Below are 63272 nucleotides of genomic sequence, written 5' to 3'. Positions count from 1 at the left end.
CATGTCAAGTAAGAAGTTGCTGCAGCCAAGGTCAAAGAGGTTCCTCCCTATTTTCTCCTGTAGGATTTTTATGGTTTCCTGTTTCACATTTAGATGTTTCATCCATTTTGAATTTACTTTTGTGTATGGTGTAAGAAAGTTGTCTAGTTTCATTCTTGGGCCTGTTGCTGTCCACTTTTCCAAACTCCATTTGCTGAAGAGATTCTTTCATCCATTGGATACTCTTTTCTGCTTTATCAAATATTAGTTGGCTATACATTTGTGGGTCCATTTCTGAGTTCTCGCTCTTATTCCATTGATCTATGTTTCTGTTTTTGTGTCAGTACCACACAGTCTTGATTACAGCTTTGTGATACAGCTTAAAGTCAGGAATTGTGATGCATCCAGCTTTGGTTTTCTTTTTTAATATTCCTTTGGCTGTTCAGGACTTTTCTGATTCCATACAAATTTTAGAATTGCTCGTTCCATATGATATTTGTCCTTCTCTGCACGTATAGGAGGATTAGGAGGAACTTGACAGAGGAACAAGGGGGAGAAGAAGGGCGGAAATGGTGGGGGAAAGGGAGAGAAGCAAACCATGAGAGACTCTTGAATGCTGACAAAAACTGAGGACTGATGGATGTGGGGGGAGGAGGGATGGGCATGGAGGAGGACACTTGTGGGGATGAGCACTGAGTGTTATGTGGAAACTAATTTGACAATAAACTATTAAAAAAAAAAATTGCTCGTTCCAGCTCTGTGAAGAACGCTGGTGTTATTTTGATAAGGATTGCACTCAATGTGTAGATTGCTTTGGGTAGTATCGACATTTTAACAATATTTGTTCCTCCAATCCATGAGCATGGAATGTTTTTCCATTTCTTTGTGTCTTCTTCAATTTTCTCCATAAGATTTCTATAGTTTTCAGCATACAGATCTTTTACCTCTTTGGTTAGGTTTATTCCTAGGTATTTTATGGGTTTTGATGCAATTGTAAATGGGATTGATTCTTTGATTTCTCTTTCAGCTGCTTCATTACTGGTGTATAGAAATGCAACAGATTTCTGTGCATTGATTTTATATCGTGTGACTTTGTTGAATTCATGGATCAGTTCTAGCAGATTTTTTGGTAGAGTCTTTCAGGTTTTCTATGTAGAATATCATGTCATCTGTGAAGAGTAAAAGTCTGACTTCTTCCTTGCTAATTTGAATTCCTTTTATTTCTTTTTGTTGTCTAATTGCTGAGGCTAGGACTTCTGGTACTATGTTGAACACCTGGTGAGTGTGGACATCCCTGTTGTTTTCCTGATCTTAGGGGAAATCTCTCAGTTTTTCCCCATTGAGGATGATATTAGTTAAAATATAAATTAAAACCACAGTAAGTTACCACCTCACACCTGTCATAATGGCTAAAATGAACAACTCAGGAAACAACAGATATTCGTGAAGATATGGAGAAAGTGGAACTCTTTTCACTGCTGGTGGGAACACAAACTGGTGCAGCGACTCTGAAAAACAGTATGGAGGTTCTTCAAAAAATTGAAAATAGAATTACCCTACAACCCAGAAATTACACTACTAGGAATTTATACAAAGGATACAGGGGTGCTGATTTAAAGGGGCACATGTACCCCAATGTTTATGGTTACCCCACCAACAATTGCCAAATAATGGAAAGAGCCCAAATGAAATCTTGCCTTTTGCAACAACATGGATGGGACAAGGGGGTATTATGTTAAGGGAAATAAGTCAGAGAAAGAAAGATATTATATGAGTTCACTCATATGTGGAATTTGAGAAACACAACAGATGAACATAAGAGAAAGGAGAATAAGATAATAATAAGAGTGGGAAGCAAACCATATGAGACTCTTAACAATAGATAAAAAACTGAGAGTTGCTGGACTGGAGATGAGTGGGGGAGATGGGCTAGATGGTTGATGTAGATTAAGAGGGAACTTGTGTTGAGCACTGGGTGTTGTGTGTAAGTGATGAATCACCGGGTTTCAGTCCTGAAACCAATATTGCACTGTATGCTATCTAAGTGGAATTTAAATAAAAACTTGAAGACAAATAAAATAAAAGTATCCTAGAAAATATAATAATTGTCACTTGATTCATAAAACTGAGGATTTTTCTAGTAGCATTGTTTTTGCTTTCCTAATAATAATTATAATAATAATAACCAAATATCCTTTCCAGAAAAAATAACATTGTCACAGTTTGGTTTATTCACCTAATCTTTCTTTTAGTTGTCATTGCTCTGCCAGAAGCAACTCAAGGTTTTTGTATGTAAAGATCCATATGAAAGTATACAGAACCCAATAAAAACAGGAGTGATTTAGTTGCCCCCAAGTCCTCTAACCCTGTGGATTTAACTTTAAAAAAATATATCAAATAACTTATATTTTCACTACCTTCTGATCACCATATTTTTAGGGCCATCAGGAAAAGAGAGAGTAATGGTTAGGGGTTTTCAGTATTCATCATTTTTCTTTCTAAATTCCTTCTTCCTAATTTCAAATTACCCCTCACTATTTTATCTCCTGAAACTGCTGCCCTCATTCTGCTTGGTTCCCCAAATGTGCCTACAGCTTTTTATTCTTCACTCCTAAAACACTACTAATATATGGATATTATGCATTATAATTCTATCAAAGGTATATGAAACTGAAATATGTTACAGTTCTCTATAGAAGAGGATACAAAATCAAATTGAAACATAGATTCTAATTTTCATAACCACTCCCCACAATGAAAAACTGACATAATTCTGTGTTCCTTTCTCTCCTGTGCCCTATTCTCTGAATTACAAAAGCTTACAAACATTGCAAATTCAGGCTTTTATTCTGAGTTTGCAGAAAAATAACCTCCCTATTTGAGCCAAACGTCTCCCTAATATACCAGCCCCCAAGGCATCCTCTTTCCCAAAAGAAGAACCATCAAGGTGTTTTCTTGAACAGAATATGAAAAAAGTAATACCCACACTGAGAGAAATTCATGAATCATCTTGGAATAAAGTACAGTTAACTTTCAAATTTGCAATGTTTTATCATAGTACATGCTTACTGCAACAAAAATAGAATAAAGTAGACCAAACAGACTACAAAGAGTAGTAGACTTGAAATCAGAAGGCTAAGAACTTAGTGCAGACTTTTACTTAACGAAGGTGTGTGACTTCAGGGAAATCTACTCTGAACTTCACTTTTCCATCTGTACAAATCATCGATGTGTTCACTTGTCTCTTCAAAGGTAAAAAAGAAAAGCTTGCCAAAAGACACTTTAAACATAATGTTTACACATGTAAAATGGATTAACTTTGATTGCTTTTATGGAATCTTCAACCCCAGGATTTAAAGGAGACATACTGTTGACAGTTGGAGGATGGAACATGGGGAGTACAAACAATATCTGATATATGTTTCTAATACCAAGTAGCAGGTAAAAACACTCCCAATTATACAATGTCACTCCAGTGTTAACTAAATCAATACTTCAATATAATCAGTCCACCATGTTCCAGAGGAAAAAACAAGTTCAATATGACTACGGGGGGGAAAAAAAAGACATGTTTCTTACTTAATGCTATTACTAAACAGAACAAGAAGGTGAAGAAGATATTGTGGTAATGCTGAGGAAAAAAAATCTCCACTTTATTATATTTTAAAGAACACCTACTTTATACAACTAAAAATAACTTATGAGACTCAAACTTCCTTTACCATGCTAAGGAAAAAAGAGGCTAAGAATATTTCCACTAAACATACTTTATTTAAACACACAGTATCTCCTTGCATGCAACTAACTGCACAGACACAGTTTTTAATCAGAATGTTCTATTACTCAGAGTTTTCATTAGAGCAAGTTTAATGTCTTTGTTTCTCAAGCTGTAAATGAAAGGGTTCATCAAGGGAACTATATTGGTATAAAAAACAGAGGAGATTTTCCTCTCATTCATAGATCCAGCAGAAGATGGTTTAAGATACATAAATGCACCAGATCCAAAGAACAAAGAAACAGCAATTATGTGGGAACTGCAGGTGCTGAAGGCTTTGGACCTGCCCTTGGTGGAGCTGATGAGGAGGATGCTGGAGAGGATAAAACCATAAGAGACAAAGATGATGACACTGGGCACAATCACATTGATGCCCACCACGATGAAAACCACCAGCTCATTCACGTAGGTGCTTGTGCAGGAGAGCTGGAGCAGGGGGAGGATGTCACACAAATAATGGTTGATGGTGTTGGCATCACAGAAGGTCAGTCTCAGCATGCATCCCGTGTGGGCCATGGCATCAAAAAATGCCACCGAGTATGAAACAAGTATAAGGCTGGAACACACTTTAGGGGACATGATGACATTATACAAAAGTGGGTTACAGATGGCCACATAGCGATCATAAGCCATTGATGTCAGCACATAACCTTCAGAAATACCAAAAAAACTGAAAAGACAAAGCTGGATCATGCACCCCTTGTAGGAGATGATATTCTTCTTTGATGTGAAATTAAAGAGCATTTTGGGTGTAAACACAGAAGAATAACAGAAGTCTATGAAGGACAAATTGAATAGGAAAAAGTACATGGGGATATGTAGATGTGAATTCAACCCAATTAGAGTTATCAAGCCTAAATTTCCCAATGCAGTGACCACATACGTAACTAGAAACAGGTAGAAAAGGGGGAGCTGGAGATCTGGTAGGTCTGTTAGCCCCAGCAGAATGAATTCAGTCACAGAAGAAGCATTCTCAGGCACCATTCTACTCTAAGCGAATCTCTGGACACAGGAGGAAAATGTTACACACAAAAATTCAATTTTTCCCACCAAATGTTCTCTCATGAGAATTGGGTATGCACAAAGAATATCAGACTAGCCCAACCCTGACCCACAGATCTGCTTTACTATTATCATGAATCAAGTGACATGGGCATTCTCTCTTTAGAGTCTTTATAAGCTGTATATGCAAAGAGCATCAAAACTGAGCCTACAGTGTGAAGGCCAGTGTTTCCATATGCCAACATTACTTCTATGAAAAGTAAAGGTTAAGGGAGAAGATTGGACTAAGACAGAATCGCCTCCTCTCATTTCATTTCTTTGAGCATATGATCCCTCCCCTAATCAGTAAAATTGGAGGCAGCAACCCCACCAACCTAGTGCTGGCCTGTAATGGGGGTTAGACTTGGTGTGGTGGGAATGAAGAACATTGTTTCTAATCCAAATAAAAGACCAGGCTCTAGGAGAGTTTAAGTTCCTGTTCCATGCTACAGAATAAAAACGATAAATTTGGAAGAGTGAGAGTTCCATCCATGGAACTGACCAATAAATTTCATCCTTTGAACCCAATAATATCTCTGAACCTTCCCTGCACCACCACCCTCCCCTCCAACAGATTCTTCTGTCAATTTCACTTGAGTTAGAGGACTGCAAAATCTGCAAACTAAGTGGCATGTCTTAGATCCCTGGCCTTCCATCACAAAAGGAGGACGTTGATATAAATGGAATTCAGAAACTTACCCTCCTTAGGCAAGAAACCCTTGGTGCTTTCTTAACAACATTACCTCTGTGGTCCTGAGAGGGCAGCTTTAGAATCTGTGGCTTTGCTCCCTTTGGTTCTATGAAGACAGAGCCCACTCTTAATTTCTGGTGTGCCCTGGAAATCCTTCTGAACTATAGATAAGAATTACTGATTTTGAGTCCTCTCAAGCAGCAGACAAAAATAAACAGCCTTTATTATTATCGCTTTTGCCACTTAAAATTCACAGGAGACTTATGGTGAGTGTAAGGATATAATGTGCTCAGTTACAAACAGGGCAGCACTGAGTCTCTTCCGCTGGGAATAATTTCTGCGGTGTAATAGGTATTGAGGGGATTGTATTTTCACAAAGGACCATAACGTGTCTTCAAAGCTGTAGGGACTCAAAATTGTATCCAAGTTTTCCCTCCAGTGTACGGAAGGGACATCCCCCAAAGAGAGGTCAAAAATAAATTCCCATTTCCCATTAAACAAGATGGCAGAAGAGGAGGCCCTAGACCTCGTACCCTGAATGAATACACTGATTAAAAAATATGTCGTGTACAGATTGCTTTTGCAAACAATCCAGACTAGTTAAGGCAGTCCTGCTCCCAGTTAAAGCATGAAACTAGTCACACTGAAACTGGTAGGGAAAGTCAAGATGTCCTCTTGTTCTAATAATTATCCTTGCACAGCACTGATGAAATCATACACTACCATTTGTTCTCAGCTTCACCGCTTAGGTGGGGCCTCAGGGCACTCCACATCCAGCCAACAGAAGGAAAAGAAAATGTGGAAATGATTTTTATAGTCTACCCTTAGGTGTTTCCATTTATTGTGTAGGTCAGTATAAAATAAGAATATATTCACACATTCTAATTTAGGCCTTAGAGCTAAGGCTCAATTTCAATGAGCTTAGAGCTAGGCTCATTTCAAATATGAAATGTCAAAGATATTGTTTGACATTTTTCTTAGTTTAGCGTATTGCTTTTGTGTTCAGAGCCTTTTTATTCACTAAAACTATTCTCATGTTTCACTGATATCTAAAAGTACAGTGTATTAATAATAATAATAATGATACCCTGATATATTTAGAATCAAAACACCATTCTTAGTCACAGCTCTACCACTTGAAAGTTGTAATTTGAGGGTGTCCGGGTGGCTTAGTCATTAAGCACCAGACTTTGTCTTTGGTCTTAAGTCATGATCTCATGGTTTGTGAGTTCAAGTTCCACATCAGGTGAGCTCAAGCCCCACTATGTGTGAACATGAGCCTCACTTTGGGTAAAAACATTAGCCCTGCTTTGGATGAGCCTCTCTCTCTCTCTATCTCTCTGTCTCTCTCTGTCTCTCATGGGATTCTCTCTCCCTGCCTCTTGTTCACTTGTGCCCTCTCTCTCAAAAAAAAAAAAAACAAAAAAAAACAAAAAGGAAGGAAAGAAAGTTGTAATTTAAGACAAACCATGAACATGTCTGAGCATTAGTTTCTTAATCTGTGAAAGGAAAACTAAGACTCCCTCTCTTCTTTATCTCACATTACTTCCCTTTGGAATACTTAAACTGACAGTTCTGACAGTGCAGAAAAAAAACTAAAACACATTGAGAGCAATTATAATATCCTACACATGTCTATGAATATTTGAAGTGGGTTAATTTATCTTTACAGCAGAGAGAGGATTTCAAAGCCCCTGTGATTCCACCAACCATCCTATTCACTGAGGAAGATGAATGTCTCTGCCTCAGAATGTAAAATTTCTCACTGAGACTGAGCTTAATGCTTAAAGGTACAGGTTTGCATAGCAAAGCCCCACATATCAACCAACTACTTCACCTGGTGTTCAGTTGATAATAAACTGAAATGCCTCAATTCAGGAGAGCAAAGCCAACTATGCCAGACTCACAGGAAAATACCAGGTCTGTCCCCCAACATGGACATCGATTTAACAAAATCAACTTTATTTATTTATTTTTTAATGTCCACTTATTTTTCAGAGAGAGAGAGAGAGAGACATAGTGCAAGAAAAGGGAGGACAGAGAGAGAAAGGCACAGAATCTGAAGCAGGCTCCAGGCTCTGAGCTGTCAGCACAGAGCCCGATGTGGGGCTCGAACTTACGAACTGCCAGATCATGACCTGAGCTGAAGTCGGACGCTTAACCGACTGACCCACCCGGGCGCCCCAGTGACCAGCTTTAACACATACTTTTAGCTACTTCAAATGGTGATAAGATATATAATAATATGAACACATCTTTGCAATGTCTATAGGGATTCCTGAGTTTTACAGACATTACATACTGACATTACTTTTTTCAATAAAAAATACAATTTTATCAAAATAGACAATAAGTAAAAGAAAAGCAAAAATTTTAAAAACAGTGAAAATCAACTATTTTATATAAGTACTACTTAGTAAATAAAAATCAAACATGTTGATATGGAGGTTGGGGGATGTGGTGTGAGAGGTCATTTAAAACTATAAGTCAGGGACTATCTGGTGATAGATGATAACTACACTTATCATGGTGAACATTTTGTAAGTGTATACAAATGTCAGGTAGCTATGTTGTATGTGTGAAACTAATGTAATATTCATGTTACCTATACTTCAGTTAGAAATAAATGAAATTTTTTTGTAAATAAATTGGCTTCCAGAAAAAAATTAATTAATTTTTAAAATAAATAAATGAACCTTAGCCAAGGATTTTGTGATGTCAAAGTCTAAAAAAAGACAAGCTAACAAACCAGTTATGCAAAATTTCTTAATATTTAAATCTTTATTTTTTTAATATAAGTTCAAGTTAATGAACATACAGTGTAGTCTTGGCTTTAGGAGTAGAACCCAGTGATTCATCTCTTACACATGACACCCAGTGCTCATCCTGAAAGGTGCCTTCCTTAATGCCCATCATCCATTTTCTTCTCCCCCCAACAACTCCCCTCCAGCAAACCTCAGTTTGTTCTGTGTATTTGTCTTCTTATGGTTTGCCTCCCTCTCTGTTATCTTATTTTTCCTTCCCTTACCCTATGTTCATCTGTTTTGTTTCTCAAATTCCACAAATGAGTGAATACATATGATATCTGTCCTTCTCTGACTGACTTATTTCCCTTAGCCTAGTACCCTCCAGTTCCATCCACCTTGTTGCAAATGGTAAGATTCATTATTTTTCATTGCCAAGTAGTATTCCAATATATATACCACATCTTCTTTATCCATTCATCCGTCAATGGACATCACAATATCTAAATCTTGAGTGAATTACAAAATGGTATAAAAGCAATATTATCAAAGTAATCTTACAAATATCTAAATTATCAATTGATTTAGAGGTTTTTGTTTCAAGATTTTATTCAAATTCTTTTTAGTAAACATATAGTGTAATATTGGGTTCAGAAGTAGAATTTAGGATTAAAAGTTTTTAAAGTAGTCATCTTTTTGAATTTTCTCAAGAAAAATAAGCCAGCATCCTATTCCAGAAAAGAAATCATCACAATTTGTTTTGTTCATCACATGTTTCTTTCAAGTTGTCATTGCTTTTCCAGCTGTAATTTCTGGGTTTTATATCTTAAACTCCATGTGGGAGTAGCATATGGAAGCCAACAAAAACAGGAGTTATTTAGCTATTCCCAGGTCCCATAACTCTGCGAGTTTTCCTGTTTAAATATCAAATGACTTGCACTTTTAGCCTGTCCAGCGAAATTCTGAGATCTCCATAATATTTCTAGAGCTTCCAGAAAGGAAATCATAAAAAGAGCTGTCTTTTCCCCATCATTTGCTTTCTAAATTCCTTCAACCTCACTTGAGTTTTGAATACCACACACTACTTAATCTCCTAAAATGTCTGACCTCTCTGTTCCTGGGTTCCCCATTAATGTGGCCACCAATTTTGGCCTACCCTCCCCCAAACACTATTAATGTATGATCATCATGCATTATAAGTTTTATCAAAGCTGTACGGACAGTGGAGAATAATTACAGTACTCTAAAGAGCAGGATACAAATTCAAATTGCAATGTGGTTTTAAACCTCATTGTTCTTTCCCTACAGAGAGATTTCTTGTTTATTGTCCATGCGTTTGTTATGTCTCCATCTAATGGTTTGTTGCTGAGTTCCTTTCTCTTCTGTGCCCTATCCTGGAGTTACTAGTACTTGCAAACATTCTAAAATCTTTTTTAAACTTAATTTACAGAAAAAAGCTCCCTGTTTGATCCAATCATCTCTCAACTATCCTAGTCTAATAGGACTTCTGTTTTACAAGAAAAAGAACCGTTAAACTATTTTCCTAAAGCAACCACTACTCTGAGAGATATTCATGTATAAGCCATCAAAGTACTATCAACTTCAAAAATAAAAAAAGTTTTCTCATATTCCATGATTACTGAAATAAAAATCATGAAAAGAATAGACAAGTGTATTTGAAAAAGCAGTAGACTGAAATCAGGAGGTTACAGTTTATCTAGGTGTTTTCTTTAACAAACTGTGTGACCTAACTCATTAAATTTTCTCAACTTCAGTAGCATGTCTACGCAATAAATATATATTCATGATATAAACATGTGTCAGTTTCATATTTACCACAATAAATATGAAATCTCTGCCAAAAGGAGCTTATGCATAATGTTTACAGCAGACAAGTGGATTATATTTTATGGACTTCATGGAACCTACTATATCTGTGAAACACTGGCATTTCAAGGAGGCACATTACAGGTCAATGGAGAATGTAACCAGTAAAGTATGGATTATCTGATTCCTGATTCCACCATTACATTATAAGTAGCAATAAGAAACCAAGATTACCCTAGTGTTACTTTACCTGATCTTTTGCAGAACCTTTTATCTTTTTCCAGGAGAAAAAAAGCAAACTCCATACTGACAATGAAAAAACACAGATAAACTTATTCATTAATGTTAAACAGTTAAAATGGTGGGAAAGAGAAGAAATTGGAAAAATGGAGATGAAGGAAATTATACTATTTAAAAATTGGAAACAAATTGAGCGAAGACTCCAATTTCCTTCATCACAGTAGCAAAGACATAGGATACGAAGGCTCTGCCTAAACTACTGTGATAAAAGGAACAGAATGTACAAGCCCTATTACTGATAGGGGACACTGATTCTGATCAAAACCTTCTCCTACTGAGGGTTTTTCTCAGAGCAATTTTAACATCTTTGTTTCTCAAGCTGTAAATGAAAGGGTTCATCAAGGGACCCACACTGGTATAAAAGACAGAAGAGATTTTCCCCTGATGCATAGACATAGCAGATGATGGTTTGAGATACGTAAATGCACATGATCCAAAAAACAAGGAAACAGCAATCATGTGGGAACTGCAGGTGCTGAAGGCTTTGGACCTGCCCTCGGTCGAGCTGATGCAGAAGATGCTGGAGAGGATGGAACCATAAGACACAAAGATGATGACACTGGGCACAATCACATTGATGCCCACCACGATGNTCAGGAGGTTACAGTTTATCTAGGTGTTTTCTTTAACAAACTGTGTGACCTAACTCATTAAATTTTCTCAACTTCAGTAGCATGTCTACGCAATAAATATATATTCATGATATAAACATGTGTCAGTTTCATATTTACCACAATAAATATGAAATCTCTGCCAAAAGGAGCTTATGCATAATGTTTACAGCAGACAAGTGGATTATATTTTATGGACTTCATGGAACCTACTATATCTGTGAAACACTGGCATTTCAAGGAGGCACATTACAGGTCAATGGAGAATGTAACCAGTAAAGTATGGATTATCTGATTCCTGATTCCACCATTACATTATAAGTAGCAATAAGAAACCAAGATTACCCTAGTGTTACTTTACCTGATCTTTTGCAGAACCTTTTATCTTTTTCCAGGAGAAAAAAAACAAACTCCATACTGACAATGAAAAAACACAGATAAACTTATTCATTAATGTTAAACAGTTAAAATGGTGGGAAAGAGAAGAAATTGGAAAAATGGAGATGAAGGAAATTATACTATTTAAAAATTGGAAACAAATTGAGCGAAGACTCCAATTTCCTTCATCACAGTAGCAAAGACACAGGATACGAAGGCTCTGCCTAAACTACTGTGATAAAAGGAACAGAATGTACAAGCCCTATTACTGATAGGGGACACTGATTCTGATCAAAACCTTCTCCTACTGAGGGTTTTTCTCAGAGCAATTTTAACATCTTTGTTTCTCAAGCTGTAAATGAAAGGGTTCATCAAGGGACCCACACTGGTATAAAAGACAGAAGAGATTTTCCCCTGATGCATAGACATAGCAGATGATGGTTTGAGATACGTAAATGCACATGATCCAAAAAACAAGGAAACAGCAATCATGTGGGAACTGCAGGTGCTGAAGGCTTTGGACCTGCCCTCGGTCGAGCTGATGCAGAAGATGCTGGAGAGGATGGAACCATAAGACACAAAGATGATGACACTGGGCACAATCACATTGATGCCCACCACGATGAAAACCACCAGCTCATTCACGTAGGTGCTTGTGCAGGAGAGCTGGAGCAGGGGGAGGATGTCACACAAATAATGGTTGATGGTGTTGGCATCACAGAAGGTCAGTCTCAGCATGCATCCCGTGTGGGCCATGGCATCAAAAAATGCCACCGAGTATGAAACAAGTATAAGGCTGGAACACACTTTAGGGGACATGATGACATTATACAAAAGTGGGTTACAGATGGCCACATAGCGATCATAAGCCATTGATGTCAGCACATAGCATTCAGAAATGATAGAAAAACAAAAAAAGTAGAGCTGGGTCATGCACCCCCTGTAGGAGATGATATTCTTCTTTGATGTGAAATTAATCAGCATTTTGGGAGTAAACACAGAAGAATAACAGAAATCTATGAAGGACAAATTGAAGAGAAAAAAGTACATGGGGGTGTGTAGGTGTGAATTCAGCCCAATTAGAGTTATCAAGCCTAAATTTCCCAATGCAGTGACCACATACACGACTAGAAACAGGCAGAACAGAGGGAGCTGGAGATGTGGTAGGTCTGTTAGCCCCAGCAGAATGAATTCAGTCACAAAAGAACCATTTCCAGGAGTCATTCTTCTCCACGGGGATCTGTGGAGGATCCCCGAGGAGGGGATCTGTGAGCACAGAAAAACAGGGTTACATTAGATGAAAAACCAGCACTTCCCACAATATTGCCTCCTAAAAGAGGGAATTTAGGCTGGGTATATCTGAGACTAACCAAATCTAGATCAGTAAAATCTGCCGTTACCTCTACCGTGACAACACTGAGAAACACTAACTCCTCCTTTATTGGAGGTTTATAAACTAAATATAGCAAAGAGCATCACAACTTAGCCTTAAGGGGGAAGTCCAGGATTACCATATGCAAACACAACTGCTGAAAAAACCAAGGGAGAAGAAGGATGGACCAAGACAGAATTGTCCTTCTCTGATCCCTCCATTTCTTCATTCACTTAAGACTCCCAGTAAGTAAGTTTGGAGGCAGAGATCCCAAAACATTTGCTTGTCTCTAATGCATATTAGAACTGATTGGTGGGATCCAAAAACATTGTTTCTTTCTTTTAAAAAAAATTTTTTTTAATGTTTATTTATTTTTTGAGAGTGAGAGAGAGAAACAAAGCATGATCAGGGAAAGAGCAGAGATAGAGGGAGACACAGAATTTGAAGCAGAATCCAGGCTCTGAACTAGCTGTCAAGACAGAGCCCAACGTGCGGCTCGAACTCACAAACTGTGAGATCATGACCTGAGCCGAATTCAGACGCTTAACCGACTAAGCCACCAAGGTGACCAAGAACATTGTTTCTAATCCAAAACTAAGGGACCAGAGCCTAGGGCAGGTTAAGTTATGCCTCATGTCACAGAATAAAATCCACAAATCCAGAAAAGTGAGAGTTCCATCCATGGAGAAGGAACTTACTGATGGAGATACTGTATCCCTGCACTCCTTAAGTCTCTAAACATTCCTGATCTCCCTTTGAACAGATTCTTCTTCACTTGAATCTCAGAACTGCACAAAGTAAAAATGAAAGTGGCATCTCTTAGATCTTTCAATTTCCATCTCACAACAAAAGGGACATTCATATAAATGGAATTCAAACACTCACCCTTCTTAGGCAAGAATATCTCAGTGCTTCCTTATTGTTTTTTCACCCCAGAAGTCCAGNATGAAAGTGGCATCTCTTAGATCTTTCAATTTCCATCTCACAACAAAAGGGACATTCATATAAATGGAATTCAAACACTCACCCTTCTAGGCAAGAATATCCCAGTGCTTCCTTATTGTTTTTTCACCCCAGAAGTCCCAGAACGGTAATTTCAGGTTCTGAGGCTTTGATCCATTTGATTCTAACAGGATACTGCATAGATGTAATTTCAGATAAGTCCTAGAAACCTTTCCAAACTACAGATCATAATTTGTAATGATGACTTTGAGTTCTCTCATACAACAGAGAAAAGTAAAATCTTCATTATTGGCTCATTTGCCATTTGATAAAGTACACATGGTTGAATGTGAGTTAAATGATACAACACATCTGGTTATAAACAGAATAGAAGCTTATGCAGTCATTTCCCCTTGGGAATAGATTCTATGCAATAAGGGAAATAAGAGGATTGTATTTACACCCTCGACCATGCAACTGTCATTAGCTCTTTAGGAGCACTCAAAATTTACTCAAGGTTTCCCATCACTCGTAGGATTGTGTATCTCCCAAGACAGAGCCAAAAATGAACTCCCATCTCCCTTGTCATCTTCACCTCTGAAGGGAAATCTATTCTACATTTCTCTCTTTCTTCCCATATCCTAAATGGGAATTTTTCTGCAAGCAACCTGCCTCTAAGATTCTTTACTTCTTTATGTAAAAATTGTCAAAATGGAGTATCTCAGGTCAATTGTCTCTTCCTGGGATATCTCTAAAATAATTTTAATGCCATATATCCCTTCCTAAGTTTTTTTTTTAATACCTACTGTAAATTTGACCATTCTCCTGGGACTTTTGTAACATTTCAATAACTGAGGTCATCTGTTTCTCCTCATCACACACACACCAACAGGGGCTACAGAGTTAGAGTGTGTATATATATCCTACCTCCACTCTTACTAATAATACCCCAGGCAAATTACGTAATCTCTTTCTTCCTCTGGTTTATCTTTGTAAAATAGAAATGGTAAAAAAAAAAAAAGGCATCAATTTTATTAAATTGTCATAATGATTAGATGAAAAAATGTAAGTAAAATGGCTAGAAAATGCCTGTCCCATGGCATAGTCAATTAATGTCAGCCATCATTATAAAGGCTCTCATAAATTTTAAAACAACCTCCATCATAACACTCATCATTTTTCCCTTTAATTCCTCTGTTCTTCAATGATTGTAACTTCTATAAGAAAAAACATAATTGTTGTTTTGTCAAGTGCAGTACAGTGTACAGAGTAAGAGCTCAAATATTTCTGAAAGTGATGTTGTTCTCTGGTTTCAGACCTTCAGAATATTTTCCACAAAACCTGCATACTAAGCCATAGAGTCTACAACCATAATGACATCTATCCCTTTCCTTCAGCCACCACAATAATTGAGGCAGTGGTTAGGTTTTAACTTAACTCTCCTATTGAACTGTAGTGGCTGCTATTTTATAGCATTTCCCCATACATCCTCTTATGTAACCATCCACATTTCTGCTAGAATGGGTTCTGAAAGCACAGATCTGTCATTCCCTAGTTCAAGAACTTTCAAATGTTCTCCATTATCTTGGGCAACTGAAGTTTTGTCATAAAATGATGTCTTAAAACTGTAATTCAAGGGCACCTAGGTGGTTCAGGTGGTTGAGCATCCGACACTTGATCTCAGCTTGATCTCAGGGGTGTGGGTTCAAGCCCCCCATTGGGCTCCATTCAGGGCATGGAGCCTACTTAAAAATAATAAATAAATAAATAATAAACAAAAAACCCAGTGATTCAGACTCAGTAAAATTAAAGAGGAAATTGAGCCAAAGCTATTTTTTTCTTTCTTCCCCATCTTCAGAGGGTATAATTGAAAATTAATAAGTTTATGTATTTAAGATATATGACTTGAGTTTATAAGTGTAAACATTGTCAAATAATTGCCCCAAATTAATTAAAATATCTATCACTTTACATAGTCACTTTCTTTTTTTGTAGCGAGAACATTTAAAATCTACCCTCTTAGCAAATTTAAAAGTAGGCAATAAATCATTAACTGTAGTGACACTGGTGCATATTAGATCTCCAGAACTTACTCATCTTGCATAAAGGAAACTTTGTACATGTTAACTAACACTGTACAAGGATTCTCGTTTTCCACAAACTCAACAATGCTTATCTATTGTCTTTTTGATAATAGCCATTTAAGTAGATGTGAGGTGGTATCTCACTGCCGTTTTCATTTGCATTTCCCTGGCAGATCAGTGATGTTGACCATCTTTTAATGTACTTTATGGCTACTTTTATGTTTTATTTTGAGAAAGTGTATTTGGGCCCTTTGCCCATTTTTTAAAACAGAATTGCTTTGTATGGTTGCTGTTACTTTTGAGTTTTAGGTGTTCCTTACCAATTTTGTATATAACTTTTTATCAGATATATGGTATACAAATATTTCCTCCCATTCCATAGGCTGTGTTTTCATTTTGCTGATTGTTCTGCAGAAGCTTTTTATTTGATGTAATCCCACTTATCTATACGTGCTTCTGTTGCCTTTGCTTTTGGTGCCATATCCAAGAAAATCTTCCATTTTATGCAAAAATTTATATCTGAGTTTTCTCATTTATTCCATTGGTCTTTCTGTTTACCTTTATGCCAATACCCCACTCTCTTGGTTACTGTAGCTCTGTAGTAAGTTTTGTAACAGGAAGTGTGAGTCTTGCTGCTTTACTCTTTTTCAGGATGGTTTTGGATATTAGGGTCCCTTGTGTTTCCATATGACTTTTGGATGAGGCCTTCTATTTCTGCAAAAAAAAAAAAAGACATTGGAATTTTTATTTGGATTGTGTTGAATCCATAAATCACTCTGGGCAGTATTAATATCTGTTTTTTAATTTTTTTCTTTTTTAGAGAGAAAGTGAGTGAGTGAAAGTGAAAAGAAAGGGAGAGAGAGCAAAAATTTTAGGCAGGCTCCAGCATGGAGCCTCACTTGGGGCTCAATCCCAAGATCCTGGGATCATGACCTGCGCTGAAATCAAGTTTGGATGCTCAAACAACTGAGCCACTCAGCACCCCTGGTAGTATTTTTGTTAACAATATTAAGTTTTCCAATCCATTTATTTATGTCTTCTCTATTTTCTTTTAGCAATGTTTTTTAGTTTCATTTTACAAGCCTTTTTCTCCTTGGTTAAGTATTTGATTCTATTTGATGCTGCTTTAAATGGAACTGTTCTCTTAATTGCACTTAAGGATTTTTCATTGTTATTGTATATAAAGCCAACTTTATGATTTTTGTCTGTTAACTTTGCATCCTGCTCCTTCCTAAGTTCACTTGTGGTTTTAAGTGTGTGTGTGTGTGTGTGTGTGTGTACTCTTTAGAATGCTGTACAATATAAGATCCTAACATTTGTGAAGAGAGATAATTTTCCTTCTTTTCAACTTGAATACTTTTCATTTCTATTTCTTGCCTAATATCCTGCCTAGAAATTCCAGTGCTGTGTTGAATAGAATCTGTGAGAGTACGTGTTCTTCCCTTGACCCTGAACTTTAAGAAAAAGCTCCCAGATTTCACCATTGAGTATAATGTTCCCTGGGGTTTTTTTTAAATACAGCTTTTGTTCTGTTGAGATAGTTTCCTTCTAGTCTTAATTTGTTGAAAAATTTTATCATGAAAGAATTTTGAATTTGCTCCAGTTTTTTCTGAATCAATTGTCATGACTGTGTGCGTACGCGTGTGTGTATGTGCAAGCGCACACGCGTGTGTATTTCCTTCATTTTATTAATCTGATATGTCACTTTGATTTGCTTTCATCTGATGAACCACCTTTGCATCTCAGGAATAATCCTACTTTGTCATGGTGTATAATCCTTTAAACATGATGCTGAATTTGATTCGTTAGGATTTTGTTGATGTTTGCATTAATGTTCTTTAAGGATATTGGTCTGTAGATTTCATTTCTTGTAATGTGTCTATTTGCCTTTGGTATTGGGGTAATGGTGGTCATAAAGACTGAGTTGAGAAATGTGCCATACTCTTCAGTTTTTGAAAAAGCTTGAGAAGGACTCGTGTTAGTTCTTCCTTACATGTTTGGTAGAATCGGCCAGTGAAGCTATGAGGTCTAGGACTTTTCTTTAGTGGGATATTTTTAACTACTGATTCAATATCCTTATCAGTTATGTCTCCTCAGATTTTCTAGTTCTTCATCATTTAGTCGTGGCCGGTTTTCAATTTTCAGGAATTTTTCCATTTCATTTTTGTTATCCAATTAGTTGGCATATAATTGTTCACAGTTTTCTGTTATAATGCTTTTTATTTCAATAGAAGTAGTAGTAATATCCATGTCATCATTTCTGATTTTTTCTTTGACACTTTAAAAGATTTTAAATTTTTTATGAAAAATGTCATACGTATACAAGAGTTGAGAGTATATTACAGTTTACTATCCTGAACTCATTAACAAGTTAAAAAATATTAAATCATAGTCAGTCCTGTTTATTTCTACCACCATTATTAAACACCCCTACCCTCACACACAACTGTGCTATTTTGGAGAAAATCCCAGATATCATATTTTAGTACTCATTTCCAAAAGATAAATATTTATTAGAGTCATAATAATACTATTTTACACTTTAATAAAAATATTAATGCCTTATAGTATTAAATGTCCAATCAGTATCTGAATTTCTCTCATTGTGAGTGAAGATTTTAACACAGATCCACATTAAAAGTGTAAGGTAAAACTGGGTGATAAAGTTAGTGGATATAGTTGGTCAACTCTGAAAAACTTGCCCTGTAACATCTTTTCATCATAAATTATTTAAATTGAAATCTGCTCAACTATAAACCTTAGCTCCCTTGGATATTCTATAAGCAAGCAACTGTGGTAGTTCCATTCTGCATTTAATGTGATTTATAGATATAAAATGTAAAGGAAATGAGGAAAAAGTACAGTCCAACTCCTTACTTCAGTCCCTCCAACAAATTATAGGTATCTATTATGGGGCAATGAGGAAAGTGATATGGAGAAGAAAGCTGAGAAGTAGTGGAAAATCTCTTCCCAGCAGAAATAAGGTAGACATTTTATTATTTTATTTTATTTTATTTTATTCATCTTATTTATTGAGTCAGAAAATCTTATTCATGATCACTTTGTTCTTATCCACAGTATCTTGTTCTGATAGATTTATTTGAGTCTACTATCTTTTTTCTTAGTCGAACTAACTACAGTTTTGTCAGTTTTGTTGATGTTTCCAGAGAAACAACTTTTGGCCTTAATGACTTTCTCTCTTGTTTTTCTATTCTGTTTTATTTATCTCTGCTCTAATCTTTATTTCATTTCTCCTGCTAGATTTGTGTTTAGTTTGCTCTTGTTTTCCTACTTCCTTAAGTTGTAAAGTAAGGTCATTGATTTGAGATCTTTCTTGTCTTTTTAACATAAGCTTACTACAAATGTCCCCCTTACCACTGCTTTTGCTGCATGCCATAAGTTTTGGTATGTTGTGGCTTTGTTTTCACTCATATTTAAAGAGAATAGAAGGTAAGAAATCACAAGAGACTCTTAACGATAGAAAACAAACTGAAGGTTGATGGAGGGAGCTGGGTAGGGGGATGCAGTAGATGCGTGATGGGTATTAAGGAAGGCACTTGATGTGATGAACACTGGGTGTTGTATGTAAGTGATGAATCACTGAAGTCTACTCTTTAAACTAATATTGTACAGTATGTTAACTAACTTAAATTAAATTAAAAAAACAAACATTTTTCAAATTCCATGTGATTTGTTCTTTGATCTATTGGTTTCTTTAAGAGAGTATTGTTTGATTTCAACAAATTTGTGTATTTTCCTATTTTCCTTCTGTTACTGATTTCTAACTTTATTCCATGTAGTCAGAGGAGATACCTTCTATGATATTTATCTTTTCTACTGAGATTCAATTTGTAGCCTAACATATGGTCTATTCTGGAAAATATCTCATGTGCACTTGAGGAAGTGTGTATTCTGCTGTTGTTGGGTCTATGTTTTATATATGTCTGATAAGTCTACTTGGTTTATTATGTTATCCAAGTTCTCCATTTCCTTCTTTATCTTATGTCTCGTTGTTCTATTATTAAGAATTCAACTATTATTAAATTTGTCTATTTTAGTGGCCAGTTCTACCAGTTTGTATTGCATATATTTTCATGGTCCATTACTAGGCTTGTAACTGTTTATAACTGTTACATCTTCTTGCTCTACTGAATCTTCCATTAAGTATGGTTTCTTTGTTTCTGTAAACTTTTTAAAATTAAGTTTAAAAATTTAATTCCAGCATAGTTAACATACAATGTTATACTAGTTTCAGGTGTACAATACAGTGATTCAACACCTCTGTACATTACTCAGTGCTCATCATGATAAGTGTACTCTTTAATCTCCTTCACCTATTTCACCCATCCTCTGCCCCATCTCCCTCCATTCTCTATAGTTAAGAGTCTGTTTCTTGGTTTGTCTCACTCTCGCTCTTTCTTTCTTTGTTTTGTTTCTTAAATTCTACATGTGAATGAAACCATATGGCATTTGTCGTTCTCTGACTGACTTATTTCCCTTAACATCATAATCGCTCCTTTCATCCATGTTGGTGCAAATGGCAAGATTTCATTTTTTGGGGGGGGCTGAATAACATTCTATTGTATATACACACAACATCTTCTTTAACCATTATCTGCTGAAGGACACTTGGGCTGCTTCCATAATTTGGCTATTTTAGATGATACTACAATAAACATGGGGGTGTATATATCTTTCAAATTAGTATTTTTGTATTCTTTGAGTAAATACCCAGTAGTAGAATTACTGGATCATGTGATAGTTCTATTTTTAACTTTTTGGGGGAACTTCCACACTGTTTTCCACAGTGGCTGCACCAGTTTGCATTTCCACTAACAGTGCAAGAGGATTCCTTTTGATCTACATCTTTGCCAACACTTGCTCTCTCATGTTTTTTTTTTTTTAATTTTAGCTATTCTGACAGATGTGAGGTGATATCTCATTGTGATTTTGATTTGCATTTCCCTGATGATGAGTGATGGTGAGCATCTTTTCTTGTGTCTGTTGGCCATCTGTATTTCTTCTTTGGAGAAATGTCTGTTCATGTCTTCTTCTGACCATTTTTTAACTGGGTTATTTGGTTTTTGAGTGTTGAATTTGAAAAGTTCTTAATCTATCTTGGATACTAACCCTTTATCAAATATGTCACTTGCAAATACCTTCTCCCATTCAGTAAATTGTCTTTTTGTTTTGTTGATTGTTTCCTTCACTGTGCAGAAGCTTTTTATTTTGACGAAGTCCTAATAGTTTATTTCTGTTTTTGTTTCCTTGCCTCATGAGACATCTAGAATGATGTTGTTATGGCCAATGTCAGAGAAATTATTGCCTGTGCTCTCTTCTAGCATTTTTTATGGTTTCAGGTCTCAGATTTAGGTCTCTAATGCATTTTGAGTTTATTTTTGTGTATGAGATAAGAAAGTAGTCCAGTTTCATTCATTTGCATGTAGCTGTCCAGTTTTCCCAACACCATTTGTTGAAGACTATCTATTTCCCATTGCGTACTCTTGCCTCTTTTGTCAAAGGGTAACTGACCATACAAACAAACCAATCATTGGTTTTCTATCCTCTTCCATTGATCTACATGTCTATTTTTTTACTAGTACCATACTGTTTTAATTACTATAGCTTTGTAGTATAATTCGAAATCTGGAATTGTGATACCTCCAGATTTGTTTTTCTTTTTCAAGACTGTTTTTGGCTTTTTGGGGTCTTTTATGGTTCCCTGCCAACTTTAGGATTATTTGCCCTAGTGCTGTGATAAGTGCTATTGGTATTTTGATAGGATTGCATTAAATGTGTAGATTTTTTCAGCAGAATGGACATTTTAAGAATATTTTTCTTCTGGGGCACCTGGATGGCTCAGTTGGCTAAGCGTCTGACTTCAGCTCAGGTCATGATCTCACTGTCTGTGAGTTCGAACCCCACATCGGGCTCTGTGCTGACAGCTCAGAGCCTGGAGACTGCTTCCAAATCTGTGTCTCCCTCTCTCTCTCTGCCCTTTCCCCGCTCATGCTCAGTCTCTCTCTGTTTCAAAACTAAATAAAAACACTAATTTAAAAAATATTTTTCTTCCAATCCATGAGTATGGAATATCTTTCTATTTATTTGTGTCATCTTCAATTTCTTTCATTAACTTTCTAAAGTCCTCAGAGTATAGGCCTTTCACCTCCTTTGTTAACTTTATTCCTAGATACTTTATTATTTTTGGTCATTGTAAATGGCATTGCTTTCTTAGTTTCTCTTTCTGTTGCTTCATTAGTAGTGTATAGATATGCAACAGGTTTCTGTACATTGATTTTGTATCCTGCAACCTTACTGAATTCATTTATTAGTTCCAGTAGTTATTTGGTGGAGTGTTTTGGGTTTTCTACAGAGTATCATGTTATCTGCAAATAGTGAAAGTTTTGCTTCTTCCATACCAATTTGGATGCCTTTTATTCCTTTTTCTTGTCTGATTGCTAATGCTAGGACTTTCAGTAGATATTGAATAAAAGTGGTGTGAATGAGCATCCTTATCTTGTTCACAAACTTATTCTGTTCCTCATCTTTGGGTGAAAGCTTTCAGTTTTTCACCGGTGAATATGATATTAGCTGTATCTAGGTGTGTGTCCAACGTGTGGCTCGATCCCTTTGAACCATGAGATCATGATCTGAGCCAAAATCAAAAGTCAGACACTCAACTGACTGAGCCACCCAGGCACCTTTCTACCGAATTTTCCATTGCAGTATTGAGATTTTCGCTTCAAAATTTCTTTTTTGGCTCCCTTTTAGATTTTCTATTTCTTTATTGATATTTTCATTATGGTTATAAATTGTTAAATTGACTCTCTACACATCTTCCTTTAGATATTTCAGCCTCTTTAAACAATTATTTTAAAGTCTTTGTCTAGGAGATATGCCATGACATCTTTTTCAGAGGCAGTTTCTATTGATTTCTTTTTTCCTTTGAAGAACCCATACTTTCTGTTTCATTGTATGTCTTGTGATTTCCTGTTGAAATCTAAATATATGAATCTAATACTATGGTGACTCTAGAAATCAAATCTTCTCCCCTCACCAGGGTTTAATGTTTTTATTTATTTATTTATTTATTTATTTATTTATTTATTTATATTGTGGTAGAGTGTATCTGTTCCAAGGATCAGTCTGAGGTGTTAATGGCTTTTTAGGTTTTTCAGACCTTGCACTTCTCCCTGTACACATGCAGTGACTTTCTAATTTCTCTTGTGCATACAATTGCTTTTGAAAGTCCTGGGTTTTATGGGAATCTACCCCCAAAACCAAGAGCACACTTTACACACTGGATGTTAGCCAATTTTACAATAAATTATATATTAAAAGATAAAGAAGAAAAACCTAAGTTTTATTTTAACTTCTAGTTTTTAATGCCTGGCTCCCAAAGGATGAAAAAAGAAAAACAAAAAAGGAAAATAAAGCACTGGCCTTTAAATGTACTAGAAGTCCATTCAAAAAGAGGAGAAGGGGCTTGTCACAGTGGGACAGCACAACAATAAATACTGTTCACCATTTTATCTGCATTCATAAGAGCTATGTCCTGTATTTACAAGGAAACATTTTGTTGACCTATTGCTTTTGGCATTTAAAAACATTTCATTTAAATCACTTTAGTGTATGCTGTAGATATATCAAAACTCAACCACCTGCTCCATAGTGGTGGAAATTCACTATCTTCCAGTTTTTCCCTATAAGATCAATGCTATCACTATTATGCATATATGTTTATATGAGAGTAACTTTATTTCAATGAGATAAGTTCTCAAAATACTGCCTTTCATTTTAATATGTATGTTTACATATTGGATTTCTCAAAAACTATTGCAATTCATATTCCCACAGGTAATTTATGAAACCATATTCCTTCTCTCGCATTTCTAAATTGTATCCCACTTAAAATTAATGGGTTTGAGCATTCATTCATAAATTTGTAAACCTTCCCAATTTGCTTTCCTGTGATTTGCCTGTTTGTGTCTTTTCTTCATTTTCTCTATGCCTAAATATTTCCATATTTCTATATTCCCAAATTACTTTCATTACAGAGCTACTAAAAACAATGTCTGGGGGTGCCTGGGTGGCTCATTTGATTAAGCATCTGACTTAGGCTCAGGTCATGATCTCACAATTTGTGGGTTCAAGCCCCGCATCGGGCTCTGTGCTGACAGGCTCAGAGCCTGGAGCCTGTTTCAGATTCTGTGTCTCCCTCTCTCTCTGACTCTCCCCTGTTCATGCTATCTCTTTCTTTCAGAAAATATAAAAATCATTTTTAAAAATTTAAAAATAATGTCTGAAGAAGTTCTTTAAAAATAAAAATAAAAAGACTGCATGAAAAAGTAGAAAAGGTTAAGAAAATGAAATCATAATATGGAATGGGAACTATACCTTCATTACCATTACCCTAAATATAATGACAAGATACTTTCTCCAAACCTATACAATGGGATTGTCCATAGACCTTCCTTTTCCTTCAGACACTAGTGGAAATCCTTCAAGTGTGGTGAAGAGATTGTTTCTGCCCTGGACTCCAGACGGATTACTTTGTAAGCGTTATTTGACCTCTATTGGTTTCTTCTGTTGAACCAACCTGGATTGTCAATGAAATGTCTTTCAGGACACTTTGTGGATATTTTCATCTTTGAGTTTGCTGTTATTTGTGTTCTGAGACATTGTAGTTAACTAAAACCACTGTTTCTGTTTTACTGGTTTTAGAAGAATGGTAAGTTTTATGTAATTTAAGATGCTGGTAGATTTAGAATCAAAACACCAAGGTCCTCGACTCAACTTCGACCATTGTGATTCAGAACAAATTGTGATTCAGAACAAGTCATGAAATCTCTGAGAATCAGTTTCATCATCTATGAGATGGAAATTGGATCCCCTTCCCTATTGACCTCTTAGCTCTTCCCTAAGGAGCACATAGACAGACAGACAGATGTAACAGCATGAAGAAAACAGGAGCTCTACTTCTAAGAACAATCATAACACCCTGCACATTATATTTATATTTGAAGTGTGTTTATTCAACTTTATGTCATAGAGAGACTTTAAGCATCTCAAGGAATTCAACCAGTCTTCCCCCACTCTGAAGATGGGAGTCTCTGCCTCAGAATGTAAAACTTCCCCACACTGAAAGTGATTTTAATGTTCAAATATACATCTTTATTTTACCACAGAGCCCTGGTATTTCATCTACTATTTCACCTGGTGCTCAACTGAATAACCAGTGGAATATCCCAATGCTAGAGAGAAAAACCAACTGCATCAGACTTACAGAAAAATACCATGGCTGTCCCCAACACAGACACAGATTCACCACAATCAATTTTAGGGGCACCTGGGTGGCTCAGTCGGTTAAGTGTCCGACTTCAGCTCAAGTCATGATCTCGCGGTTCGTGGGTTCGAGCCCCGCGTCAGGCTCCGTGCTAACAGCTAGCTCAGAGCCTGGAGCCTGTTTCGGATTCTGTGTCTCCCTCTCTCTCTGACTCTTCCTTGTTTTTGCACTCTCTCTCTCTCTCTCAGAAGTAAATATAACATAAAAATATTTTTTAAAGACTGATTTTAGATTCTATATGTAGCATGTAATGCCACTATGTTGTTATATGAAAAATCTATCTTTCTATCTTATTCACATTTGTGACATATTGCACATTGCACAAGTTGCCAGACATGTAGCAGGTATCAAAGTGTTTGCTGTTGTTGTTTTTACATAATTAAATGAATAATTGAAGCAATAATCATTTCCTTTTGCAGGATGCAGCAGTATTTCCTACTCATCCCTGCCTCTCTGGAGCCATAAGCAGAAACCATGTACCTGAATGTTCTTGCAAAGATTATAAGTGGGTCATATGCCATGCAATAGATGTTAGGCAGAAACCTCATAAACTATAAGGTTTGAATACACTGAGTGCACATGTGAGGGTGTGTATGTGTGTGTTTAGGGAGGCAGTATAAAAAAGAGTGGAGTTCCACAAAGTGGGGTTCAGGAATTAAAGGGATATAGAACTCAAAAGCCCTTTAATTTCTGATTTTCATCAGTTCTTAACCACAGCACACCCTAGTCATGCTCATTCCAAACCTAATCTTGAGTGACAACAGACCGTCACTTACAGAAAATTTACAGGAAACAAATTTAGCATGTAATCAGAAAATGTTCTTCATGGTTTAACTAAGAGGACCATTTATATACATTATAGCTTGGGAAGTCCAAACTTTCACACTAAATTAGAAAAATCTCCTTCCTGATACACAGGCAGAGATGAATCTAAAGGTTAACTTACTTGGCTCTCAGTTGTGACAACTTCAGTAGAAGTATCCTGTCTTTCAAAACTCCTTTTATCACGTTTCATATAACAAACAGAATAAAAAACTACAAACCCAATCCTATGTATGTAAAACACCCAACTTGTTTCCTCTGATATATTCCTCCCTTTGAAAGAAGTCCAATAGTTTTTCATAGTACTTAAATGCAGTATCTAAAAAACTAAATTGCCTCTATTAAAATTTTACCACCTTAGATTTTACAACATCTTTGTATATGTGTTTCTTACTAATCATTTCCAAAATAATCTGAAAGAATGGTATCTAATTTTAAAGAAAGGATTTTTTTTCCTGAAATTGAAACAGAAGTCATTTGTACTTGAGTCTCATAAAATGAAAGATTGATGACTTTTAAATCCACTCTTTAGGCCACCTCAAATAGGAATAAGATGCATGAAGAGTGAATGCACTCTTCAATGTCTTCAAAGGACCCCAAATACCACATCCAAAAACTTTTCTTCCAATACGGAAAACAATGTTATCAAAACAGTAAAACAAAACCAAAATGAAAACTCCACTCAAGACCCCATATTTTATATAAATACTTAGTGAAAATCAGGTGCATTAATATTGGGGTCAGAAGATGGGAAATGAGTGGTCATTTAAAACCATATGTCAAGGATTAAGCAATGCCAAATGTCTCAAAAACAAACAAGCCAATGATCTAGGTATGCTAACTTTTAAACCCTAAATATTGAGTGGAGATTGGAAAAACAGTAAAATAGTAAATGTTATTAAATTTATATTTAAAAATTTTTAATGTTTACTTATTATTGGGAGACAGAGAGAGAGACAGAGCATGAGCAAGGAGGGACAGAGAGAGAGGAAGACAATCCCAAGTAGGCTCCAGGCTCTGAGCTGCCAGCACTTGAACTCACAAACTGCAAGATCATGCCCTGAGCTGAAGTCAGATGCTTTATCCACTGAGCCACACAGGCGCCCCTTTTAAATTTATGTTAACCATATTTAAATTGTCACTTCACACAACATATAAAGGATTTTTCAGTGATCACCAATTTGCCAATTTTCTCAAAAGAAAAACAATCCAACATCCAATTACAGAAAGACACTCTCACCATATCATTTATTCACCAAATAGCTCTTTCAGAAAAGACTGGGCGCATTCAGGGTGGTATGGCCATCGACCAAATAGTTCTTTCAAATTGCCATTGTTCTTCCAGCTTGAGGTTTCCGTACTTCAAAATCCATATGGGAGTAACATAGGAAACCACCAAAAGCAGGGGTGATTTTATTGTTCCCAGGTCCACTAGTCCTATGAATTTAACTTTTTAAATATCAAATAACTTAAAACTTTTATTCTATCCAGAGAAATCCTGTCATCTACATACTATTTTTAGAGCCTTCCCAAAAGAAGAGAGCCACAGAAAATGTTCCTTTTTCATTATTTTACTTTCTATTCCTTCTTCCCAATGTGATTTTTTTTTTATCACAGCTCATTATTTCATCTCCTTAAGATGCTATCCTTACTCTACCTGGTTCTCTACAAATGTGACCATAGATATGGTTCTTCATTGCCAAAACCACTATTTCTTTTTTAATTTTTAAAAATTTTTAAAAATTTATTTCTGAGAGAGAGAGACAGCATGAGCAGGATAGGGTCAGAGAGGGAGACACAGAATCTGAAGCAGGCTCCAGGCTCTGAGCTAGCTGTCAGCATAGAGCCCGACGCGGGGCTCAAACCCACAAACTGCCCCAGAACCATGAGATCATGACCTGAGCTGAAGTCTGAGGCTCAACCGACTGAGCCACCCAGGCATCCCCCAAGACCACTATTAATATGGGTCATTGTATATTATAAGTTTTAATAAAAACTTCATGGAGGGGCGCCTGGGTGGCTTAGTCAGTTAAGCGTCTGACTTTCGCTTAGGTCATGATCTCGTGGTTCGTGGGTTTGAGCCCCGCATCGGGCTCTGTGCTGACTGCCAGGTCAGAGCCTGGAGTCTGTTTCAGAGTCTGTGACTCCCTCTCTCTCTGACCCTCCCCTGCTCACGCTGTCTCTCTCTCTCTCTCCTAGAAATAAATAAAACATTAAAAAATTTAAAAAAAAAAACTTCATGGAAAGTGAAGGATAATTATAGTATTCTATGGAGCAGGTTAAAATTGAGAATAAAATACAGTTTCTAAAATCTTATTACCCATTCCTTACTGAGGGACCTCTGATTTATTGGCCATATATCCCTTTGGGTCATAGACTAATGGCCTGTTCCTGGAAAATCTTTCCTCCTGTGTCTTGTTCTTTGAATTAGAAGACTCTGAAAACATTTCACATTTTTTTCTTGCAAAAATGTCAGCATTCAAAATAGAAATTTTTTTCATATTTCATGTTTACTAAAATTAAAATAAAATGAATTAGAAAGTACACTAGAAAATGTAGTTGACTTGAAATCAAGTAGCTAATAGACTATTCTAGACTTCTTGAAGAAGCTATGTGACTTTAAGTACTCACTGCCACAATATATATTGACAATGTATTATGTGTGACTTTGAGCCTGGAGAAGTAAATATGAAATCTCTACTAAACGAAGTTTAATGTGTAGGGTTTGCAGCTGCAAAGTGGAGTAAAACTGACAGTTGTTATGGAATCTGCTATAATTGTGAGACACTAGTATTTGAAGGAGTAATATTCCTTCCCACAGTAGAATGGAAAGAAAGGAATGCAGACATATTATCTAGTTCATGCTTCCAAAGGTACATTACAAGAGGCAATTAAGAAATCCTCCAATGTACAAGGTAACACTTGTCTTTTTATTGATCATTTGTTAAGCCATTCATCTTTTTCCAGAAAAAAATCCATTAATGCCATTTTAAAAAACAGATAAATATCTTCCTTAATGTGATTTTTAAATAGGAAAAGGGAGGAAAAGGAGCAAAATTTGAAAAATAGTGATCAAAGGAATCAGACCAAACTTAAAAAAAAAATAGAAACAGATTGAGAGAAGACACATTTCCTTCATCACAATGAGAAATAGGATAAGACTTCCACTAAAAATATTGAAATAAACACATGCAATGTCCCTACCTTACTCACATAGTTTTCTGATCAAAACCCTTTCCTACTCAGGGTTCTTCTCAGAGCGATTTTAACATCTTTGTTCCTCAAACTATAGATTAAGGGGTTCATCATGGGAACCACATTGGTATAAAAGACAGAATAGATTTTCCCCTCATTCATAGACCCAGCAGAAGATGGTTTAAGATACATAATTGCACCTGATCCAAAGAACAAGGAAACAGCAATTATGTGGGAACTACAGGTACTGAAGGCTTTGGACCTGCCCTCGGTCGAGCTGATGCGGAGGATGCTGGAGAGGATGAAACCATAAGACACAAAGATGGTGACACTGGGCACAATGATGTTGATGCCCACCACGACGAAAACCACCAGCTCATTCACGTAGGTGCTTGTGCAGGAGAGCTGGAGCACGGGGAGGATGTCACACAAATAATGGTTGATGGTATTTGCATCACAGAAGGTCAGTCTCAGCATGCATCCCGTGTGGGCCATGGCACCCGAAAATGCCATCAAATATGAACCAAGCATAAGGCTGGAACACACTCTAGGGGACATGACAACATTATACAAAAGTGGGTTGCAGATGGCCACATAGCGATCATAGGCCATTGATGTCAGCACATAGCATTCAGAAATCACAAAAAAACAGAAAAAGTAAAGCTGGGTCATGCATCCCATATAGGAGATAATATTTTTCTTTGATAGGAAATTCATCAGCATTTTTGGTGTAAATACTGAAGAATAGCAGAGGTCTATGAAGGACAAATTGAAGAGGAAGAAGTACATGGTGGTGTGTAGGTACGAATTCAGCCCGATTAAAATTATCAAGCCCAAATTTCCCAACACAGTGACCACATACATGACTAGAAACAGGCAGAACAGGGGGAGCTGGAGACCTGATAGGTCTGTTAGTCCCAGCAGAATGAATTCAGTCACAGAAGAGGCATTTCCAGGAGTCATTCTTCTCTAAAGGGATCTGTGAACACATGAGAAAACTCAGAAAAACAGCTCTTCATGCAAGATCTCATCCTACAAAGAGAGCGTGGACACTGGGAATGTCTAAGACCGGCCCAACCTGGACCCATAGAATCTGCCTTTTCCATTAACGAGAGACTAAATGACAGGGACTTTCTCTTACTACAGTCTTAATAAGCTAAATTTAGCAAAGGCATCACAAACTTTGCCTGAAGAGGGAAAACCAGTGCTGCCATATGTCAATGTGACTTATGGAAAACCAAGGGTAAGTAAGAAGAAGCAAGGCCCATACAGGATCATCCTTCTGCCATCTCACTATTTCTTCATGCACTTGAACCTTTTCCTCACGAGAAAATTGGAGGCAGAGACCCTAACAACCTGAAGCTGACCTCTAATGGGCCAGATTAGACGTGGTGGATTGGGAACCATGAATATCGTTCCTAATCCAACACTAAGGGATCAGAGTCTGGGGGAGGCTGAGTTACTGCCCCATGTCACAGAGAAAGAGTCATAAACCTATAACATTGAGGGCTCCACCCATGGAGAAGGAACTGACTGAGATACTACACCCCCTGCACCTTCTGACCTCTGAACATTCTTATTCCCCTGAAACATATTCTCCTGTCAGTTTTACTTGAGTCTTAGGACTACACAAAATGTGGGGGAAAGTGGCTTATCTGACATTTTTTGACTTTCATCTCAAATCAAGAAGGACGTTGATACCAACAGAATTCAGAAACCCACTCACCTTCCTTAGGTCAGAAAACCTCAGTGCTTCCTTATCCCTGATATTTACCCTGTAGTCCTGAAAAGGAAGCTTCAGGCTCTGAGGCCTTGGTTCCTTTAATTCTAAAAGGATTTAGTCCAGACTTAATTTCAGATATGCCCTTCAAATATTTCTGGACTATATATCATAATTTCTGAGAAAATTTTAAGTCTGCTCAAGCAGCAGAGAAAAAACCCTCTGTATTGTCATCACATCTGTTACTTAATGATTAAGGAGACAGAAGACTGAATGTGAGCCTAATGATAAAGTGCACCTGATTATAAACAGGGTAGACGTTTGTTCAGTCTCTTCCCCAAGGACCAGAGTCTATGTACAAAAGAGAAATAAGGGGATTGATTATAGTTACACTTGGGACCACAATCTCTCTTTAGTTCTTTAGGGACTCAATATCTAATCAAGTTTACAATTCACTCTAAGGATTGTACATCCCCCAAGGCAGACGCAAAAATAAACTCCCATCTTCATATCATCTTCATCTCTTAATGAAAATCTACTGCCTAAGTTCTTTCTCCCTTTCTTCCTATATCCTAAATGAAAATTTTCCATAGAGTTTGCCTACAGGTTTATTTCTTTACCTGAAATATTTCAAATATTGCAGTAATTCAGTTCAGTTGTTATCTCTCCTGGGTGCCTCCAAAAAGAAAGGTTAATGCATCTGTCAATTTTAAAGGGTTTAAAAAATTTTTTTAATTCTAGAATAATTAAGATACAGTTTTATTAGTTTCAGAAATACTGATTCAACAAATCTATATATTATTCAGTGTTCACCATAAGTATACTTTTGAAAAAAAAGTGTATTTATTTTGAGAGAATGAGGCCCCCCTCATTGTGGAGAGAGTGAAGGGGAGATACACAGAGAGGAAGGGAGAGAGAATCCCAAGCAGGCTTGGCGCTGTCAGTGAACATTTCTTTGCAGGGCTTGAACCCATGAACTGCAAGATCATGACCTGGGCCAAAACTAAGAGTCAGATGCTTATTGGACTGAGCCACCCATGATAAATGTACTCTTAATTGCCTTCATTTATCTCACCCCTTATTCCCACTTACCTCCCCTGTTAAGATTATCAGTTTGTTCTTTAGAGTTAAGAGTCTAAGTTTATGTGTGTGTGTGTGTGTGTGTGCGCGTGTGTGTGTGTGTGTGTGTTTGGTCTCTTTTTTCTTTATTTGTTTTGTTTCTTAAGTTCCACATATGAGTGAAATCATGGTGTTTGTCTTTCTCTGACTGACTTATTTCACTTAGTATTACACCTTCTATATCCATCAATGTTGTTGCAAATAGCAATATTTCATTCTTTTTATGGCTGAGTAATATTCCACTGTATATACATATCACCTCTTTTTTTATCTATCTATAGACACTTGAGTTGCTTTTATATTTTAGCTATTATAAATAATAGAGGTTCATAAAGTTTTTCAGATTAGTGGTTTTTTATTCTCTGGGTAAATACCCAGTAGCGGGTTTACTGGATCATATAGGACTTCTATTTTTAACTTTTTGAGGAAACTCCATACTGTTTTCCATAGTTGCTGCACCAGTTTGCATGGTGCATGCATGAGAGTCCCTCTTTTTCCACATCCTCACCAACACCTGTTGTTTCTTGTGCTATTCACTGTATCCGTTCTGATCATTATGAATGATATCTCACTGTGGTTTCAATTTGCATTTATTTTCCCTGGTGATGAGTGATGTTGAGCATCTTTTCATGTGTCCATTGGTGATCTGTATACCTTCTTTGAAAAAATGTCTGTTTATGTCTTCTCCCCATTTTTAAATTGGGTTACTTGTTTTTTTTGTATTGAATTGTATAAGTTCTTTATATTTTGGATACTTACCTTTTGTTGGATATATCATTTGTAAATGTCTTCTTCAATTCAATGGGTTGTTTTTGTTGTTGTTGTTTTATTTTATTGATTGTTTCCTTTGCTGTGCAGAAGCTTTTTATTTTGATGTAGTCCCAATAGTTTATGTTTGCTCTTGTTTCCCTTGCCTCAGGGGACATATCTAGAAAGATGCTGTTACAGCCAATGTAAGAGAAATTATTGCCTGTCCTCTCTTCTAGTATTTTTATGGTTTCAGATTTCACATTTAGGTCTTTAATCTATTTTGAGTGTATTTTTGTATACGTTGTAAGAAAATTTCATTATTATTTTTGCTATAGCTGTCCAATTTTCATAACCCCACTTGTTAAAGAGACTGTACTTTTCCATTGAATATTCTTGCATCCTTTACCATACATTAACTGATCATATAATCATGGATCTATTTCTAAGATCTCTATTCTGTTCTATTGATCTATGTTTCTATTCTTGTGCCAGTACCATACTATTTTGATTACAATAGATATATAGTGTATTTGATTACTACAGCAGTGTTTGATTTGTAGTATTTGATTACTACAGATTTGTAGTTAACTGTTACTTTATCGAGGGTGTTTATCCTGAATTCATGTTGTAACTTGTCAAATGCTTTTTCTCCATGTTGAAATGATCATATGATTTTTATCTTTTCTCTTGTTGTTATGATGTATCATGATGGTTGATTTGTGAATACTGAACCACCTTGCATTCCAGGAATAAATCCCACTTGATCATGGTGAATGATTTTTTTTATGTATTGTTGGATTGTTTACTAATATTTTGTTGAGCATTTCTGCATCTATACTCATCAGAGATATTAACCTATAGTTCTCTTTTTCTGCAGTGTCTTTATCTGGCTTACATATCAGTGTTATGTTAGACTTGTAGAATGAATTAGGAAGAATGAAACTATTCCAACTATTTCTTGGAATAGTTTGAAAAGAAAATGTACTAACTTTTCTTTAAATATGTGGTAGAATTTGCCTGTGAAGCCAGATATCTGGTCCTGGACTTGTGTTTTGTGGGAGTTTTTGATTACTGATTATATTTCATTGCTCTCTCTTGTAATTGGTCTCTTAAAATTTTCTATTTCTTCCTGCTTCAGTTTCTAGAAATTTTTTCCATTTCTCCTACTTTGTCCAATTTGTTGGCATATAATTTTTCATAATACTCTCTTATAATCATTTGTATTTCTGTGGTGTTGATCATTATTTCTCATCTTTCATTTCTGATTTTGTGTGAGTCTTTTCTCTCCTTTTTAAAAATAAGTCTGACTAAAGTTTATAGTTTTTTGATCTTTCCAAAGATTCATCTCATGGTTTCATTGATCTGTTGTATTTTAAGTTCTATTTCATTTATTTCTGCTGTAATATTTATTTCCTCCTGTTACTGGTTTTGGGTTTTGTTTGTTCTTCTCTTCCTAGCTTCTTTATTTGTATGATTAGGTTGTTTATTTGAGATGTTTCTTGCTTCTTGAGGTAGACTTGTATTGCTATAAACTTCACACTTAGGGGTGCCTGGATAGCTGGGTCAGTTAAGCATCCAACTCCAGCTGAGGTCATGCTCTTGCAGTTCACGAGCTCGAGCCCCACCTTGGGCTCTGTGCTGACAGCTCAGAGCCTGAAGCCTGCTTCAGATTCTGTGTCTTCCTCTCTCCTTGCACCTTCCCTGCTCATGCCCTCTTTCTCTCAAAAATAAATAAACATATTAAAAAATAAAACTTCACTCTTAGAACAGCATTTGCCGCATCCCAAAGATTTTGGACCATTCATTGTGTTTTCATTTTCATTTGTCTCCGTGTATTATTTTATTTCCTCTTTGATATCTTGGTTGATTCATCCATTCTTCCTTTTTAAATGTTTATTTATATATTGAAAGAGAGAGAATGAGTGGGGAAGAGGAAAAGAAGGAGAGGGAGAATCCCAAGAAGGCATCATGCTATCAGTGTGGAACCCAACTCAGGGCTCAATCTCACGAACTGTGAGATCATGACCTGAGCCGAAATAAGAGTTGGATGCTTAACCAACTAAGCCACCCAGGCACCCCAACTGATTCGCTCTTTAATAGCATGTTATTTAGCCTCCATGTATTTGTGGTTTTCCAGAATTTTTCTTGTGGTTGATTTCTAGTTTCATAGTGATGTGGTCAGAAAAGATGCATGTATGACTTCAGTCTTTTTGAATCTGTTGGGACTTGTTTTGTGGATTCACATAGAATCTATTCTGGAGAATGTCCCATGTACACTTGAAAGGAATGTGTATTCCACTCTTTTAGGACAGAATGTTCTGGATATATCTATTATATCCATCTGATACAACATGTCATTCAAAGCCACTGTTTCCTTATTTGATTTTCTGTTTGGGGGATCTATCCGTTGATACAAGTGGGGTGTTAAAATCCTTTACTATTATTGTATCATTATCAACTACTTCCTTTATGTTTGTTAATAGCTGCTTTATGTATTTGGGTGGTCCCACACTGGTTTCCTAAATATTTACAATGGTTATACCTTCTTGTTGGATTCTTCCCTTTATGATTAAGTAGTATTCCTCTATGTATCTTGTTACAGTCTTTGTATTAATGTCTGTTTTGTCTGATATAAGTATTGCTTCCCAGGCTTTCTTTTCACTTCCATTTGCATAATAAATGCTTCTCCATCCTTCACTTTCAATCTGTATGCATCTTTAGGTCTGAAATGAGTCTCTTGTAGGCAGTCTATAGATGGGTCTTGCTTTTTTATTCATTCCATCATCCTGTCTTTTAAAAAATTTTTTTAAATGGTTTATTTATTTTTGAGATATAGAGACAGCATGAGCAGGGGAGGGTCAGAGAGAGAGGGAGACACAGAATCTGGAACAGGCTCCAGGCTCTGAGCTGTCAGCACAGAACCCGACGCGGGGCTTGAACCTACGAACCTTGAGATCATGACCTGAGCCGAAGTCAGACACTTAACCAACTGAGCCACACAGGCGCCCCCATCACCCTGTCTTTTGATTGAAGCATTTAGTCCATTTATATTCAAAGCAAATATCAGCAGGTATGTGCTTATTGTCATTTTATTACTTGTTTTATGGTTGTTTTTGTAGTTCTTTTCTGTTCCTTTCTTCTCTTGCTCTGTTTTTTCATGGTTTGTTCGCTTTCTTTAATGATATAGTTGGATTCCTTCCTTTTATTTTTTAGATATCTATTATTAGTTTTTGATTTGTGGTTCCCATTAGGTTTGAATATAACTTCTTATACATATAGCAGTCTATATTGAGTTAATAGATGCTTAAGTTTGAATCCATTCTAAAGGCACTAAGTGTTTACTCTTTTCTGCCACCGTGTTTTAGGTAAATGGTGTCATACTTCACATCCTTTGATCATGTGAATACCTTGACTGATTTTTATAGATACATGTACTTTTATTGCTTTAGTGCTTCCCACTTTTCTTTACTCCTGCTTATGGTCTTTCCTTTACACTCAACAAGTCCCCTTTCATATTTCTAGAAAGGATGGTTTAATGGTCATGAATTCCTTTAACTTTTGCTTGTTTGGGGGGCGCCTGGGTGGCTTAGTCGGTTAAGCTTCCGACTTTCGCTTAGGCCATGATCTCGCGGTTCGTGGGTTCGAGCCCCGCGTCGGGCTCTGTGCTGACTGCCGGCTCAGAGCCTGGAGCCTGTTTCGGTCTGTGACTCTCTCTCTCTCTGACCCTCCTCTGCTCACGCTGTCTCTCTCTCTCTCCTAGATATAAATAAAAACATTTTTAAAAAATTAACTTTTGCTTGTTTGGGAAACTTCATCTCTCCTTCTATTCTGAATGATAGCCTTGCTGAATAGAGTATTCTTGGCTGCAGCCTATTTTCTTTCAGTGCTTTGAATATGTCATGCCACGCCAATCTCACCTTTAATGCTTCTGCTGGAAAATTAGCTAACTTCCTGCTGGGGTTTTCCTTGTATGTAGCTACTTTTATTTTCTCTTGCTGCATTTAAAATTCTCTTTATCACAACTTTTTAGCCATTTTATTTACAATGTATTTTGATGTGGACCTCCTTGGGTTGATTTTTGAGGGGTTCTCTGTGCCGCCTTGGATCTGTATATCTGTTTCATTCTCCAGATTCAGGGACTTTTCAGCTATTATTTAATCAAATAAATTTTCTGCTCCTTTATCTCTCTTCTTCTATGATCCCTATATGCAAATATTATTATGCTTGATGGTGTTGCTGAATTACCTTAAAATATTCTCATTCTTTATCATCCTTTTTTTCTTTCTCCTGATCAGCTTGATTGCTTTCCATTATTCTGTCATTCAGGTCACTGACCTATTCTTCTGCTTTCTATATGCTATTTTTAATTTTGGCTGTTGTGTTATTCATCTCTAATTGGTTCTTTTTTTATGTTTTCTATTGTTTTGCTGTGGGACTCACTGAGATTCTCCACTCTTCTCAGTTCTAGTGAGTATCTTTATGATCATTACTTTAAATTCTATATCAGGCTTATTACTTCTCTCCATTTTGTTTAGCTTTTCTACTGTGATTCTTTCCTGTTCTTACATTGGAACATATTCCTCTGTCTACTCATTATGTCTATCTTTCTGTATCTGTTTCTATGTGTTAGGAAAGTCAGCTATGGCTCCTGCTCTGGAGGGTAGTGGCTGCAGTGCGATGTCTCCTGTTCACCAGAACTTGGCACTTTAGGAGTGTCTTCTCTCTGTTGCATGCACCCTACAGTTGTGGTTGAGCCACGTTTGCCTTCAGTCCAGTCATCTGCATGGCTGCTTTTGCCAGCTCTGGAAAGGATTTGGTCCCTCTGTTGTTCATGGACCAGTCTGGGGCCATCTTGGGCTTGAGTTGGGTCACACCTGGCCTTTACCAGAGCTGGCCTTTACCAGCTGCTGTTCCAGTTACATGGAACTGCAGGGACTCTTCCAGTGTTGTGCTCTAAGAAGCTTTCACTCATGGGCAAGGCCATAGTCAGACCAGATCTGCCCCCAGCCCACTGCTGGGCCTACTGTTGAACTGGTGTGTATAGTTATCTTCCCCTCTACCCAAGGCAGAAGTCATATTGGAGTGGTACTGTCCTCTGTCAGGGCTATTTGCACACTTCCATGCTTATGGTATTGCTTTGGATGGACTCCTACCAAGGGCATGGTGGACAGGGAGGGTCCATAAGAGAATGCAGAGGCAGGGCACATTGTGTTAGCAAGGTGTGCACAGGTCTTCTGTGGAAGGAGACCTGAACAGCTTTGGAGAATTGCCAAGCCGGAGGTGTCTGCACGTGCACACAGGACGGCATGGACAGTTAGCAAAGCTAGGTGAGAGTGTATGCACTGTATTGATTCTCAAAGGTGTCTGGGTATCTAGGCTGGGAGAGAGAGGAGGGAAATGTTCCCTACCAGATCCTTTGTTCTTGGAAAAGTCTCCCGAAGATACCTGCCCCTCCAGCACATGTTCTGAGATTAGTAAATACATCTATTTCCCATATATCCTGAGCATTTATCAAACTTCTGTTTCTATGCTGTATCTCAGTGGGGCTATTTCTTATGTTATCTCTTTAAGGGCAGAGACTCATTATCTTATCACCCTCTGGCTTTGGGGAGTCTGCTGATTTTTAAAGTTCCAGGTGTTAAGCCCCACTAATTATAAGAACTCATAAAGTTATGCCTCTTTGGTTTTCAAACCAAATGTTGTGGGGATTCATCTTCCCAGTGTGGGTCCCCCATGCCAGAGTTGCCTAGTGGGGCATCTGCCTTTCTCCCTTCTCTGTCCCTGTGGGGTCCCTCTAGGCTCCCTGCAGGATGGGGACAGCCAATCTGGTTTCAGCCCATATCTCGGCCCTTCCTACTGTTTTTGATGTGGCTTCTTCTCTACATTTAGCTGTAGAGAATCTTTTTTGCCAGCCTTTGGGCCATTTTCTGGGTTATTTACACTGATATGGGTGTCATTCAGGTGTATCTCTGGGATGAGGTGAGCTTAGGATCCTTCTACTCCACCATCTTCCTCAGAGGTCCCAATTTTAAAGTTTTTACTTCTAAATACCTTCTGGAATTTGTCCCTGAAGGTCCTGGCTGCATCCTTAAATGTAACATTTCATTAAATGATGCCATAAATTATTTTCATCATAGAAAAGAGTGGGAGCTAAGGAGATAGAGGGCATATTTGATCTATAGACCCATGCTACAAACTTGACAAATTACTTAAAATCTCCATGCCTCGAGCTCATAATTTTTTAAATAGTGATAATATTAACAACATCTCTTTCATTGGTTTGTTCTGATGACTAATTGAAAAAATGTACATAAAATGTTTATAATAGGGCCTGGCATGTGGTAAATAGTCAATCAATATCAGCTGTTGTCATTTATAATCTGAAAACTTCCAGTAGATCTTTTATCATAATACTCTAAGACATTCTTCCCTTTAATTCTCATGTTCTCCCATAAAGAGTTTTATCAGTTCTGTCTTGTTTACCACTTTTCTCATGGTGTTGTGTATAGTACAAAATACATACTAGGTAATCTGTAAATGATTCTGTAAATTATATCGTTCTTTAGTGAAAATCTTCAGAATGGTTTCCACATTTCTCACAGGCTAAGCATCAGAGGCTACACTGATTTCCTTCAATTTCCCTCATGCATTACACAAGTTCAGATAAATTTTTACCTTTTAATTGAACTGTGCTGCGACACTGTAATGGCTCCTAACCATTATTCTAGCATTTTCCCACATACTCCCTCGCATTTAGCCATATTCACTGTTGCCAGAATAAGTTCTGAAAGCACAGATCTGTCCCTGAATTTCCCAATAGGCAACTGAAGCACTGTAATAAAAACATAAATCTCAAATCAATGATTAATTTTTAGATAAAATTAAAGAAGAAATCAAATAAGAGCAAAATCTGAAAAAAAAATCATGAACGTACTCTTCTGATTGACTGTAGTGTTTTTAGTACATTAAGTATTGTGCAAACTCTTACCTTCCTCCACAAAAAATAGAGAAATTTTACATTTCAGAGAGTATAAGAGTACAATGAACAAAAAGCACTGCCAGATCAACTGACACGAATAGATTTAAAATTTACGTGTAAATATTTACATACTCTCCTTTCTATCACATAATACAGTTTTTCTCTTCAATGTTTCCTGAAAAGTTGCAAGACTATCCCCCAAGATATTTGTTAAAATAATATACTACTTAGTATCTCAGTATCGTTAGTATACTACTAATGATAATCATTAACCCATGTTATCAATTAGAACTTTTGTAGCTTTATTACAGAATGCTCCCTCAGTCAAATACTCATTTAATATAGGCACTTATTTTTCTCACATAATACTAAATTTGGAGGTAAGCATCCTAGGCTTTGGCTCACCAACTAAATACTCTCAAGGACCCATGATTCAATTTATCATGAAGTAAATTTCCAGAAGCCAATGGATGACTTTCCTTTACACCTCTTCAGTCAAAGCAGACTACCACATGGCAAGGAATAGAGAAAAGTGGGAACAAAAGAATACTATTCCTAAGCATTTGCTGTATGGAGTCCACCAAAAGTTAGAGAAAACTCTTCAGTTCTGGAAACTTGGTCATTGTAGGTTGTGTATATTTATCCTTATTTTTCATTATTTCTCCAATGGTTTCCTTCTGAAAATTTCAGCATGAAAAAGCTGTTTAGTAGTGAAAAACAATAAAAGTAGGATCCTGGTCAGACAAAAAAAGTTAATAGTATGTTCTGAATGGACATATGTAAGAGTGGTAAACCCAAGCAGTATGAGAAAATTTAGAAAGACCCAACAGCTTTCAATTCTTATTTAGATATTGTCTTTCCAAAATATTTGTGTACATTATTTATAGGATTCTGTGTAATAAGTCTACTAGATATTTAATGTGCAGAAACCTGTAAAAACTGACAAAACTATAATACATATTACCTCACTGTTTTAATACTAAATATGTCTGTTTATATAAATATTTCTCCAACTATGAACGCATTCACAAAACTATGTCATGAATACCACATTCCATTTGCCCTAATTTAAATATTTACCTATCTCATATTGTTGGGCTAAGTTTTGGGGACTTAAATACTCATTTGGGGAGTAATACAGCTATAAATACTGAATAAACTATTGTGGCAATATTTTATGACCTGGGTAGAGATTACATTGATTTACTTTGTTATTTATTAAACTATAAATAAATGTTTTGTGAACTTTTCAATATGTATGTTATGTTTCATTGTAAAATAAAAGATTAGTATTTTGAATATATACCATACTAATGTAAATTATTTAAAACTCAAAATACACATCAGAATTGTCATTATTTATTAAATAATATTTACAAATAAAATATCTTCATAATCCTTAATTAAAAGGTGTGCTTGTTTCTGGAACCTATTTTTTTCTATTAGGCTTTGTGATTTAAACAGCAATTGTTGATCATGAATTGTTAATAAGTATAATCATAATTTTTTTACAATCCCCCTAACAAAAAATATTGAATGTAAAAGTAACATAGAGTTTTTAATCATTTTTAAAACCATTCAAATTTTACAAATGAAATCATTCAAATAACGAAAGAGCTTTTTTCTTTCATGTTAAACCAGTTTAGAGCCAATTTCATATTTTCAATTCAAACACTTCAAAATAACAAAGTCCTAATTTGCAGAAGGCTTATACATTCTTAGAGCAATCTCACTAGCTTAAATAGTACTAAGAAGATACATGCTCTGGAAATGGACTGGAGTATCTGAAATAGGGAAACAGATGTGGGGACATCTGCCTGGATCAAATTCAGGATTCCCTGCCTGGCCTCCCACAACCATAGACTACAGCACTTACAAGAGCTCCTGGCATACATAAAACACAAACTCTTCCAGCAGCCAGGACAAGAGCCTTGGGCCTCTTGTTCACAATGGGCACTGTCCTCCTCTGCATGTAGCTGCTATACATGGAGTAATAATTTGTCTGGGGTTTTTTTGTTGTTGTTGTTATTTTTGCAAAATAGTTTAAAAAAATATTTATTTATTCATTTATTTATTTATTTTGAAAGAGAGAGAGAGAGATCATGCAAACAGGGGAGGGGCAGAGAGAGAGGAGAGAGAGAATTCCAAGCAGGGTCACTGCTGTCAACACAGAGCCCAACTCAAGGACTCAAACTCATGAAACCTGACATCATGACCTGAGCGGAAATCAAGAATTGGATGCTTAACCAACTGAGCCATCCTGGTGCCTCTGTCCAGGCTTTAAAAATGGAGCAGTGAGTACCATTTTGTCTCGTTCTTGCTGCTTGCCAAAGACATGGGAGTGCAATCACATCAGACTTCCTTTACTCTTGATCTCCCTTTCTAGGATACCTACCACACACTAGGCAATCAGATTGAACTCCAACTGTTCACAGTGAAATCTGATTGTCCTAAATTCAATACCTTGACGGTAACCCATTTGCCATACTGTCTGCTATGCAGTGTTTAGAAGAAAACTCTGTCCCAGTTTCTTTCATGAAGGAGAAAGAATGAGAACTTTGTATTTAAAAAATAAAACCTAAAAATATTTCCATTAGTATGTCAGCCTCAGTGCTGTAGCAAATCAAGGACCTGAAAAGATTTCAATTCCTTTAAGTAATGAAATGAACTTGGTTGATTAACAGGTACCATTCACCTTTCATGAGTGCTAAAACAATAAGTTTCTAAGATTTCTCATTTCATTCATGTTTTCTTTTAAAGTTTAACCAAGGGACCCTTTTAAGTTAACTATCTACTTAAGCAGATTATACTCTATGTAATTAAGTTTTGTATATAAAAAGATTTGATATGCCTTTAACTTATGTTAATATGGGTTGAATGTAAGTAAAACAAAGATTTTCCAATTTAAATTGTTGATGGAGCAACTATGATATAACAGGAGGAAAATAAATAAGCATATAACAATATCCACATCTTTTAAAAAGTCACCAAAATACATATACAAAATTTCCAAACATTCAATAGTCATAAAATAAGCTTATATATTCTGAAATTACTTCATGTTGAATTTTCTTATTGTATTAATTTTTAAAACACTAGGCTTAAATTTTAACAATTTTATTTATAAATATTATAAAAGGTGGTTTAAATTAAAAAGTTAAATCAATTAGATTTGCTGAATCAACACAAGAATTTCTACCTGTGAAGTAAGACTGCTGACTTCGCAGGACTGAGCCAGGCTATGGAATGCTGATGCCTACATGCAGTACTCAGACCACAAGTTATGTGCTCTGCCTGTGATACACATTTTACTTGTTTGTTAAGTACCAAGGATTTATAGACATGGATGTTGTATGTCTATTCTATGTCCTTTATTAAAACATGTGAATTTCTAAAAACATGTGCTTTAGAGCCAAATTCAAACCAAACAATTTAACCAGGCACTTTAGTGGATGTAGACAAAGAAGAACAGAAGCGGGTATGAGGCATTCATATTCTACTTGAGGAATAAAGGTTTTTGTTTGTTTGCTTTGTAAAATGATGTCAGTGGGGCACCTGGGTGGTTCAGTTGGTTGATTGTCCATCTTCAGCTTAGGTCATGATCTCCTGGGTTGTGAGTTCCAGCCAGCCCCACATCAGGCTCTGTGCTGATAGCATGGAGCCTGCTTTATATCCTCCCACCCCCTTTCTCTTTGCCTTCCACCACTCATGCTCTCTTTCTCTCTCAAAAAATAAAATAAAATAAAAATTATGACAGTGTGGTAGGTACTATACTAAATATAATTACCTGATTATCTGTTCCTGTAGTTTTTTTAATGTTTATTTATTTTGAGAGACAGAAAGTATGAGAGTGCAAGCAGGGGAGGGACAGAGAGGGAGAGAGAGAATCCCAAGCAGGCTTCACGCTGTCAGCATAGAGCTCGAGGAGGGCTTGATCTCACAAACTGCAAGATCATGACCTGAGCTGAAATCAAGAGCTGGACCCTTAACTGNTGCATGTAGCTGCTATACATGGAGTAATAATTTGTCTGGGGTTTTTTTGTTGTTGTTGTTATTTTTGCAAAATATTTTAAAAAAATATTTATTTATTCATTTATTTATTTATTTTGAAAGAGAGAGAGAGAGATCATGCAAACAGGGGAGGGGCAGAGAGAGAGGAGAGANGTGGTAGGTACTATACTAAATATAATTACCTGATTATCTGTTCCTGTAGTTTTTTTAATGTTTATTTATTTTGAGAGACAGAAAGTATGAGAGTGCAAGCAGGGGAGGGACAGAGAGGGAGAGAGAGAATCCCAAGCAGGCTTCACGCTGTCAGCATAGAGCTCGAGGAGGGCTTGATCTCACAAACTGCAAGATCATGACCTGAGCTGAAATCAAGAGCTGGACCCTTAACTGACCAAGCCACATCTTGTAACAATAATTTTAATCTGGTTTATGGAAAGTTCCTAAAAGCATTAATTATTTCATAAGGCTATTCTTACAAACTAATGTTTTAGAACTTCTCAAAACTCATGGTTTTTTATACAAACATAAAAATGACAGAAATAATCTACTATATCCCCTCACTAGGATATACCCCCTGAGAGACATCTAGCTTTAAAATCATTGAAGGTAGTTATGGACAATTGACAGTTTGTCCTCAGATTTACACACAAAAGTAGGAAAATTTTGGAGAACCCTATCTTCCATTGTAATTATTATAAAGCACTCTATCTTGTTGTCAACAGATAGCATAATATCTAACAGGCTTGATAAAGTATACATAATACTCTGAAAAACTGTGACATGCCTACCAGGGAGGCTTATGCCCGAACTCCTCAGCCCCACTATCCCAGAAAATAATCACAGTCATAAAAAGATTGTGATGAAACATCTTTGTAATTCGCCGGAAGGAGGCAAGATGGTGGAGAAGTAGGGAGCTCTGTACATTACGTCTGCACCCATCTCTCAAACAGAGAAGGCCTGAAGTCATAGGACACTGAGCCACAGGAGTTTGGGAAAAGAGATAGAGTACACTGGGAAGGAAAACTCATAAGTGTGTGAGTGCGAACTGGGGAAGATAAAAGCGAGATGGACCCAGAGATACAGAGGGAGGGGAGGGAACCCGGCTTGCGTGCAACTGCGGTGAGTGATTAACCTGTGAGTGGTGGTGAGCTGCCGCGAGTCCAGGGGAAAGGAAAGAAAAGCTGAGATTGCTCATAGAACCGTCCTTGGAGAAGAGGGGAAAAAAAATCTTTGCTTGGAAAGACAGTGTTTTTTAGCTCTGGCTGGGGTGCTGACTTTAAATTAGGTGCCCTGGTCCCAGAAGGCACCAGGAAAAACCGAACTGCCATGCGCCCGGCACCATCCATGGCGGCGGCGGTCTGGTGAACCTGCAGCAATGCCGGCGGAGGCGGTCTCAGTCCCCGGTGAAGCGGCAGCGGCGCACTGCAGCGACGCTGACTCTGCGGACCTGAAGTTGCTTCGTTTCCTGAATGCACTCAGGTTGTATCGTTTTTTGACCCCAGCAGATCTGAGGCTGCGACACTTCCCCCACCCCTCACTCAACCCCCAGGCAACAGGGAAGCAGAAACCGGCAGGACTGTTCAGGGCAGTATAACAAAGCCCCCGGACTGGGACCTGGAAACAGAGGGGGTGTGGGGCATAGAACTCAGCCCACCTAGGCTACATCCTCAACACAGAGAGATCAGACCGAAGAAATGGTTTGCAACGCTTGGTTGAGAAGGAACTGGGGTGACGCCATTTTTCTCCCCACAACCACAAAGGAGGGGCCTCAGGTAGGCCTGCGAAACCAGTGGAGACAAGACCTGCCTACACCAAACCACGCCCATCCCCTCTAGATAGCTGTTTTGTTGTTGTAGCTGTTTTTACCTGAGCCTGGGTTTGCGTGTTTATTGGTTTTGTCTGTGCGTTTGTGTACCTGTGTTCCCTCTGTGGTTGTCTGTTTTCTTTTCCCAGGGCTGCCTCAAGAAACAAGCCAAACTACAGATGGTGGAGAGTTCCATATACCACTACCAGTAGGGAAACAAAATAACCAAACACTCAACAAAAGAAACCAAGAGACACCATCTAAAGAACACTTCCTGAACACACAGGCCCTGAACAGTAAAAAGAGCCCTCTCTAATACAGCAGAACTCGTGAGGCCGTGTGTACAACAAGCTTTTAAAATTAACAAGAGATAGAAAGCTAACCAAAATGACAAAATGGAAGAACTCTCCTCCAAAGAAACTCCAGGAAGAAATGACAGCTAGAGAACTGCTCAAAACAGATATAAGCAACATAACTGAACAAGAATTTAGAACAATAATCATAAAATTGATCGCCGGGCCTGAAAAAAGCATGGAAGGCATCAGAGAAACTATGGCTACAAACACTATGGAGCTTAAAAATAGTTATGGTGAATTAAAAAATGTGATAAATGAGATACATAATAAACTGGAAGCGTCCAATGCACGGATTGAAGAGGCAGAAAGGAGAATAAGTGATTTAGAAGACACTATTATAGAAAAAGAAGAAACTGAGAAAAAGAGAGANCTTACAGCAATGGATAGATCAACCAGACAGAAAATCACTAAAGAAACAATGGACTTGAATGACACATTGGACCAGATGGATCTGACAGATATATTTAGAACTCTACATCCTGAGGCCATGGAATTCACTTTCTTCTCAAGTGCGCATGGCACATTCTCCAAGATAGATCACATACTGGGACATAAAGCATCCTTCAATAAATATAAAAGAATTAAGATCATACCATGCACACTTTCAGATCATAAAGAGTTGAAACTTGAAATCAATCACAGGAAGAAGTCTCCAAAACCTCCAAAACATGGAGGTTAAAGAACACCCTACTAAAGAATGAATGGGCCAATCAGGCAATTAAAGAAGAAATTTAAAAAATATATGGAAACAAATGAAAATGAAAACACAACAATCCAAACTCTATGGGATGCGGCAAAGGGAGTCCTAAGAGGAAAGTGCATTGCACTCCAGGCCTATGTCAATAAATTAGAAAAAGCGCAAGTGCAAAATCTAACAGCTCACCTAAAGGAACAAGAGGCAGAGCAACAAGAGCATTCCAAACCCAGTAGAAGAAGAGACATAGTAAAAACAAACAAACAAACAAACAAAAACCNTCACTACCAAAATTTACACAGGAAGAGATAGAAAACCTGAACAGACCCATAACGAATAAGAAATCGAATCAGTGATCAAAAATCTCCCAACAAATAAGAGCACTGGACCTGATTCCCTGGGGAATTCTACCAGACGTTTATAACAGAATTAATACAAATTATTTTCAAGCTATTTCAAAAAATAGAAATCGAAAGAAAACTTCCAGATACATTTTATGAAACGAGGATAACTCTGATTCCCAAGCCAGACAGAGATCCAGCAAAAAAAGAGAACTACAGGCCAATATCCTTGATNAGTCGGGCAGAGAAGGACAAATACCATATGTTTGCACAAATAGGAGGATTAGGAGGAACTATAGAAGGACCTTGGGGGAGAAGGGGGGAAGTAGTGGGGGAGGGGGAGAGAGGCAAACCATGAGAGACTCTTGAATGGTGAAAACAAACTGAGGACTGATGGATGTTGTGGGGAGGAGGGAGATGGGCATGGAGTAGGGCACTTGTGGGGATGAACATTGGGTGTTATATGGAAACCAACTTGACAGTAAACTATTATAAAAAAAAAAAGAAACATCTTTGTTACTCACCCTGTCACCTCACTTTAAAATCAAACTTCTCCAGAGATAGCTGCAATTTTCTAGTTGGGTGTCAATAGCCCATAGATAATTGCTTTTGGACAGGCATCATGGCTGGGGACATTATTCCAATGGAAATTCCCACATTCAGACTCATTCTGGAACAACATTCCGGAAGTTCTCTTATTCCTTCACAATTTTCCTTTCTTCCCTTCCATTTCTTTGTGAGATGCACAATGGATTAATACCCTGGGGTATCAGCAAGTCACATAACAATTTCCTCATCTAAGAACAGGATAAAAAGACTTATCTTTTAATATAATTTATAAATAATGTGGCACACATATGGACCACAGATTTAATTTTTCTTGTACAATACCGAAGGGAGGAGTCAAATTTATATATTAAAAAAATAAATCCCAGTAGGGCAAGGATTCTGCCATATATTTTTGTCTTTTGAAAGCAGGAAACAAATCTTCCTTTGCAAAAGGGAATCCCTGTTACACAGTTAGGCAAAGAATCTTGACATTGCACATGACACCCTACTTTGTAGCCATGAATATTACTGTGTGATTTTTAATCACAATCACGACCCATGCAAATATAGACAAGTTGACGGTAATTTCAATCCTGTTTATGACAAAATATCAGTTGACCACTACATAAACAGAGGCATTCATAATTAGGGGGATTGCAAAATGTGGGCAGAGTAGTGTGGCTCCTTCATTCCCAAGCATCCTCAAGAATAAAAGATAGAAGCTAGATTCAACAAGGTATTCAATTCCATTACATACATAATACTAAAAATCCAGAACAAGAACCATTATTAAAAGAATTCTGAAAATTTCTGGAAGTATTTACAACTTTATTGTGTCCACAATTTTTCTCATGTCTTCTCTGTTTTAATGCAATTGTAGGTAATAAAACCCTTGAAACAGGGAAGTTCTCTGTGTAATTGTTTCAGAGAAAGAAAATAAAAGAGAGGGAAAAGAAATGAACTAGCAATATAGTGTACTACCTGATGGCTTATCTTGGATGGGAAGGACAAGAGAAAAAAAATAATAGGTAGAGTTATCCTTATATAGGAAAGGTTAGCCTTGTGTCTCCAACTGATATAGGGGATAAAGATAAGTTTGGGGTCACCTTGGAACTTAGGATGAGTCCAAGAATATGCCCACATGGTTACATTAAGTGACAATAGGAGAAAAGGGAAACTAAAGTAGAAATCCTGCCCAGAAGAATTTAGAAAGGTAAGGAGAAGGAAAAAGAAAAAGAATAAGAAGAGGATGAGGAAAACCAGAGAGCAGACAATAAGACATAGTAAAGGAGATATAGACGGTTCTACTCAGTTTGTAATTCTCTTTAGGGTTTTCTTCAGAGCAAGTTTGATATCTTTGTTCCTGAGGCTATAAATGAAAGGGTTGAGCATGGGCACCACATTGGTATAAAACACTGAGAAAAATTTCCCTTGGCTCACAGACCCAGGAGATCATGGCTTGACATGAGTGAGCAACCCAAATCCATAGAATAGGCCAACAGTTACCATGTGGGAGCCACAGGTGGTGAAGGCTTTGGACCAACCTTGAGCTGATGAGATGTGAAGGATATTGACAAGAATCAAAAAATAAGAAATAAAGATAATGAGGCTAGATACAATGACAACTGAGCCCACAATAACAGAGATCACCAGCTCACTGGCATAGGTGCTGCTGCAGGAGAGCTGTAGGAGGGGGAAGATGTCACACATGTAATGGTCAATGACATTGGAGTTACAAAAGGTCAGCCTGATCATGCACCCTGTGTGGACCATGGCACCAGCAAAACCCATCACATATGAACCAGACATCAGCAGAGAACAGACTTGAGGGGACATGGTAATGGTGTACAGCAGAGGTTTACAGATGGCCACATAGCGATCATAGGCCATGGTTGTCAACACATAGCACTCAGAGTTGACAAAAAAGCAGAAGAAAAATAGCTGAGTCATGCATCCCATAAAAGAGATGATGTTCTTCTCTGAAATAAAGCTCATCAGCATTTTTGGGGTAAAGACAAATGAATAACAGAGATCAATAAAGGATAGATTGAAGAGGAAAAAATACATGGGAGTGTGAAGGTGTGAATTCAGGCAAATTAAATTAAGCTCAAATTGCCCACCACAGTGACCACATAGTTCACCAAAAACAGAAAAAAATAGAGGTAGTTGGAGTTCAGGTTGGTCTGTTAATCCCATAAGGTAAAACTCAGTCACAGAGGAGTCATTTTCCACAGCCATTTTCTTCACAGGTATGATCTGCAGTATCAGGGGTAGGAAGGTGACATTAACAATGGACCCTAACCCTTTGCCTCCAGATGGATATGCTGGTTAGCAGGCTCAAGGTTATCTAAAGACACATGCAAGGAATCCAAGGAGAAATTCCTACAATTATTCCGAATGATTCCTCATTTTCTCCTCTACTTCCACTCATGCTGTTTGTGCAGAAAAGAATGCAGGTAGACCCTCCATGTCTCCGCTGATCATTCTTCCCTTCTTCCCAGTCTCCATTCAAGATTAGGGCTGACAAGAGCAATAAATTAATAAATTGTTAGTGTTCCCCACAACCCTTGATGGATGCAATTTGGAGTCTGAAAGGAAATTATCCAGACAAATGTAATTCAACCCTCACCTTCACTTTCCTGGAGGCCTCACTGCTGCTGGACTTCTACTTTACAGTCCTGAGGGGTCCAAGTTTCTGACAAGGAAAGAGGCAACATCCATTAGCACACCCTAGGTCTTTGACAGGCTAAAAGAGGCATTCAGGAGAATAAGCCATGATCTCTATTAGAGAATTTTCCCAGAAGTCCTTTTGACTTGCAAGGAGGAGAACAACCTTATTTGAGCTCCCAAACAATCAACTGACTCAAGTAGGAATCTATTCCATGACTTGTAGCTCTGGAAAAATTGATTAGAAGCACAGAAGATTTATTCTCTCCCTCATTATTTCCTTCCAAGTCAAATGAGTCCACTGAGGATAGACATTATTGAGCATACGTTTATATCCTGTGTCATAGATCTAACACTGGATCCCTTGAGACTCAATGTTCTGCTCAGTTTATAATTTCACAATAGAAATTCTTAAACCCCAATTCAGAGGAAGGAAGTAACTCACTTCCTCCATCTTCCCCTGGAGTCTTTGCACAGTTTTAAGAGGAAAATCTGGGCATGGTCACTTGCCATTTCTAGCATTTTCCTAAAGCCTCTAGGATCAGAGAAGTAAAATATTTTTTTTATTTTATTAAAAAAATTTTAATGTTTTATTTATTTCTGAGAGAGAGAAAGAGAGAGAGAGAGAGAGCGTGAGCAGGGGAGGGTCAGAGAGAGAGGGAGATAAAGAAACTGAAACAGGCACCAGGCTCTGAGCTAGCTGTCAGCACAGAGCCCTATGCGGGGCTCAAACCCAAGAACCATGAGATCAGGACCTGAGCCGAAGTTGGACGCTTAACCGACCAAGCCACCCAGGCACCCCAACACAAAAGTAAAATATTAAATCATAGCTTTAGCCCTGTCCATGCTTGTGGATCTCACTTCTGTAATAGGATGTTCTAGCAAAGTTGTTGAGAGAGTGGGAGTGGGCCCTAAGTCAGACTGAGTTTAAATCTGGGCATTAAAATCCTTAACTGTGAGACTGAAGGCAGTGATAACTTTTCTGGCCCTTGTATGTATATTTTTATATCTACTTATACCTATGTATATCTTTAAATGAGTTTAGTAAAGAGCAATCTCATAGGGTTGTTGTAAGGANGGGGATGAGCACTGAGTGTTATGTGGAAACTAATTTGACAATAAACTATTAAAATTTATTGTATACTAAAAAAAATAAAAATAAAAAAAAATAAAGTATCAGAAACATGCCTGACACATAAAAGGAGTCTTATAAGTGCTGTTACCCCTTCCCTGTTCCCAATCCATATTCATTATATCAAAGTTTTTCAACCTTGACACTATTAACATTTTGGACTTGATAATTCTTTATTGTAAGGCCATCTTGTGTATCATAGAATAAAAGCATCCCTGGCCTCTAACCATTAGAAGCCAGTAGTATCCCCAGCACCAGTTGTGACCATCAAAATGTTCTCCAGACATTGGCATGTGTCCCTTGGGTGACAAAATCACTCATTTCGAGAAAAGCAGATCCATATGTAGATCTGTGTCTACATATATATGGACTTCTTATATAAGTGCCCTTCAGAAAGCTCTATTTTATGTCTGCTTATGTACCACAGGCTCAAAGTTCCCAAAACTGATGTTAGCATTTTCTTACGATTTCCATTGCTCTTCCTCCACGTTATCATTTTCTACATTATTTTCACCATCATCCAAGGCAACTAATCTACAAACTAAACTGAAGCAACTTCCTCCCACTTGTCATCTTCATCCAGTCTCCAAGTCCCAGAGAATCCAACTCTTTGAAAGGTTTGGTCTTCCTTCTTACACAACTTCTGTATTCTCTCTTCATCGCAAATTCATATTACACTAAGTTTTCTAACCTGGTCTCCAAGAGAAGATAAGAATTTGGAACTTTTCTACCCCCTTTTATCACTGCACATTCGTGCACATTCGTGCACATTCTCTTATTGCTCTCTATTCCTAATTCCTATCGATTTGTGGTTATAATCATAAATTATGAGTCAATGCCATTTTAACCCATTTTCTGTCACATTAGTGAGTTTCAAGAAGAAACAGAGACAAGTTGCTTACATTGTCTTCCATCTTTAACCAGAGTCCTCTCACTGTACTTCTAAGATCACAGTAAGTCCACAGGAACCTGGAGCCTGGAGTTTAATGCTCCAGGTCTTGATCAGTTATATTCTACCCAAAGTAGATGGTATGTGAGGGCTAAAACTCCATAAATAGACTTTCTCTTTATTTAGAGATTTTACTGACTCATTTCATTTAATGAACAATTTTTGAGCATTTAGAATATAAACAGAATGAGGTGTAAGCCTTGACCCTGTGATTTCTCAGTATAATTAGAGAGATAGCCAAGGAAATTGAGATTTGTACCACTATTAGTTATTGTTAGCCAGTCAGAGTGCTAGATTCTTTATCTACCTTCCCTTGTGTCTCCCTAAAACCCACCCCCTAAATTAGGGAGGAGGGATTAATTGCTGTTGCAAGGTCAAAACAGCAACTGCCAGAGCAAGATTCATGTTTAAGTGTCTACGAATCCAAAATTGATTTTTTTTTACCACTACACTATGCATAATTGCGTGGTAGATGTGATATATACAATTTTATACAGGGTACATAAAGACTTCTTCAAAAAGTGACAGAAATTCAAGTCAAATCTATCTAGGTAAACCAGCCTGTAACATAGGAGTGTGTGAAATTGGTTAAGTTGAGGATATACATGGCTTCTTGTGTGAGTGTAGAGGACTAAGTCCTTCATGTGTATGTCTTTCTTCCCATCTTTTGTTCTGTTTAATTCTATTCAGTTTTAATCTCAGATGGGTTCTCCTCATGTAGTGAAACGAGAACCATCAAAATCCCTAGATTTGATCTTACCAACTCAGTAACTCTAGGGAGAAAAGAAAATGTTTTAAATAGTTATAGCAGAAAAAACAAGCCAAATGCCTATTTCTGACTAATCACTGCCATTGAGATTTGGCATGTGCTGATTGGACAAGACAATGTCTCCTAATGTGAGCAAATCAATCCATCAAAATTACATAAAATGAATTACCTGTATCAGACAAGGTCCAGTCAGAAAAACAAATGGCATAATATGTGCTTCCTATAGAGTATATTTAAAACAAAGAATTGGTTTATACAAGGGGGAAAGAGAAAAAGATTGAAAAATATAAAGGCTATTAAACTGCATAAAATATTAAACTACAAAAAAAAATATAAAGACTATTAAACTACAGAAAATAACCATTCTCACAACTGGTAAAAACACATGGAAAAGGAAGAATAACCAGGTTCTGGAATCTCAGAGGGGGAGCTCTATGGGATTGGTGCTTGGATGAATGGAAACCCGACAAGTGCTTAAGTCTCCCAGAGGTACAGCCCATGTAGTGAAGCAAGAGAGGACAATACAGCTGCCGAGGGAATGTTGTCCAGCTACTGACTGCACATCTAAGGAGGTGCAGAAAGTTAAGCACATTTCCATGTGCTTATTGGTCATTTGCATGCCTTTCTTTGGGATGTCTCTTTCAAGCATTTGTCCATTTATGAGATGGTCTTTTTATTATTAAGGTATCTTTTAATTTTTAACCTGTTATATATTATGGTTGCAATACCTTTGTCAGGTATATGTATTGCAAACATAAATTTTTCAAGTTTGTGGCTTGCCTATGAATATTTTGTTGATAAACAGATGTTCTAATTTAATGTTTATTTTATTTTGTTTTTTTGCTTTTGAATGTAGTGCTTTCTAGAATATGTCTAAGAAATCTGTGCCTACACCAACATACTTTTCTATGTTTTTTCCAGATTTATATTTAAATTTTATATGTGTGGTTTGATATATTTGAAATTAATTGTTGTATACAATGTGAAGTAGAGATCACTTAATTGTTTTCTCATGAATAGTATTTCCAGCATTAATTTGCATAAAAGATTTTCCTATCCCTATAGATTTATTTAGCTTCTTGATCAAAACTCAGTTGACTATAGGGGCACCTGGGTGGCTCAGTCAGTTGAGCGGCCAACTTCAGCTGAGGTCATGATCTCACAGTTGTGGGTTTGAGTCCCGAGTCGGGTCTCAGACTGGAGAGCTGACAGCTCAGAGCCTAGATTCTGCTTCAGATTCTGTGTCTCCCTCTCTCTACCCCTACCCTGCTCTGTCTCTGTCTCTCAAAAAATAAACAAAGGTAAAAAAATTTTTCTTTAAAAATCAATTGACTGTATAAGTAAGGATTTTTCTCTGAACATTTTATGCTGTACCACGACTTATTTATCTATCTTTATAACAAAAACAATCTGTCCTCATTACCAGAGTCTAAGTCTAAGTGGTAAAATCAGTTAGTGTAAGTCTTTTGTGTTATCTAGAGTTCCCTATGAAGCAGATGAAAGGAAATAATTAAATCTGCAAGACATTTATTGTGGTAAATGCCTGAGATGGATAAAATGGAAAGGAGAGGGAATCAATGATAAAGGCCTTCAGACTGGGTTGAAACCCTGATGCCTACAAAAGAAGAAAAAGAAGGAAGGATGGGGTAGGAAAATGACAGACTACACTGCAGTTCTAAAAATTGTGTTAGGACTATAGGAAGACCCTAGGCAAAGACTGCCTATCAGAATACACCTGTGTTACACAGATATCGGCCAGTTCCTGTATGAACCATCATGCTAAGCCTTTGGCTGGACACATCTCAGAGTGAGTGTGGACTCTGCTTGAACATGACAGTGAATTCAAAGAAGTATAAGCTATAGATTATCAGTCAACACGCTCCCCATAGCTGGTTCTCTTGAAGAGGCACTGATCAGCACCTCTCCATGACAGCCACAGCCTACTCCCCAAAACAAAATATACCCCAGTGTTCTTTCTGATTTATTTATTGTTGTTATTTTAGCATATTTTATTAATTATTGTTTTAGGAATAAATTTATTATTGTTGTTATACAAGCAAGATAATTCAGTTCAACAAGCATTTCTTGTCCTCCCAATATGTCTGACATTCTAAATATACTAATGAGAAAAACATTGAGAGAAGGAAAATTAAAGGAAACAGTATCTACATTAAATGTTTATTATCTCATTGGTGAGACAAAGTGCGAAATTCAAATGTTGAAACCCTAACCCCAAAACATGATGTTAGGACGTGGGGCCTTTGGGAGGTGCTTAGTTCATGACAATGGAATTTTCATGAATGACTTGTGCCTTTTAAAGAAGTTCCAAAGAGGGGTGCCTGGGTGGCTCAATCAGTTAAGCATCCAACTCCTAATTTCAGATCAGGTCATGATCTCATGGCTCATGAGTTTGAGCCCCGAGTCAGGCTCTGGGCTGACAGTGCAGAGCCTGCTTGGGATTCTCTCTTTCTCTCCCTTTCTCTGTTCCTCTCCTATCCAACTCCTCTCCCTCTCTCTTTCTCTCTCTCTCTCTCAAAATAAATACACATAAATAAATAAATAAATAAATAAATAAATAAATAAATAAAACCTCCATAGAAATCACTAGTTTCTTCCACCATGTAAGGATATAATGAGAAGTGTGTGTTCTAAAAAAGTGCTCTCACCCATGCGTGCTGGCACCCGGATCTTGACCTTATAGCTTCCAGAACTGTTGGAAATAAATTTCTCTTGTTTATAAGGCACTAAGTCTGTGGTGTTTTATTATAATAGCCCAAATGGGCTAAGACACAGGTTTAAGGAAGCTCACAAAATATTGCTGGAGATAAAGTTTATTATCATTAACATATACACTTTTTTCATTATAAACTTCATTAAATAGGTAAAACTGTGTCTAACATGTTTCTCCCAATATGCAAGATTTTTCTTTAAGTGATAAATACCAGACTACAATCATATATCAGTCATCCCCCATATTTGGATTCTGGGATACATATATATTATTCCTTTAATCATATATATTAATGCTATATTTGCCAATATATGTATTCACTTCAATTTAAATGAACTGGACTGTTTGAGGCTCTCAAAAGCTGGTGGTGTATAGAATGGATTTTCCCATTTTCAAAGGGAACAAGAAAGAACAGAATAATAAGGAAAAGTTGGTAAGAAAATCGAACAAAAGGAAAATGTCAGAGGAATTGATTATACTTTAGGCTATATACACAGTTTGTAATGAACACACTTCATTGAATTCTCCTGCCTACAGCAGTAAGAATATGGAGAAGAATAAGATGGATTTTTATTAGCATTTGATGCTTCTGTGTTTAAGAGAGAAAACTGTAAATTTAACTTTCTGTGACTTATGAAATTTACATTTTTGTTCAGATTAGGAATGGCTCAGAGACAGAAACAGTATGAAAAGAAAAGAGTCAGTATATTTTTTCTTTTTATAAACATGTTATTAGTTATTTAGTAAACTGGTATCAGGTACAGAAATGCAGAAGCAAACAATGAAGCAAAGTAGCTATAAGGGAAGTGATAAAATAGGTCTAGTAAAACACAGGTAACACAATCTGCAGAAACAACACTGATAATGATCAAAGCCTTTTCTTGAAAAACAAAACAAAATTTCTAAAAATTGAATATCTTCGAGTACCTGGGTGACTCAGCCGATTAAGTGTCCAACTTCAGTTCTTGATTCATGAGTCTGGCTCTGCGCTGACAGCTCAGAGCCTGGAGCCTGGTTCAGATTCTGTGTCTGCCTCTCTCTTGGCCACTCCCTTGCTCATGCTCTATCTGTCACTGTCTCTCTCTCTCTCAAAAATGATTATACATAAAAATTTTTAAATACATATTGAATTTCTAATCAGAACATGTTTTCCTTTGGATTTTAATCAAGACTTTCCTCAATGTATCTTTGATATCCTTGTTGCTCAAACTGTAAATCAAGGGATTAAGTATGGGCACCACCTTAGTATAGAAAACCGAAGAAATTTTTCCCAGGTCCATAGACCCAGGAGAAGAATATTTAAGATACATGAATGCTGCTGACCCAAAGAAAAGAGAAATAGCAACGATGTGAGAGCTACAGGTACTGAAGGCTTTTGATCTTCCTTGAGCAGATTTGATATGAAGAATGCTAGCGAGGATAAAGACGTAAGAAATCAAGATGGTAAAACTGGGTACTGTGATGTTAATGCCCACGACTATCAGAACTACTACCTCATTGACATAGGTGCTGCTGCAAGAGAGTTGCAGGAGAGGAAGAATGTCACACAGGTAATGGTTGATGACATTAACATGGCAGAAGGTTAGTCTGAGCATGCAGCCTGTGTGGGCAGAGGCTCCAGCGAACCCCATCGTATAGGCAGCAATAGCCAGCAAGGAACAGACCTGATGGGACATGGTTACCTTATACAGCAGTGGATTACAGATGGCCACATAGCGATCATAGGCCATGGAGGTCAACATATAGCATTCTGAGATGACAAAGAAGAGAAAGAAAAACAGCTGTGTCATGCAGCCAACATAGGAGATGATATTCTCCCTTGACACAAAGTTCATCAGCATCTTGGGGGTGAAAACAGAAGAGTAGCAGAGATCAATGAAGGATAGGTTGAAGAGGAAATAGTACATGGGGGTATGGAGGTGAGAATTTAGACCAATAAGAATGACCAAGCCAAGGTTGCCCACCATGGTGACAATGTAGATCATCAGAAACAGGGAAAAGAGGGGTTGCTGGAGCTCTGGACGGTCTGTTAAGCCAGCAAGAAGAAATTCAGTCACTAAGGAGTCATTTCTAACCAGTATTCTCCTCTTCATAAATCTGTGAGAACAGAAGAAAATTCCATTAATAGAGACCCTAACTCTCTGCTTCCTTGTATGTTCCTTTGCTTCACAGTGTCAGAATGGACTGCCACACACAGCCATTAACGTTAAAATCACGGTCTTGTTGCATGAGCTGCATGTGACAAACAACTGCTTCTGTCTTAACTAGAAGATACAGGGATGCAGTAGCTGAGGCTAAGCCTAAGCCTCAGAAGGAAGGTATCCCTCTTCTCTCCCTCCCACTCATCTGATCTTTCACTTCCTAGTCATGTTTCCATTACCTTAGCAGATACTTCAGTTCCCCAGGGCTGGCTACCACAAAAGAGAAAATTCTGCTAGAGTAGAGACCATTCAGATATTTTGCTTCCTAGAAGAAAGTCTCTCAGAATCTACAGGGTTTCCAGATCTTTTCTACAAGAATCCATGAAGTGAATAACTGATAACACCTATTGAGGAGTCCCTTGGTCGCCTAAGATTTATACTTAATCGTACGTTAGGTGTTTCTACACATTCTTCTCTTTTCTTCCATCCTAGCTGGACAGAGAATGTATAAAGGAAGGTGGATGTGTTTCCTTCTCTTTGTAGGAGAGCACAAAAGAGAACCATAATTTGGATGGCGATTAAATTAGTTACGTTTGTGAAGACACAGCAAGCTATATGCTTATTAGGACATTTAAACTTTTTTGTATACATATTTCAGCTGAAATAGTACATTTCAACTAAAAATATTTTTAGAAAAAAAGCAAATCTTTTCCTCTGATGTTTCTGTTTTTTGGACATGTTACTTGAAATTGCTATAGCTCTCCTGCTACTAGTCTGAAGATGAAGCTAACACTGGAAGTGTGTGCTGAGAATAATGCAGGCAGTAAATTAAGGGCTGCAATACTTTTGAGTTGCTTGGTATTCAAAATCAGTCCTTTTCCCCATTTTTCAGCAACAGAGTGAGAGAAAAATAGAAACTTGCATAACTCACTCTCCTTCCATTGAGAGAACTCAGTGCTGATTCTTCGTGAGTTTCACCTCCACTTCCCGGTAAGTGCTGACTTTTAATATATCAAAACTGAGCAGATATAGTCACAGGATATTTTTCCCTTACTCATAGAAGAGCAATAGCATAGATCTCTGAGACTGAATGTTCCAGGAGCCAGCCTGAGAAGTAGATCGAACTTCTAGTTATAAATTTACTAAGAGTGTTCGAAGGGAAACCACACAAGTGGCACCTGACCCATCATGACATAGAGCACAAGGCTTCTGCTTAAGGCTTATAACTCTTTTAGGTCTCATTAGAAATACAGGTGTAGGTCTTCCCTAAGAGCTCCCCATCATGATAAACTCTGCAGGGAAGAAACTGATGTCTGAGTTTACACACTAATTGTGACCGTCAATGTTAATTTCCCATCAGAGATTACATATTCCCTAGTTTGTAGGAGAAAGGGTCCTCATGCTTAGAAAGATGCATATAAATAGCATCATTGAAAATGTCACAGATTATCATTCTAGGTAACACAGTCCTAGTGAGAATTTATAAACATTTTGGTAAAGTTTATTTATTATACTATTTAAAATATTTTGAGAATTTTAAAATAATCATTAAGTATATTTTACAGACACAGCAAAAGGATACTTTTGTTTTCAGGGATTGTTGTTTAAATCGGAAGTTATTTGATAGAATAACAATCCATTTTTCTATGAAACGTTACTTTGTGTTGTTCTGACTCAATATGGTGTTGCTTTCAACATATTAAAATTAAATCTATAAGAAAAATCAGTGTCAATAGGCTCCTGTCTTAAGAAAATACAATTTTAGAATGCCAGGGTATATATTAATTTTTACTTGTGCTTGTGAGAAGGCACCTAAATTTTACTTTCACATGAATACAGATTCACAGGGAATCATAAAAATAATGTATAGATTCCCTTGAACTCCAGATTCCTACTTACATGTTCAACGACAGTAGTATAATACAAAACCAGTAAACTGACTTTGGGACAATAATGTTAACTAGACTTCAGGCCTATAGATGTTATCCAGCTTTCAGCAGTTTTACATACACTGAGAGTTTGTGTTGTGTGTGCCAGTGTGTGTGTGTGTGTGTGTGTGTGTGTATTTGATCCCTTATACAGATTCACTACCACAATTAGGATACAGGACTGTTCCACCATTTTATTCTATTCCTTTAGAGTCACACCATCCTCTTCCACCTGCATGTCTGTCTTCTGGCAACTACTATCCTACTCTCCTCTCTTCAGTTGATTCCTTTAGAGAACAAGAAATGAAATCATATAACATGTAACCTCTGAGATTGGTGTTTTTCACTAAGTATGATGTCCTGAAGTCCATCCCAGTTGTTGTATGTATCAATGGTCTGTTCCTTTCATTGCTGAGCAGTATTCTGTTTTTTTACAATTCAAGTTTATTCAACCTTCTGTAGTAATTTAAAATATGGGTATTGGGAGGTACCTGGGTGACTTAGTTGAGATTCTTGATTTCAGCTCATGTCATGATCTCACAGTCATAAGATTGAGCCTGTGTCGGACTCCATGCTAGGCATTGAGCCTGCTTATGATTCTCTCTCTCTCTCTCTCTCTCCCTTCTGCCCCTTCCCCACTCACACTCTCTCTCAAAAGAAAAAATCTTTGTATTGATATAAAACTAAATATGTTTTATTCATGGAAAATGTTTCAGGGAGAGGAGCTAGATCACAGTTGAGACTGGTTCAACTAGGAATTCTCTTCAAGCTAACCTGAGTCAAAGCTTTCATTCTCCCTCCTCTAAGAATAGTGGCTGGAACACCCAGAATTTAAGTAGGTCTTATAATCAGTCAAAGACAAGGGGAACACAGCATATGTCCCAACATTACTTTTTCTAAAACTTTACCTTAGTGGTCACAATCAAATAGTCAGGAAAAGGCATTTGAATATAATGCACGTTCTATTAGCTACAGATTCTTATTCATTCAACCCCAGTATACGTGTTTTAGAGTTTCAGAGTTGCAAACCCATACCTCTGTGGGAAACCAATTTACCGACCAGATACAGTGTTTATGTACAGGGTTTTTGTGTGTGTGTGTGTTTACCATTGCAATGTATGGTCAAGTGTTTCTGTCACAGAAAGAAGTTATACAAAAGGGGAAGTCTACAATGAACTATGTGGTGCTAGGTTAGCACCACATAATATACATCTTAATATACATATTAAGATACATAGACAGAGGATAGATGGATAGATAGATAGACAAGTATTTGAATGCATACACATATTTTCTATCTCTCTCCACTAAGAGGGTCTAGAAGCAGTGATACCCTAGTAGAAATGAACACATTCAACATTCAGATCTTGGTTTCTTTCTTTCCTTTTTTTTCTTTNCTTTTAATCTTGATGAGGTCCCAATAGTTTATTTTTGCTCTTGACTTTTTTGCTTTCGGGGATGTGTCAAGTAATAAGTTGCTGTGGTGGAGGTCAAGGAGTTTGCTTCCTGCTTTCTTCTGTAGGGTTTTGATGGTTTCCTGTCTCACGTTCAGGTCCTTTATCCATTTTGAGTTTATTTTTGTGTATTGTGTGAGAAAATGATCTAGTTTCATTCCGCATGTGGTTGTCCAGTTCTCCCAGCACCATCTGTTAAAGAGGCTGTCTTTTTCCCATTGGATACTCTTTCCTGCTTTGTNTTTCTATTTTTTGGAATAGCTTGAGAAGAATTGGGATTAATTCTGTTTTAAATGTCTGGTAGAATTCCCCAGGGAAGCCATCAGGTCCCGGGCTCTTATTTGTTGGGAGATTTTTGATCACTGATTCGATTTCTTCACTAGTTATGGGTCTATTCAGATTTTCTATCTCTTCCAATGTGAATTTTGGTAGTGAGTGTGTGTTTAGGAATTTGTCCATTTCTTCTAAGTTTTCCAATTTGTTGGCATATAATTTTTCATAATATTTCCTGATAATCGCTTGTATTACAGATCTTGGTTTCTTAATAGCATTCTCTGATAATAATTGGGCACCTTGGAGAAATGATTCATTTGGGGAAGGAGCCAAAGAAATCACAAAAATGATTCTGAAGCATCTTATAATATAGAAAGTAAAGAATTGACTTTTAAAAAAGAAGACAGGGTCATGGCAAAAGTTTACGGGATCCAACCTGGGAGCTCTGAAATAAATACAGTTGACCCTTGAATCACATGGGTTTAAATATATTGGAAAAAATTTTTGGAGTTTTTGACAATTTGAGAAAACACTTCATTTCTCTAGCTTATTTTATTATAAGAATACAACGTATAATACATTTAACATACAAAATAGGTATTAATAAACTGTTTATGTTATCGCAAAAGATTCCAGGTAACAGTGGGCTATTAATAGTTAAGTTTGGGGGTAGTTAAAAATTATACATGAACTTTTGACTGTGTGTGGATCGGTGCCTCTAACCCTTTTGTTGCTCAAGGGTCAACTGTAAGGACATAAAGTAAATATCCATCAGTATACATTGTTACAGGAGAGAAAAAAACAAATGTTCTTTGAGAAAAATTTCAAAAATACATATCTAGGTAACTCCTCTCAAGGAGGTAGAGCTTAATTCCTCTCCTGTAGAGTTAGTGACTTGATTCCAAAGAACTGAGTATGGAAGGGAAAAATAGTACTTTTATTTCCAATGGAAAACCTGACAGAAACCACCATAACCAACTGACCAAAATTAACATCACTAGTGATAAGTCACATCGATATCATTAGCCCTTGATATGACAGATCCTTCTCTCTGCATTATTTTTCCTAAAACCTATAAATCAATCTAATAATTACATGCATCAGACAAACCCAAATAAGGCATTATTTAACATATCTACCTACACTCTTCAAAATCGATATAGTCATAAAAATAAAGAGGCAAACACAGAAAAAAGTTCACATACCAGAGAAGACTAAGGAGATATATCAACAAAATGTATTGTGGCATCCTAATAGGATCCAAAATAATTCCATTAGTGAAAATACTGGTGAAATCTAAATAAAAACTGTATTTTCATTAACAGTATTTTACCTAATGTTAATTTCTTAGCCTTAGGAGATGTACCAAAGGCACATGAAAGATCTAGACTCACTCACTCTCTATTGTTTGTCAACACAAACCATNCCAGCAAAATGGGTTAAGTTCTAAGTTAGAAATATGAATAAACACTGCAAAAAAAAAGGTGGGAGAGTGTTTTAATTCAATTAATCATTGATATCTGTTATAATCTACTTTGAACCTCAGTTTTCAAAAAAGAAGAATCTAGCTTCCTTTTCAGCAATTATTACTTTCCCAATAATAAATCCTGTTTCACATAATGACTCATTTGCTAAACCTTTGGATTTTTGCCACTGACAATTATTAGAAATAAGTTGTAAATAATTCTCTTTTTATTGAGAAAGATGGGTAGGGGTGCCTGGGTGGCTTAGTCGGTTAAGTGTCCGACTTTCGCTTAGGTCATGATCTCGCGCTTCGTGGGTTCGAGCCCTGCGTCGGGCT

At 37.0% G+C, this 63272-nt stretch overlaps 5 protein-coding genes across 5 annotated transcripts; all 5 read right to left on the bottom strand.

Moving 5' to 3' along the window:
- Positions 1-3805: 3805 nt before the first annotated feature.
- LOC144225342 (olfactory receptor 8B3-like) lies at positions 3806-4738 on the bottom strand. Its single transcript, XM_077756503.1, has one exon. The coding sequence runs from the start codon at positions 4736-4738 to the stop codon at positions 3806-3808; it is 933 nt and encodes a 310-aa protein (XP_077612629.1).
- Positions 4739-11637: 6899 nt separating this feature from the next.
- On the bottom strand, positions 11638-12579 carry LOC144225343 (olfactory receptor 8B3-like). Its single transcript, XM_077756505.1, has one exon. It carries the CDS (start codon positions 12568-12570, stop codon positions 11638-11640), a length of 933 nt encoding a protein of 310 aa, XP_077612631.1. The 5' UTR covers positions 12571-12579.
- A 16558-nt stretch (positions 12580-29137) lies between these two features.
- LOC144225341 (olfactory receptor 8B3-like) lies at positions 29138-30070 on the bottom strand. The gene has a single exon (XM_077756502.1). The coding sequence runs from the start codon at positions 30068-30070 to the stop codon at positions 29138-29140; it is 933 nt and encodes a 310-aa protein (XP_077612628.1).
- An 18665-nt stretch (positions 30071-48735) lies between these two features.
- On the bottom strand, positions 48736-49689 carry LOC144225340 (olfactory receptor 8C8-like). The gene is given in 3 exon segments (XM_077756501.1): positions 48736-49529; positions 49532-49583; positions 49585-49689. Coding segments are annotated over 3 exon segments (927 nt in total). The 5' UTR covers positions 49666-49689.
- Positions 49690-56808: 7119 nt separating this feature from the next.
- LOC144225357 (olfactory receptor 8B3-like) lies at positions 56809-58758 on the bottom strand. The gene is made up of 2 exons (XM_077756516.1): positions 58748-58758; positions 56809-57772 (listed from the first exon to the last, which is right to left on the bottom strand). Exons 1-2 carry the CDS (start codon positions 58756-58758, stop codon positions 56809-56811), a joined length of 975 nt encoding a protein of 324 aa, XP_077612642.1.
- Positions 58759-63272: the final 4514 nt, after the last annotated feature.

Source organism: Crocuta crocuta, unplaced genomic scaffold (genome assembly GCF_008692635.1).
Source record: "Crocuta crocuta isolate KB4526 unplaced genomic scaffold, BGI_CrCroc_1.0 scaffold172, whole genome shotgun sequence".
NCBI classification, from domain to species: Eukaryota; Metazoa; Chordata; class Mammalia; order Carnivora; family Hyaenidae; genus Crocuta; species Crocuta crocuta.
Note: the sequence above shows the minus strand (reverse complement) of the source record. Positions and strands in the feature narration are given on the sequence as shown.

Bases quoted from the DNA above. Each gene is read 5' to 3' on its own strand.
- LOC144225342 (XM_077756503.1), bottom strand. From the start codon at position 4,738: ATGGTGCCTGAGAATGCTTCTTCTGTGACTGAATTCATTCTGCTGGGG.
- LOC144225343 (XM_077756505.1), bottom strand. From the start codon at position 12,570: ATGACTCCTGGAAATGGTTCTTTTGTGACTGAATTCATTCTGCTGGGG.
- LOC144225341 (XM_077756502.1), bottom strand. From the start codon at position 30,070: ATGACTCCTGGAAATGCCTCTTCTGTGACTGAATTCATTCTGCTGGGA.